At 38.9% G+C, this 72,089-nt stretch overlaps 1 protein-coding gene across 1 annotated transcript; it reads right to left on the bottom strand.

Annotated features, from left to right (window-relative positions):
- Positions 1–13,249: 13,249 nt before the first annotated feature.
- SP3 (Sp3 transcription factor) lies at positions 13,250–65,841 on the bottom strand (the record flags this gene model as incomplete). Its single annotated transcript, XM_080689378.1, is given in 9 exon segments — positions 13,250–13,566; positions 17,674–17,870; positions 23,702–23,894; positions 50,711–52,070; positions 64,428–64,553; positions 64,896–65,054; positions 65,309–65,343; positions 65,346–65,583; positions 65,644–65,841. Coding segments are annotated over 9 exon segments (2,823 nt in total).
- Between the last annotated feature and the right edge of the window lie 6,248 nt (positions 65,842–72,089).

Here is a 72,089-nt window from a genome sequence, read left to right as displayed (position 1 = left end):
TAATAATAATAAAGGGCTGGGGATGTAGCTTGGAGGTGGAATGCCCCTGGGTTCAATCTCTAGTACCCTAGTACCCTAGTACGAGAGAGAGAGAGAGAGAGAGAGAGAGAGAGAGAGAGAGAGAGAGAATGGAGCTCAGTGGTAGAGAACTTGTCTAATATGTGTGAGGCTGTGGGATCAAACCCTAGTACCACCAAATAAAACTAGTTGTTTTGTCTTTGTTCCTTTTCTGCTACCATTTGAGTTGCTGAAAATATCTCCAAAGAGATATATGAAAGAATACTTGGGGAAACTCCATTTTCTTTACTATTATAATTTATTCTTTCTTCAATAAAGTTCAAAATTTACTTGACACTTTCCAGCTAACACAAGACTATAATTACCCAACATCTTGAAAAAATTGCTAGGTCAGCATAACCTGCTTATACTTATCTAACACCACTAGTGCTTTTCTCAAGACTAGAGGGACTAGTTACTTTTCTCTTTAAGGTCATGCTCCCCACGGAGAAGATGAGAACAGAGGGGCCCCTGGATGCCTATGCCTAGCCAGGAGCTGGGACATGGGGCAGCTGAGTCAGGGAGCAGGTGTAGCACAGTGGGTCTCATGTACTCTATGAGCGACAGTTGGTCTTCCCAGTAGACAGCTTTCTGGCGGGGGCTGCCCCTTTCCCAGAAAGAATAAAACACAGGGTCGGCTTAGCCCTAGGTACAGTAGGTGCAGGGCTGAGGCTCACAATACATTTAGGAACCCATGAAAATGTTTTTGTTTAAAATCAGAATAATGATTCCAGCAATCCCACTTGTAGGTATATATCTTTGGGAAATCTGGTATTCAAATAAATGCTTGTACACAGATGTTCATAGCAGCAGTGTTCACAGTAGCAAACAAATGAAAACGTCCCACATGTCCACCTGCTGATGAATGGATAAACTAATGTGGAATATCTGTATTATGGACGGGCATGGTGGCACACGCTTGTAATCCCCGCGCTTGGGAGGTGGAGACAGGAAAATCGCACAGGTTCGAAGCCAGCCATGCTGGCTGTTTCCAAATAAAGAATATAAAATAGGTCTAGGAGTGTAGCCCGGAAGTAGAAGGGTTTCCAGGATCCCCAGTACCACCACCACAAATAAAAAAAAAATATATATATATATATATATATATATATATATATATGAGTTATGGGACATTATTCAGCCAGAAAATAAACTAGTTACATTTTGTACTATGGATGAAGCTCAAGAATTAAATAAGTGCCAGGCGTGGTGGCGCACGCTTATAATCCCTGCACTTGGGAGGCGAAGACATGAGGATCGCGCAGGTTCGAAGCCAGCCGCACTGGCTTGAGAGACCCTATTTCCAAATAAAAAATATAAAATATGTCTGGTGGGTGTAGCCTGGAAGTAGAAGGGCTTCCAGGAACCCCAGTACCACCAAAAAAAAAAAAAAAAAAAGAAAGAAAAGAAAAGAATTAAGTAAAATAAGTTGGATACCAAAATCCACATATAGTACACTTCCATTTATATAAAATAGAGAGGTAAATCCACTGGGAAGGAAGAAAGATTGGTGGTTCTCAGGAGCTAGCAAGAGAAGGTTTTATAGGGAGTGCCTAAAAAAACAAAGAGGGTATAAGGCTTTCTTCTGGAGGATAGTAGTTGTTCAACATTGTGACTGTATTAAATGCCATTGAACTGCACACTTTAAAAAGGTTAACATTAGAACATTGTGTCTATAGTTAATAACACTATACTGTATACTTAACAATGAGGAAAGACCTGCTCTGCAGGCACACACCTGTACTCCCAGTACTAGGGAGGCTGAGACAAGAGAATCACAGGTTGGTGGCCAGCCTCAGCAACTTAGTAAGGCCCTCCACAATTTAATGAGAACTTGTTTCAAAATAAAAAAGTAAAATAGGACTAGGGATGTAGCTCGAAGATAGAATGCACCTGGGGTTAATCCCCAGTACCACTAAAAAAAAAAAAAAAAAAAAAAAGGCTGGGCGTGGTGGCGCACACTTATAATCCCCATGCTTGCGAGGCAGAGTCAGGAGGATCACGCAGGTTCCAAGCCAGCCGCGCTGGCTTAAGAGACCCTGTTTCCAAATTTAAAAATATAAAATAGGTCTGGGAGTGTAGCTCGGAGGTAGAAGGGCTAAGGGCTTCCAGGAACCCCAGTATCGCCAAAAAAAAAAAAAAAAAAAACCCGCTGAGAATAGATTCTAAATGTTCTCACCATGAAAATATAGTGATATATATATATATATATATATATATATATATATATATATACATATATATATAATGTTAATTGTTAATTGCCTTGATTTTAGTCATTTCACACTATATAAATATTTCAAAACATGTTGTATCCCCAAAAAATATGTATTTGTGATGTAGGATAGAATAAGTAGGTAGAAAGGAGACAGACAGGAAGGAAAGGTAAAAATATAACTTTGATATAAGAACCTGGAGCTGAAGTGCTTCTGCCTCTAGTCCACAAACCAGTTCTCTTTCCCAGGCCTGACTCTACCATAAATTCTTGGGAAACCTGTAGATCCTAGAGTTAACAATATTTCCGAGAAAACCTATAATTTAGGATATCCCAGCTTATCTGTCAATCACCTAATGAGGACCCCAACCCAAGATCATCCACCCTAAGGCTGACCAGACCACAGACCATCAGGAAGCGCCTCGGGACTACTGGACTGAGATCATCCACCCTAAGGCTGACCAGACCACCTGCCCACCATAAACCACCTTGGGACTACCGGACTGAGCTCATCCTCACATACCGTCTCGAGCCCACCCCCCACGAAAGTCCCCTATAAGAAAAGAACCCTGAACTCTCTAAAATGCCTTCCTCATCTCGAGGTGGCCCGCATTCTCTCTTGAATGTGTATTTCCTCCCCCTTTTCCCCATAAACCTCTGTTTATGTCTCTAACTGGCGCGTGCTCAAATTCTTTTCCATCACATTAGCCAAGGACCCTGCAGACCTTGATTCCTGAGCTGAGAACTCACCCCAACATTTGTCAATTAAAAATAATTTTTATCTGGTACTGGGGATTGAACCCAGGGGCATTCTACCTCCAAGCTACACCTTCAGCTTTATTTTTCATTCTTTATTTTGAAACATGGTCTCACTGAGTTCCAAAGGGTCTCACTAAATAGCTGAGGCTGGCCACAAACCCCAATCCTCCTGTCTCAGTTCCCAAGTATTGGGTTTACAAGCATGTGCCACCATGACTGACTAATTAAATATATTTTTAAGCTGGGCATGGTGGCACATGCCTGTAAGCCCAGTACTTGGGAAGCTGACACAGGAGGACTGGAGACCAGTCTCAGCAACTTGGCAAGGCCTTCAGCAACTTAGCAAAACCCGTTTCAAAATAAGAAGTAAGGCCGGGTATGATGGCGTATGCTTGTAATCCCAGCATTTGGGAGACTGAGATAGAAGGATCATGGTTCGTGAATAGCTTCAGCTACTTAGGCCCTTTGCAACTCAGTGAGACCCTGTTTCAAAATAAAGAATAAAAAATAGCTTGAAGGTAGAATGCCCCTGGGTTCCATCCCCAATGCCGCTAGAAAGAAAGAAAGAAAAAAAGAAAGAAAGAAAGAAAGAAAGAAAGAAAGAAAGAAAGAAAGAAAATAGGATTTGGGTGTAACTCAGAGGTAGAATATCCAAGTTCAATCCCTAGTACCACAAAAAAAGAAGAGGAAAGAAGAGAAAGAGAAAGTAGAAGAGAAAGAAGAAAAGAAGAGAAGAAGAAGAAGAAGAAGAAGAAGAAGAAGAAGAAGAAGAAGAAGAAGAGGAGGAGGAGGAGGAGGAGGAGGAGGAGGAGGAGGAAGAGGAGGAGGAGGAGGAGGAGGAGGAAGTAGAAAGGAGAAAGGAGAAAAGGAAAGAGGGAGGAAAATGGGGTGAGGTGGCAGGAAACCCAAGGAGCCCTGGATGTCAAGAGAAGAGGCTGTTTGAAGAGGGGAGAGCAGCCACCTGCTCGGTGCACCCAGGGTCCACAGGGTTTGGATGTCTGTGAACATGATTTAGTGACAAGAGGCCACTGTTGACCTTTTCGAGAGCATCTTCAGTGGAGTGATGAGAAAGAAACCAGGTGGGAGTAAATGGAGAAGAAAGAGGAAGAGGAACTGGAAAGAATGTGGACAGTTCCTGCAAGAAGCTGGTGGCTGGTGATGGTGAGGGGTGGGCGATAGTGAGACCGAACCTCTGCTCCCCTCTCCTGCCCGTCTGTCCATGGGGCGAGGGGAGACCAAAGCAGAAGAGACCTGACCAAAGGCAAAGGGTCAGCAAGCCAGGGCTGCGGGCTTTGACATCAGTGCTGACTGTGAATGACGTCCTCCTGCAGCTGGGTGCCTGGTGGTCTAGCAACTCGATAGAAGCCATCTCATGACTCATTTGCAAAGGGACAGTTTTCTCTAATGTTTTGGGGGGAAACCAGAGAGAAATTCAAGCTTGCAGCTTGCTTGTAAATAGCTCTCAAGATTGTGGGGGAAAGTCTCAGGAACAAGGAAGGTGTGATCTAAAAGCAAGCTGCAAGTAATGTTAAGACTTTATGCAATAGCAAGAAGCTGCCTCCTGGAAACGTCTTTGGCAGTTCTTTAGGTACAGATTATTCAAAGAGGATTCGCAAGTCAGGTATAGTGGTGCATACCTGTAATTCCAGGGATTTGAGAGGCTGAGGCAAGAGGATCAAGAGTTTGAGGCCAGGCTGAGGAATTTTGGGGTTTTTTGTTTTGTTTTTTTGTTTTTTTGTGGGTCTGGGGATGGAACCCAGGGGCATTCTACCTCCGAGCTACACCCCCTCCCCTATTTTTTATTCTTTATTTTGAAACCAGGTCTCACTGAGTTGCAGAGGGCCTCTGCAACTAAGTAGCTGAGGCTGTCTGCGAACCGCAATCCTCCAGGTCTCAGCCTCCCAAATGCTGGGATTACAAGCGTTCGCTACCACGCCCGGCTCAGCCTGAGGAATTTTAAATAAGATAAATTAAATCTCAAATAATTGTGGGGGGGATGTGCAGCCAACTCTGCAGGCTAAAGCCCCCCCACAGCAGCCCTTCAGCACACCCCATGCTGCTGTGCTACTCCATCTGTTAATGTCTCACTTCTTTCCTCCCAGCCTCTACTTCCTGTCTCCAGTTTAAATTCTAGGATATGAGACATATTTTTAAAAACTGACCCGCCAAGCTGGTCGTGGTGGTGCACGCTTGTAATCCCCACACTTGGGAGGCTGAGACAGGAGGATCGCGCAGGTTCGAAGCCAGCCTCAGCTACTGAGTGAGGCTCTCAGTAACTTAGTGAGACCCTGTTTCCAAATAAAATATAAAATAGGTCTGGTAGTATAGCCCGGAGGTAGAAAGCCTCTGGGTTCCACCCCAGTACCACCATAAAAAAAAAAAAAAAAAAAAAAAAAAAAACCACCAAAAAACTGACCCACCAGCCCTTGCCAATTGAAAAAGGAGCCCAGGTACCACCCGCCCTTGGGTGGCGTTTACACATACTGCTCCTTCTGCTGTGTGGCATCAAAAGACTTATAGGGCAGAACATCATTTTTTCCTCTAGAACCAACTATGATGAGAATTGTAGCATCTAGTTTCTATTTCAGGGTTGACTATCTTAGAACTAAGGAGATTTGGGACAGAAAAATAAACCCCATAAGCAACTTTTCCTACTTTGTTTATTCCTGCTCTGAATGTGGTCCATCTTTAAAGTAAACCTCAGGTTGAACACTAGAACCCAAGCAAGTAAGGTCCTATGTTCTTTCTCTGGATGTCGTAAAAGGTTTATTAGGTGCCTTCATGAATATAATCATGCCAAGCAGCCAGAGGGCCTACACTTAGGCCCTCGCATTCTTGGGGGTGTGATGTTCCAGATGTCACATCTGTGGACATTTAACAGGGTTATGCTGTAGCTTTTACAGGATCATGTTTAAGGAAGGAGAAAGAAAAAAAAGGCTAGTCTTTCCCTAACTTTTAAAATAAAGGGAATACATTGCTATAATGGGAAAAGTACAGGAAATGAGAGAAACCAGACAGAAATTTTTTTAAGTCAGGAAGGTAATTGTAGTCATAATCTCATCAGCCTGACTATAACCTGAAGGAAAGAAATGATGGCATGTTCATCATTGTATCCCATGTGCTGAGTATATAGCGTGCATGCAATGTTTGTGGGAGGAATAAATGCCATCAGTCCTACAAGTTCTTTGAAGACAGAAGTGGTAGCTGGAATAACTACATATGGCTCAGGAAATCTAGGGTCCACACTCACTACCTATGTGATTATGAGTGACACCTAAGCCTGAGATAATGCTTATGCCTCTGTCTCCTAGTGTTGAAAAGATCAAAGGCTACATATGGGAAAGATATGTAAATGGCAGACAGAAACAGGAGTGTCTGTCAATATTGCTATCATAAAGCAACTGACATGATCAGATATTTCAAAAGTAGAGGTATAAGAATTGAAAATGAAGAGAAAGGCCATCTCTAATTTGAGAACAATATACCAGTCTCAGCTGAAAATCTTCTAGGACCTACAGGCAAACTATTAGAACTATCCAAATTTTATGAAGGATCATTAGATTAAAAACAATTTATAAAAAAAAACAGCATTCATATATATCAGTATTGATCAAACATTTAATTTTAAAAATCCTATTTATTCTCCAATGCAATAATAAAAAAGTTACATACAAATAAATATAAGAAAGGAAGTATAAGACCCCTTGAAGAAAAATGAATTTTTTAAAGGACAGAAGACTTGAATTAAGTGTAAAAATAGAGAATAGAAAGATGGAGATAGGAAGATAATATTCTTCCTCCAAATTAATCTAGAAATTCAATGTAATTAAAATAAAAATCTTAACATGATTGCTTTATGAGACTTTACAATTTAATCCTAAAATTCACAGAAAGAGCCAGGCATGGTGGGAAGCATTCAGGTGGCAAAGACGGGAGGATCGCGGTTCGGGGACAGCCTCAGCTACTACTTACTGAGGCCCTTCACAACTCAGGGAGACCGTTTCAAACATAAAAAGGACTAAAAAAAAAAAAAAATAGGGCTGGAGGTGTAGCTCGAAGGTAGAATCCACCAGGGTTCCAACCCCAGTACCGAAAAAAAAAAAAAAAATTTTTTTTTCATAGAAAGAGACAGGGCTCAAGAACAGTTGAAACCACTTTGAGGACAGGAAGGGGGACCAAGCGGGCAAGGGGAGAGAGACTTCCTTACCAGGCAATGAAACTTTAAATTTAGTCAGAGTATTGAGAGTGTGGTCACAACACAGGTACAGACAGAAATGAGGCAAGAAACAAACCAACACAGAAATGGAATCTTGGTAAATAACAGAGATGGCATCACAGTGGGGAAATGATGGATAGTTCAATAAACTGTGCTAACACAACTGATTATTCATGCAGAAAGAATTAGACTTTGTGACTTCCTATCACAAACAAAAGCAATTCTAAAGAGGACCTTAATAAGTTAAACTGAAAAGCAAATTCATAAAAGTTTTTAAGGAAAATACTATTAAGACATCAGGTAGAAAAATTTCTTCAGAAAGACAAAAAAGTTGCAACTCATAGATAAAACTACAAAAATTCCACAACTGATATAACCAACAAAACTCTATAAACAAAGTTAAAAATAAGCTTCAAACTGAGAAAAGATATTACCAGCACATGCAATTCTAAATTATTCTAAAATAATGTGTGCAGAATTTATTAAGAGTATCTTAAAATTAATGCAAATATGTAAACAACCCAAACAAACCAAGAGGCAAAAGATCCTATAATAGGCAATTCCCTTCAGGCAATTATGAGCTTTTGAAAATATGCAAAACCTCACCAGAATATAAGAATATGAGAGTTAAAATCACGAACTACCATTTCACATCCATCAATTCACCTCATGCAGAAACCTAAACTCCCAGCTCTTAGATCAAAATGAATGTAATGATTCTTTGGGTTCTTAAAAATGCTAAAACAATTCTAAATCAAGGATATAATTTCTTCAGGACACTTTTATGTGCTTTTCCTTTTTCTACCCTTTCTAATGTCAGACACCTATTATTAGTTTAGATTCTAAATGTTCTTTTCACATTTTTATTTTTGTGGTACTGGGAACTATGGGGATGAAACCCAGGGGTTTTTCTACTTCCAGGCTACACGCCCAGACCTATTTTATATTTTATTTGGAAACAGGGTCTCACTAAGTTGCTGAGAGCCTAAGTAGCTGAGGCTGGCTTCGAACCTGTGTGATCTTCCTGTTTCAGCCTCCCAAGTACTGGGATTACAAGTGTGCACCACCTCGTCCGGCTTTCACATTTAATTTTAAAATTAAGACTTCAATGGGTTGGGGATGTGGCTCGGGAGTAGAGCATTTGCTTAGCATACTTGATATCTTAGATTCAATTCCCAGCACTGCAAAGAAAAACAAGGTGTGTGTGTGTGTTTTTTACTGGGCATTAAGCCCAAGGGCATTCTACCTCAGAGCTACACCCCCAGCCCTATTTTATTTTTACTTTGAAACTAAATGAAGAGTCTCACTACTTGCTGAAGCTGTCCTTGAACCTGCAATCTTCCTGTCTCAGCCTCCCAAGCACTGGGATTACAAGCGTGCACCACAATGCCCGGTTTAGACAACTTGATTTTGAAGAAAATTAAATACATGAACCATAGTTACACATTAAACACCCCAAAACAGATTCTTTTGCTACAGAAAAATGAACTCTCCAGAGTTACTAAAATGCTGTGGAGGGTGGGATACTCAGTGAGTCCCTAATATAAGCCCAACACTATGCTAAATGCTCACATACATTTTTATCCTAACACCAATCTTATAAATACTATTGTCCTTATTATGGATGATAATTTAGCTTTAAGAAAGTAAGAACGTGACCCAATACTACACATCCAGTATGGAGTTTAGCATGAATTTAGAAAGTGGTTAAAAGGTGGGAACTGAGGGGAAAGCCTGAAGGAGATAAGACTTCCTTGCAGCATATCACTTAACAAAAATTTCATATTAAATATACAAAGATGAAATGTTATTAAGAAATGTATACTCATATAATAAAGGCAGGCTTATTTTATATCAAGTAAAAATGAGTTCTTAAGCTGCTACACATTTTAAAGAAAATAACTTAAGTAATGGTTATCTCCAGGTGGCTTAATGCCATTTTAATTTTTATATTTACTTTCCCAATATTCATTGTGTGCCAAAAAAGAATCTTTCCCCCAATCGTAACCCAGCCAATCACCTGCCCCTGTTTTCTCTTCCCCAACAAATCAGCATGTTCTATTTTTCTGGCTCGTTTCTCCCCATGCCCTCAACTGACCAGTCTTTCATCCATTCAACTGCATTCAAAGATCAGTAGGCAGTGCTTTATCATCAAAACCAGCAGCCTTTTCTCGCTTTCAATGCCTTAACTCTGGTTGCACTTGATGTGCACCTCCATCCTGACACTTCCTGTCACTTGAGTCTCCTTTACTCTTCTCTAACTCTAGCAGTTGCTTCAGTGTGGCTCCTTCCAAGGTTTACTTAGTCCTTAGCTCAAAGATTCTTATAGCATTGAAAACTCTTGGACTTACTTGAATAAATTTAATTTTTCTGCAAATAAGGCCCAAGATCCACAAAAGGTTAAGAATCACTAGTAAAAAATAAGCTCTCAACTCCTTTGTAATCTGACAGTGTCTCTCCACAACTCTTCCACTCTACCCATCACAAATCCCCCATCACTCCGCACTGCACCACTGCTGTCATTTCCTCTGTCTGCATTTCCCAGATTTCCCCACACAGAATTTTCACTTTTTATTTTCTATAGTACTTTTCATTTGCTACAAATATATATACTTATACATTTGGTTATATGCAAAGAAGCCAATTATATGTTTCTACCACTAAATAAAGGTAAGTTTACTAAAATAACAAAATCTGTTTCTTCCCCAGTACCCAAACAATAAAAAATCTATTCCCAAGCTATAAATTAACTAATGTTTTGAGCTCCTTGTCAGATGAAAGATTAAATATACAATGATGGCAGTAAGTTTAAAACAAAGCAAAATAATTTTATTATGCTAAAAAATCTTACCAACCTCACATAAACTGAAAACTCAATTTTCAACTAAGGTAGCAAAAAAAAAAAAAAATATATATATATATATATAATCCCCCCCCCCTCAGTACTGGAGATGGAACCCAGGGGCATTCTACCTCTGAGCTACCCACCAGCCCTAGTTTTTATTCTTTATTTTGAAACAGGGTCTGAGTTGCAAAGGACTTAAGTAGCTGAGGCTGTCCATGAACTGTAATCCTTCTGTCTCAGCCTACAGAATACTGGGATTACAAGCATGCACCACCTAATAAAGAGTCTATATCGAGATATCATATACACTAAAAGATTTTGTAACTAGAAAAAACTGATAAATTTTTCAAATACATTTCTAGAACATACCAGCATTTTAAATACAAATAATTTAAATAACTTACACTTTCAGGATGGATACTTTGATTTTTCAGTTAGGAAAGAGATCTAAAGTTGAATAATATATTCCTAGTGGCTACTCACAAAATCTAAAAACCTAATAGTTTGAAAAACTATGTATTTTCACTGTGTTTAGCACCTCTACAAAATGCTTGGAAATCTTGAATCAGGTGCTCTACAAACTTGCTATAAAATTTCAATTTTACTTAAAAACACCCCTACTCTCACTAAAAAGGTTAATCTACACTCAATAGAAATTCTGTTCGAGTACTTAATCCTCTTACAGGATAAAAACAATTCTAATAATTACGAGTTTAATGATTCTAATCCTTGTAATTTCAAAATAATTGCAGTTTCCCGATTTCTATAAGTAATAGTTCCTTTTTCCTATCACAAGTTTACACGTGTATCTAGAGTTGTCTTATGCATTCAAAGATATAACTATGAGATTGGGCCTGGGAAACAAACAATGGAAAATTTTACCACCACTGTATAAATGTGGAAAGTTAACTTTTTCCTGTAATTTGTTACTCACCCTGCCTTTATTATGATTATATGTACATATTTAAAGAAAATTTTTAAATAGCTCCTGCCTGGCATGGTTACCAAAGTTTTTTATTTTTTAACCAATTTCAGGAGCATTTGTGTAAATTCAAGTTTTTAATAAATCAAAATACTTTGCACTGCTTTAAAGGGGAAATTAAAAAAAAAAGGAAGCTGGGAGTGGTGGCACACCCTTATAATCCCAGCATTTGGGAGGCTGAGACAGGAGGATCGCAGTTCACGGACAGCCTATTTCTATTTAGTGAGGCTGGGGGTGTTACTTAGAGGTAGAATGCCCCTGGGTTCCATCTCCAGTACTGCAAAAAGAGGGGGGGAAAAAAGGCTTACAAAAGGGCACTGATGTTATGAATTAGTGCTAAGGGTTAACAGATTTTCAAAAGTTCTATGCAATAAATTCATTCTTAGATCAAAAATTAAGCTGCAGTGCCTCTACACAACTCTTTTACATACTTTACAATTTCAGTGTGTTAAAAAAAATAACCTGGCCGGTAATGGTGGTGCATGCTTGTAACTCCAGTACTTGGAAGGCTGAGACAGAAGGATCTGGGTTCGTGGCATCCTCGACTTAGCTACTTATTGAGGCCCTGTTTCAAAATAAAGAATAAAATCAGGCTGAAGATGTAGCTCAGAGGTAATATGCCCCTGAATTCAATCTTCAGTACAGCACCGCCCCCCCCAAAAAAAGAGGGAGAAAGAGAGATAAAAGTCTAAGTTAAACAAAAATAAACAACATAGATTTTCTTATCCCATACTACAATATTTTAAATGCATAGGAAAACAACAAACTCAAAAGAAAAAAAAATAGTGTTTTATTAACTACCACACTGTTATAATACATTTTAAACGTACAATAAGGTAGCCTTTAAATCTGAGGTGGTCTTAAAGATAACAAATGAACAGAATTCCAAATTTTTGAAATAGGTGAACTGCTGCAGTTATAGGTGTACATTTAGGAAAATTGTATAGCTCTTACAAGACCAGCAATGTAACTTTATTTTGTACATTTGTAATTGAAAATATAAACAATAATTAAAAAATAAAAAGAAAATACAGCATAATAAAAAACATACATTTCTCAATTAAATGTATTGGATACATATAAATTTTAAGGGAAGAAGCAAAAAAAGAAAATGGTTGATATTTAAGTGCAGACTGACTACCTAGACAAAAAAAAAGACTTAAAAAAATATCATAAAACCTCTAGTTTTCTATGACTAACATCCATAGGGTTGGAGTATCGTCACTCACCATGGAAGTGATTTTTATGTTTGCATATGTTATACTTTACTGGTAATTTACATGATGGCTTTTAAGGCCCTGGCAGACATATGGTTTTGGACAAGATTGGATAAAAATCACTGCTAAGACGCAATACACCTTATTTTTTGGTCCTCCAATATTCAAGAAAAGGGATAATTCACTATAACATTTTCTTACCACCCAAATGCCTCAACCTATACATTTTAATTTTTTTAAACATTGGTTATATTGCCCAACTTCGTTATTGAAAGAATATTAACAAGACATTATTTTGGCAAATTAAATCTTAAACATGGCTTTTCAACAGGATTTAAAAGGTGACTATCCCTAGAGTTCCATGTTAAAATGTAGTTTTCAAAATCTTACAAGAGTAATGCTTAAAATATTGTACATAGTTAACCTAATTAAAATAATTAGCTTCAAAATGACAAATTGATAAGCTAAGTAAAGCCTACACTATGTAACATTTGCTTGGAAACTTGATTTGTCAGTTATGCATAATAAAAATTCCAGTCATCAAGAAAATTACAAAAATTTTTTATCATAACATGATTTCTTTCACCCACCAACTTTTTTTTATCTTACAATAGATAAATACCAACATGTTCTCATTTTTACACTAAACCACACAGGATTGATGCATTTGGTTAGACTACCATTCGCATTGTTAAATTCAATTTTCTCTTTATATAACTTGGTAAAATTTCATTTCCTCTAGATTCCAAAAGTACCTACAAAACCCATGCAATTTTACCATTTTTAATATACTATGGAATATCATACAAAGTAAGGCATTTCAGTGTCATGTATAACCAAGTTACTGTCAATCCAAAAATTTTTGCACATCAATAAAAAGATATCTAAGAACTTAAGAACAATATTCTTCTCACTACTGTATAAAAATAACCACAATGAATAAGTATTTGTGTAATATTTACTCCATTGTCTCATTTCCAGAAACTGTGACAAGCTGTAAAGGTATTTCAGTGTTGGTAAGGATATCTTGATTGCTGGTGGCGGAAGTATTAACAGTTCCTATCCCTGAAACAGAACCTTGTTGAATATTTGCAAGGATAAGTGTTGTTCCTCCTGCAGTAATCAAAGTATCATCTCGCCCAGCTTCCACAGATGCTAGCACTGTACTGCTAGAGTGAATAACTTTTTTATTTTGATGTGTTTTAATATGTTTGGCAAGGTGGTCACTTCTCATAAAGCGTTTTGAACATTCTGGACAAACAAATTTCTTCTCACCTGTTAAAAAAAATTTCAATTACTTAGTTTTAAAAATTCAACTTCAATAGTTAGATGGTTTCTCCTCAAACAGAACGTAAAACCATGTTTGTTTGTTTGTTTTGTTTTGCAGGTCTGGGGTTGGAACGCAGAGGCATTTGACATCTGAGCTACATCCCCTGCCAAATTTTTTATTCTTTATTTTGAAACAAGGTCTCACCGAGTTGCGAAAGGCCTCACTAAGTAGCTGAGGCTGTCCACGAACTGTCCGCCTGTCTCAGCCTCCCAAAAGCTGGGATTACAAGCGTGAAACCACCACGCCCACTTAAAACCATGTTAATTTCGTGAACTGCCCCTTTAAGAGTGCTCTTAAGGAATATTTCTCTACTTTTTAATGAAAAGCAGTCCTTAAACATTTTATGATTATATTCAAATAAGATCTTAGAACTTCAACTATGCTAGGAGCTTGAGTTGGAATTATGCCAGCTGCCAGGCATGGTAGAGCACATCTGCATTCCAGCTACTTGGGAACTGAGACAAAGACAGCAAGTTCAAACCCAGTCTGGGCAACTTACTGAGATCCTGTCTCCCAATAAAAAAAATATGAAGGGGTTGGGAAATAAATATAGCTAAGCAGGACAGTACTTGCCTAGCATGTGTAAGGTCCTACACACACACACACACACACACACAGCTATCTATAATGCACTTCTTTAAAATCTAAATAAATGTATTCATTTAAGCTCTAAAAATGTCATAATTGTGATACTAAACCTTTAACCCTTAAATATGAATTCAAGTAACAACACTGGGTACTTCTCTTTTTGTTTATGTGTGTGGTGAGGGGTTTTTCAACTTCCGGGCTACACTCCCAGACCTACTTTATACTTTTATTTGGAAACAGGGTCTCACGAAGTTGCTAAGTTGCTAAGAGCTGAGGCTGGCTTCGAACTTGTGTGATCCTCTTATCTCAGCCTCTGAAGCACTGGAATTTTAAGCGTGCGCCACCACGCCCAGCTTGGGTACTTCTAAAGTAAAGACCTAAGCTCCAGCTTTATTAAGACTAATTCCAAGAATAATGCAGATAGCTACACACCTAACATGATTTTGGCTGAACTAATCAAGAGCGAGCCTAATAAAAGATGTTAAAGGTATCGCCACATATCTAAATTTCATTTTCAGCATGAACAAAATATTTTGTGTGTGTGTGTGTGTGTGTGTGGTGCTGGGGTTCCTGGAAGCCCTTCTACCGCCGGGCTACACTCCCAGACTTATTTTTATATTTTTTAATTTGGAAGCAGGGTCTCTTAAGCCAGCGAGGCTGGCTCTGAATCAGCACGATCCTCCAGTCTCCGCCTCCCAAGCGCGGGGATTACAAGTGTGCGCCACCACGCCCGGCTGAACAAAATATTTTTAATACAAGAAACAGACCAAAATTCTATTATGTTGAAGACATATTATGCAAGAGGATTACGGAAAAGAAGGCAAGACCAACCTAAAAATGATCCAGGAGAAATCAGTAACAAATCTAATAAGTAATTTCTTCTATTTTTGCTTCAAACACCTTTTGTCTTTCATTCCAATATCTTTACTCTAGAATGGTCCTTTATCAGATCTCATATCTGAACTATAATGCAATGACATCCTAATCTTACTCTTTTCTTCAATGCCTAATTTACAAGGATTTCTATAATGTGCCCCAATCCTAATTCACAAAAATGCATTATGCAAAAAAATCTCGTCTTCACTTGTTATCACAAAATAATCTCTCAATTTTATCAGCAAACCACCATTTCTTATTGGAAGATATCCAAAGGCTCTCTTGGAAGATCAATCCTAAGAGATGTTCCATAGTTAATAGCACAAAGACCAAATGAGGTTAAAAAATGCTGTATATATATATATATATATATATATATATATATATATATATCACATCCTCCATTTAAAGATGCATGATGTGAGCTGGGTATGGTGGCGCATGCTTATAATTCCAGTACTTGGGAGGCCTGAGACAAAAGGTTTGAGACCAACCTCATCATTTAGCTAGACTCTCAACAACCTAGCAAGACACTATTTCAAAAGAAAAATCAAGCAGGGTGTGGTGGCACACGTTTATAATCCCAGTACTTGGGAGGCTGAGACAGGAAGTGTGTAGGTTCAAGAACAGTCTCAGCGATTCAGTGAGGCCTGCTTCAAAAAAAAATCAAACTGGGCTGGGGATGTGGCTCAGAATTAGAATACCCCTGGGTTCCATGCCCAGTAAACAAACAAACAAACAAACAACAAACAAACGGCAGAACCAGGGATGGTGGTGCACACCTGTAATCCCAGTATTTAGGAGGCTGAGACAGGAAGACTGATTACAGGTTCACAGTCGGCCTCAGCAACTTAGCAATGCCCTCCACAACTCAGTGAGATGCCGTTTCAAAGTAAAAAAAAGTAAAATTAGGACTGGGAGTGTAGCTCAGCAACAAAATGATCTTTGGTTCAATCCTGAATATATATATCTCTCACACACACACACACACACACACACACACACACACACACACACACACACACACACACACACACACGAGGGAATAAATGTGGGTATAGCTCAGAGACAGAATGAATGCCTCTGGGTTCACTTCCCAGTAGCCCAAAAAGGTGAATGATGTTCACTTAGCATTTAATTTTAAAGGCCTAAAATATGCTGCCTTGTAGGTACTTGTAACCTCGTTAAGCCTTTGAGTTACCTGGTAAACCAACATTTATTTGGTCAGAGACCCTTCTCCCCTATTACATTATTCCTTTTCCAACCTACTGACCAAATTAATTTCACTGAGGAAAATTCTATTATGGGGCCATCTTAAGGCCTACTGTCCCAGCTCAGTACCCAAGGATACCTGACTGTCCTCCCAAGCTCTACTACTTCTCTTTCTAGGCACATTCAACAGCCCAAACTCTAACACAAAATCCTTTCTACTTTCTTATATTGTTTGTTGCTATTTCATACAGGTTATCTCATCTGTCTAGTACATGATGAGTAAGAAATAGAAACTAAAACAAGTACAATATCTAGTATGTGTCATATATTTTAAGACTTACAATTAAGAGATAAATAGCAAAGTTAGGGACAGTTTATTTATTTAATAGAGAATTTGGACTGGAATCCAGATAAAGCAAACTTCAAAATCCATGTCTCTAGGGATTATAAATACATGATTTTTCAATTCTTCAGTGTTGAATAGAGACTGCCCAACACTTTGATCATTTAATTTTACTTAGCAACAGGAGAAAATTATTTCTAAATTATAATAAATTAGATTACAGCTTGTTCCAGGCCTAGGTCCAGGTCCTATAACAACAGCAGGACACTACATAAAAACAATGAAATAAAATAAGAGTTTTGTATCGGCAATGTCTTGGCTATTCCTCAGTTATGTTTTAGTATCTTAATCACTCAAAATAAAACAGATTAAGTAAAATTCTCAAAATTTATCATAAGAAAAGGATTTTTTTTGGTCACAGTGTTAAGAGTTAAGAAGAATAAGATGGATAAAAAATAAAGGCAGTTAAATTATTCTTTTTTTTGTTTTGTTTTGCGGTACTGGGGAATGGAACCTTCTACCTCCGAGCTCTACACCCTCAACCCTATTTTTTATTCTTTAGTTTGAAACAGGGTCTCACTGAGTTACAAAGGGCCTCACTAAGTAGCTGAGGCTGTCTGCAAACCGTGATCCACCTGTCTCGGCCTCCCAAATGATGGGATTACAAGTATGTGCCACCATGCCCAGCCTAAAGGCAGCTAATTTAAAATGTGAACAGGATAGCATAAGTACAGCTTAAGATATATAACAATGTCCACAAAAGCTAATTAAAGTCTACATAATGTAAAATTTTACTTTACAAGATAGTTCACATTAGCTTGTTCTTTGGAATTACTGTACTTATATTAGTGTTAATGGATATCAAAATTTAATGTAATTGGCCAAAGATTCAATTCAGTAAAGTAAGTTAAAGGAAGTTATATAGCCTTATAATTTATTTCTGTTAAAAGCAAATATTAGAGGCCCTGGGCTCAATATCCAGCATACACAAAAACAGTAAATAAAGCAAATCAAACATAAAAGTATTAGTAACCTGTATGTGTTCTTCTGTGCCTCTGTAATTCATCACTTCGAGTAAATCTTTTACCACAAAACATCCAGTTACAAATAAAAGGACGCTCTCCAGAATGCCAACGCAGATGCGCTCTCAGATGTGAGGTCTTCCCATAGACTTTACCACATCCTGGTATATGACAAATGTGTTGCTTCTTTTTCCCAAGATTGGTACCTCTAAAAAACACACACAGAATAATAATATATACATGATATATATATAATATATATAATATTATATATTATATATAATAATATATACATGAAAGTATTCAGATAGACATTACCATTTTTATCATATATCCTCATATTGAGTTTCAAATAGAAGATATTAATATGAAGTTAATCAGAAACCAAGACTATTTTAGTGAAAATCAAGCATAAGTTTTACATGTTAATTTTCTTCCAGAATGATTGTTGTCCAAATGTGAATATGCTCACAAATTGTGTAATTAAAAGAACACTGCAAATTTTAGAATGTACAGTAAAGCTATTCACTATTTCATCAGAACAATTCAAATATTATGTACCAGCCCAATTCAATAGTTAATTGGATGGGAAATTAATCTTTATTCAAGGAAAGTCATATCGGATAATTTTTGAAATATTCAAACAAAAGAATGCGTATTTAACTGAGCACTGATATAATTAAAAGGTAGAAAGGAATCTTAAGAAGACTTTAACATAATTTAAACATATTTTTCAAATATTTGAATGGCCGCATCCTGAATACACACTGACTTGGAGAAGGTCTAATTAAAGCTATAGTCTTAACTCGTTTAGCAGTGGATGAAATAAATACAAATAAGAATTATCTTTATAATTAAAATTATCCTACAATTAAACATGCAAAGATATCCAAAATTTTATACAAGAGATATGCCATTTTCTACACATCACAAATTTGACATTACATTTTAGTAACTGATACCAAGAACAGTGTTTGGGAGACATGTATTTAGATGAGTGAACAGAGGTATCTTAGCCTAAGCCAGAAGAAAACTTTTGATTTCAGAACTGATATTTGGACAATACTAAACACTAGAGAAATGTTTCTAAAAACAAAAAATTAGGCTTGTTACTAAATAAAAAAAAATTTTGACATGACATTTTGGACACAATAATAGCACTATAACATTGCATAAACTTTGCAATGTTCCTCTGAGATTTAAAAATAATGTACATTACCCCACAACGCCCCCTCCTCCCCCCAATCTCAGTCTAGGTGTAGTCTGTAAACCTTCCACAGCCTGTAAATCCTCCTATATACAATATACCTATCACTTTTCAAATTTTACTGGAAAAATGCATATTTCCCCACATTTATATTTTAATGTACTCACACTCAGTAGCATGTGAAATTGCCATAGGACAAACAGTGCTAAACGGTGCAGAGCTGGCTGTTAGATGCCATAGGAGTTCTGAACAGGGAGACATCAATGTGGACTCCAGTAGTTAGAGAAGGCTTCGTGGAGGAGGTGGGTAGGATTTAGATAGAAAGGAGGGAAGGCATTCCAGGCAGAGGAATAGCATAAGTAAAGACAAGGAGGAGTCATGCTGTTGTCTCAAGGGCAAGGATGTCATAATCTAACACAATTCTAGTTTCTGCTCCAGTCCACCCCCATTTTATACAACTCTTTTCAAGAGCTGGTTAGAGTGAAACAGATTTTTCTGGCTCACTTGCAATGCCAAAGTCTTATTGTTTCCATTTAATTTCGCTTTTTAAATTTTGCTTTATTCTTAAATAGCCCTAAGAAAAACAGCAATGTTTGTGGCTACTGGCATACAAACCAATTTTATATATTGCGTTCACCATAGCAATTTCACAGAGAACCCAATTCAGTTCACTTATATACTCCTGACTTCTTGCTTCTTCTCTAAGACTATGACACAGTGGATCAATGTGCTTTTGTAAACTTAAAGATGCTATTTCACAAACTTACCAAGATTTAGCTTGGAATCACTAAGAAAGCACAAGACCATAACAAATTAACAACTGAACAAATCTGGGTTCTCAAAGGACTAAGAAACTAGCAGACAAAGATATTCTCAATTGAATTATAAGGAATCAAGAGAAATATTCATTGTTTAAAAACGAGATAGGTATCTAAGAGAAAAAATAGGGGGAGGGTTGAACATATAAATACTATATAACTTAAGGACATTCAAGACTCAGGTCCAAGTTTCTCCTTAAAAGGAAAGCTGATTCAAAATAAGATCTAGATATACTACATATGGATTTATGGCATATCCTATGAAGGGAGAGAACTGAAATTTCTCAAGAACTTTCAGTAACATTTAATTATGTTTTCTTCCTGATTAACACATAATCACAGCACTAATACCTATGATATAACCTGAAAAAACTAGCAATTTTAAGTTTCTATTCTTGAGTGACTAAACTTGTTCCCAATAGTTTAACAATGACAAGAGAGTGATATAGAATAAATAATGCTAAATTCAGGGTAAAGGAGTTAAAAGTTAAATAAATCCAGTCTCTTTTGCTTAGGGTGGGAGAAATAAGATATAAACTGAAATGCTGACAAACACATTTTGCAAAATAAAATTTAGTATGGACTGATGCTTGTCCAACACAAAACCTACACAATAATGCCTTCAGAATTTTATTGGTTACAATCATCTCTTGCACTAGTCTCTGAAGTTTGAGTCTACTCAATAAATACTAGCTAAGTGAATACAAGATTTTTATATTTTAACTTTGCTCAAACAGGTAAACAAAACTTAGTTCTCAAAAATGCCTTCTTGCCCATATTTGTTTTTTTTAAAAAATGGTTGAGAAACATTCTACTTTAAAAAAAGGAAAAGAAGCCGGGCGTGGTGGCACACGCTTGTAATCCCAGCATTCGGGAGGCTGAGACCTGGAGGATCGTGGTTCACAGACAGCCTCAGCTACTTAGTGAGGCCCTCTGCAACTCAGTGAGACCCGGTTTCAAAATAAAGAATAAAAAATAGGGCAGGGGGTGTAGCTCGGAGGTCAAATGCCTCTGGGTTCCATCCCCAGACCCGCAAAAAAAAAAAAAAAAAAAAAAAAAAGAAAAAAGGAAAAGAAAGAAAACTTGTATGCTACCTATCATCTTTGCAAAACACTTTGGAATATTTTGGATTTACTATATATGCTAATGCTTCTACTGGATGCAACAATTGTCACTTTTACAAGTTTGCCTACTGCGTATAAACAAGCTGGATTTGTTCAAATGAGCTTTAAGAGAATTTTTTTTCTTAAAAATCTTGACTTTTATTGTTTATAATATATAAACTATTAAAGTGAAGTCACAAAAGTACTAGGAAAAAAAATACCTGAATATTTTTATAAATCTTGGGACAGGGACAGCTTTTAACAGCATGACAACAAGGCATTTAATAAAAGATTGACCAATTTAAATTTTTTGTATAAAAAAAGTTTGCAACCTGCAAATGATATAATTCATTTACTTGTATAACAATACATTTTGCAATAAAGTTGAAGGCAATATAAAACTGAAAAAATATTCACTCGTGAGTTATTACAAAAATTAACAGATCCACAAAAGACAAAAGAAACAATTCATAAAAGTAATTTTAAAATGGTAAAATAACAACCAAACAATGTTCAACCTCACCAACTAAAAATATATGATGAAAATGCATTGTGGATGTAGGAAAGCAGGTACTCTAATACACTACTGGTGGGAACAAAAATTGATATAACCTTTCTAGCTGACAATTCCTTTTGACCCAGCAATTCTATTTCTGTCAACTTATAATAATGAGATAACCAGGTAAATGTGCAAACATGTATGTGTGAATTATAACAAAAAGAAATGTTAATTACACATCCATACAATAGAGTACTATACATTTATTTAAAAAAAAAAATACAGACTAGACTTGGAAATATGGTCACAAAAATTTTCAAAACAAGAGACATGTAAAACAGTAAGATGAGTCTACTTTAAAAGATATATAGAGATATCTAGAAGGATACATACAAAAATGTTACTGTGATTATCCTGAAGTGGAATAGTATTTTGGTGGGTTTTTTTAAATATTCTATATCCCTGACTTTTTAGAAGCACGTGTTTAATGAACAAATTGAAGTTTTTTGTTATTGTTGGGTATTTTTTTTTTGAAGGGGGTGGTACTGGGGATTGAACCCAGAGGTGTTCTACCTCTGAGGCACATCTCCAGCCCTATTTTATTTTTAAATTTTGAAGCAGAGTTTCATCAATTTGATGAGAACCTCGATAAATTGCTGAGGCTGGCGTAAAACCTGTGATACTCCTATTAGCCTCCCAAGTAGTACAAGTATGATTATAGGCATGAGCCACCACACCTGGCTTAAAGAGTTTTACTCTAAAAAGTAAAATATAGGCCAGGCCTCAATCTCTAATTATGTTGACTTCCATATAAAAGTTACCTTGAAAGCTCCTCTAAAAATGAGAGTAAACTTCAAGAAAGTTATTGATCAGCCAGAATTTCTTTTTTTTTTAAACAAATAATCACAATAAATGCAAACCTCTATAGATCAGATGCAAAGAGACAGTACATATAATGGTTATGGCTCTAGAGTAGCTAGGTCCAAATCCCAACCACGTGTGCTCTTTGAAGTCATTCTGTCTTATAGCTATGTCTCATAAAACTGCCCGAGATATAGTAAGTATTCAACATTGTCATCATCACCACCACCATCATCATCAGTAGTAGTAGTAATAGTAGTAGTAGTAGTAATAGTAGTAGTAGTAGTGATAATAGTATGGCAAATATGCTGGCCACTGTACAAATCAGCTAATAAAACCAACCCAAAGGGGCAGACAGAAAGATGACTGAGCTTGTAAATAAATTGTGTGTGTGTGTGTGTGTGTGTGTGTGTGTGTGTGTGTGTGTATGTATGTATGTATTGAATAGTATATTTCGTTTAGCTAAAACAGTACATAGAAAAATACATTAAGGACTTTTACTATAACACAGGATTTGGTTAGTAAAGCTTTAGAATTCTCTTAGTTTTTGCTCTCTTAAGTATTTCAAATCTGTACAAAAAGGTACCACAACAATTAAATCTTATAAAACTTTATATTACTAATAAGAAATGCATCCCTACCTATCCATTTGGTGACTTCTACCTTAATCCCACCTTACCTGCTATTATGGCTATGTGAGTTTTTGTCAATGTTTGCCTAATAAATCTGTTTTCATCCAATGTCTTCAACATTACTGAGTCAATTATTTGAGGTATTATTCTTCTTCAATAATCAAGTAGAATAGATTTATGGTTTTAAAAATATATATGTGATCTGAGTCACAATCTCTTAATGCTTAATTCATCTACACTTAACTGATTGTTTGAGTTTATTCCTGCCATGTTATTCTTAGTGTTTTTTTTTGGTTTTTGGTTTTTTCTTTGGTGGTACTGGGGTTCCTGGAAGCCCTTTTACCTCCGGGCTACACTCCCAGACTTATTTTATATATTTTTTTATTTGGAAACAGGGCCTCTTAAGCCAGCGCGATCCTCCTGTCTCCGCCTTCCAAGCGCAGATTACAAGCATGCGCCACCACGCCTGGCCCTTAGTGTTTATTTTTAACACTGAATATTATTTTTTTTTAAAAAGCCCATCAAGTCACTTTTTTCCCATTTCTGCTGAAAATAAAATGTTTATCAACTATTTCTGATATTATTAACATGATTCTCAAATTAAGAATAAATTATGCTTTTAGGCAAAACCCACCACTAGTTTGCAACATTGGCTTGTAAATTTTACATGTTATATTGTTTTTAAAAAAAACTCTAAATAATTTTATTGTTTAGGCATTCAGATCTGAAAACTCAATTTCATGGTTTTTTCCCTAACTTTTGCCACACTCATACAGTCACACTCCCAAAATGATCATGTAATGAATAATTTCCCATAATTAAGTGATATGACATGCAGTATTTCAAAAATTAGAATGATGATATTAACACTCTTAAAAAAAAGAAAAAAAAAAAAAGAGTATGGTTCATGTTTGCCTACCTCCCGCCACCTTCTTTACAGTTGGGACAGGTGCAAGCTACCCTCCGAAGTCTTTTTCCTTCCTGATGTTGTTGGTCCCCTTCTTCATCTACCACTTGTACTCTTAAGTGTGTTAGGTCATTGGTATTCAGTGTAGAATCACCACTGAGCTGCCACTCTTCAGGATCAGGTTCTTCTTCCTTGATCCTAATATCTAAGAAAAAAGAAAACAACAAATATAAATGAGAAGCAGCCCACTGGCCTAGAAACCAAGCACAAGATATAAATTTCTTCTTTATTTCTTCTTTTTTTTTTTTTTTTTTTTTTTTTGCATACTGGAGATTGAACCTAGAGTCCTTCTACCTCTGAACTACATCTCCAGCCCTTTTTATTCCCTCCTTAGAAACTTCTTACTAAGTTGTGGTGGTCCTCCCTAAGTAGCTGAGGCTGGCTATGAACCTGCAATCCTCCTGTCTCAGCCTTCCAAGTATTGGGATTACAACCATGCGCTACCAAAACTCAACAGATCTGAACTTCTTTAAGATAAAGTGAAGTCGTGCGTGGTGGCGCATGCTTATGATCCCAGCATTCGGGAGGCTGAGACTGGAGGACTGTGGTTTACAGACAGCCTCAGCTACTTAGTGAGGCCCTCTGCAACTTAGTGAGACCCTGTTTCAAAATAAAGAATTAAAAAAAAAAAAAAATAGGGCTGGGGGTATAGCTCAGAGGTCAAATGCCCCTGGGTTCCATCCCCAAACCTGCCAAAATAAAAAAAGATAAAGTGAGTATTATTATGAAATATGAGAAAATCATCTATTACATGTAGAACATAAAATCACTACTCCTTGTGGCTTATTCCTTCCAACAATTTCTTTTATTCTAAATATCAGACATAAAGTTAAAAAAGGGAACAGAGCCAGAAGGACAGCTTACTTTTTTAAGGATTCAATAATAGTGAAAATTCAAAAATAATTGTTCAATTAGTCAATAAATCCAATGGTCAATTCAGACTGAAACAAATTCTAATACCTTTAATATGTTTAACAACTTGCAGAATTCACAACTTGTATCCATCCTGCCTATCTGTAGGTATTATATGAAATGCAAGAAAAGGATAACATTTAACTGACACCTACTCACAAACTTGTAATCTCAGTACTAGGGAGGCTGAAACAAGGATCACAGGTACATGGCCAGCCTCTGCAACTTTTGAGACCGTTTCAAAATAAAAGATAAAATAGAGCTAGGGATGTCGCTCAGAGGTAGAACATCCCTAGATTCAATCTCCAGTACATACGTACATACGTACATACATACATATATACATACATACGCACGCTAGGGATATAGCTCAGAGGTAGAACAGCCCTGGGTTCAATCCCCAGTACTAAAGAGGAAATTTTTTTTCCTTTTAAATGTATTTTATAGTTGCTAATACTTAAGGCAAAAATAGCCTTAAAAATTAAATGTGGTGGGCAACATACACCTCAGTGGTAGCACATGTGTTTAGCATGTGTTAGACCTTCCATTCCTGGCATGGAAAAAAACAAACCCTCAAATGTACCTGAATTTACAGTACTGAAATTAGAATGTATAACCAATTAAAAAAAAAAAATTCCTCTAACAGCCTAACACTATTTTATAATGACCACACAAAGAATCAAGGGAAAAAAGGCAATTCTGGCCGGGGCAACAGGGTGCATAGTGATAATATTCAGTGCAACAGGAACTAGTGAAGAAGGTCTAGGTGGAAAAGAAAGTTAATTTCAATGTTGAAGGTCACTGAGTTTGAATTATTTGTGAGATATACCAGTAAAGAAGCTAGGCAAGTATGAAGCTCCGAATGGTATATGAAAGACATAGAGCTGGGAGTTATCAGTATATGGACAGTGGCAGGGCATAGCATTCCAGACCATGAAGAGGATGACGAGAGAAGGTGGTCTATGAGGAACACAAAGATTTAAGGGAGAAGAGAGCAGCCAAAAATTGCTACCATAAAGGAAAAGAAAAGAATGTGTTTGAAGAAAAGTAGATAGCAAGTGCTGTAGGATAAATTAAGAAAGAAACCAACTAAATAAGTGAGGAAGAAGCCTGTTGTGGTAGCACACCTGTAATCCTAGTACTTGGGAGACAGAAGGATGACAGATTCCAATCTACCCTCAGCAACTTAGTGACACCCTGTTTCCAAATAAAAATATGAAAGAAAAAAAACACCAAGGTTGAGGGTAAACTTGGAGGTAGAATGCTCCTTGGATTCAATCCCTAGTACTACCCCCCCCAAAAAAAAGGTGAGAAGTATTAACAGTAAGTATAGACACTTTTCCATGAGGTTTGGTTTAAAAAAAAAAAAGGCAAGAGAAGATAAAGGGGAACACAAGGAAGGGGGGGGGGGAGTTGTTTTGTTTCAAAAAAATGAAAAGAAAAGAAAATGCTTTTAAGACACTACTACTACTACAGAGAGGCACTGTATTTCCTAAAAGTCAGTAGATGATAATCCAGACCACTACAGGTTTAGCTGATGATATAAAGCCACCTTTTACTGTTGGACGAAGTATGAAAAAACAAGGGTATATTCAACTCATTTAATAGGTATGCATTCATAATTATCTACTATATGCCCAGATACAGAGTGAATTTCATTTGGTAGCTGGAAAATAAGGGCAAAGTGAAGGAGATCCAATCTGTTTTACCTTTGTAATCAGGTACCCAACAGTATCATGGCAAAACATGACACAAATATTGCACAGTAATAAGTTTTTACAAGTTGAATAAGAGAGCAAACAGGTATGACATATATAGATTTCGGTGAATTTTTAACCCATAAAAGGAATTTTACCAAATGTTTTAAAACTGCTCATTTTAGTTTCATTTTCTTTTTTAGGGTATCAGGGATTGAACCCAGGGGCATTCTACCTCTGACCTATACAGTCAACCATTTTTTGTTTTTTTTTTTAATTATTTTTTATTTCGAAACAGGGTGTCCTTAAATTACAAAAAGTGACCTTAAACCTGCAATCCTCCTATCCTGGTCTCCCAAGTACTAGGACTACAGACATGCACCACCATGCCCAGCTAGTGTAATTTTCTTTCTTCTACAAGTATTTATTCAAAATTATTTGTGATAAGATGGTGAGAGAAAGTGGGGGCAAAATATTAATATCAAATATAGATGCAGAAATCTAGACAGGACTTACAAAAAGAAATACAAGCCAGGCATGATGGTGCACACCTGTAATCCCAGTACATGGGAGGCTGAGGCAGGAAGACTGCAAATCTGAAGCCAGCTTCCATACTTAGGGAGACTGTATCAAAAACAGAGTGGAGGAGGTGCAGGGGATATAGTCTGGAGTAAGAATGAAGGAAGAGATACAGATGATCCAATCTGACCAAGGGGATGAAGGTATCTTAGGACATTCTTGGTCTTCCCTATTGCCAAATCTTTTACTGAACCCTACAAAACATACTTAAAGAATGCACCATAGAAACGGCTACTTACAACTTAGTTTTCTTATTGCATCTGGATAAACCATAGGCATATAGAACTTAATAGGTCCAAACCGAATACATTTTGTCTATACCCCAATTTTTCTCCTTAAAAGGGCAGTGTCTTAGAAGAGACACCAGTAGAGTATGGGAAGAAGATAAAGGGGAGGATGAAGGGCAAAGGAAGGAAATGGGGAATTACTTGATTGAAGCAAGCTAAATGCGTGTACAAATATGCCACAATGAAAGCCAGGTGTGATTACAGGTGGCACACACCTGTAATCCCAGTTCTTGGGAGGCTGAGAGAGGAAGACTGCAGGTTCTAAGTAAGCCTCAGGAACTCAATGAGGCTCTCAGCAACTTAGTAAAACCCTGTTTCTAAATAAAAAAATAAAATAGCTCTGGGTAGAAGGACTCTGGGTTCCAACCTCTAGTATGAAAAAAAAAAAGCCACTATAAAACCCACTAACCTGTATAATTATTAGACAACACTAAGGATTGTGTTACAGCATCTCCTTGATGATAATCAATTTAACTCTTCAAACTATCAGCTTCAGGTAAGTCCAAGGCCATTTCAGGCTCTGATCTCTCCTTTTCTCCCATACATCTTTTACTCAATTTCCCAATTTTTCTTCTAAATAAAAATCTAAGTGATAGCATGCATGTGTAATCTCAATACATGAGAGGCTGAGACAGGAGAATTGGAGGTTGAGGACAGTCTCAGCAACTTAGACCCTGTTTCAAATAAAAAATAAAATAGAGCTAGGGCTGTAGCTCCTGGGTTCAATCCCCAGTAAGATACACACACACTCTCACACACACCCCTAATTCTATCACTTTTCCTTTTTTTTTTTTTTTTTTTTGGCGGCTCTGGGGATGGAACCCAGAGGCATTTGACCTCCGAGCTATACCCCCTACCCAATTTTTTTATTCTTTAATTTGAAAGAGGGTCTCACTGAGTTGCGGAGGGCCTACCACGATCCTCAGGTCTCAGCCTCCCAAATGCTGGGATTACAAGCATGCGCCACCACACCTGGCTCTAATTCTATCACTTTTCTGATTCAACACTAAATCTCAATTTTTCCCAGGATAAAGTCCAAACACGTTAACTTGGTATTTACTTTAGCTCCACCCTGCTTTTCTAACTTTAACATTAAAACCCTGAAATTCTTAGCATTGTTAGAACATATATCCTTTCCCAATGTCATTATCTTTGCACAAGCTACACCGTTTACCTAGGCTGTTCTCTAGCTTTTTTGTTCTTCATTTAACTAACTTCTATTTAATCTTTAATTTGAAAGTTATCTCCTTCACATATGCTTATGTAGAATTATAACGATTTTTTCATACATTCCTTTAGAGAATGCTTCACTCAGAAGGGCCCAGAAAATAAACCTGACTAAATGAACCAACTTTCCTTAAGAAATAATTTGTAATTATCAGTAATAATCTACATGGCAAAATTGTCTTCTACTTCTATATGCTCTATGTATAAAAACAGTTTCACATAAGAACCAACTCATATAGATAGGAATAAAGTGCTCACTAAAGGAGGAGACGAAATATTATTGCCCAACAAATAATGCCAACAACTTTAAATTATTAAACTTTTTAGTATGCATCTGGATAATTTTAGAATGTTAATCATAAAATCAATTAGTACTTAATCCTCCTTTGCTAAATGCGTACCAATTTAATACAGATACAGGATCAAAATCCCTAATCCAAAATTCCAAAATGTAAAGTGCTCCAAAATCTCAAGTTTTAGATTTAAGCATTTGAGATACTCCACTGGTAAATTCCATCAAATACTAATACAAAACCCCAAACAGTACCCAATCTGAAGCACTTCTGGACCCAAGCGTGAGAGACACTCCGCCTATACCTTAGAAGTAAGTTTTCAGTTCTAGGCAATCAAGTTTACATTTTCCTCAGTGCCTTAGAGTAAGTAACAGAAAACCATTTCTGAGAAATCTAACTGATTATAAGGCTCAGAAGAAAGAGAAATAATAATACACCAATATGGTCGATAAAGTGTGAAAAGGCACTAAACATTACTTATCAAGTAAAAATGTAATTCACAATGACATACCATTACGTGTCCACCAGAATGACTAAAAATTTTAAAACAGACCCTATCAATTGTTGGCAAAGTGGAGCAAGTGACACTTCCACATTGCTGGTGGGTTTGTAAATCAGTACAATCATACTGGGAAAAAGTACAAGCCAACCATGGCATGCATGCCTGTAAATCCTATATTTGAGAGGCTGACACAACAGGAGGATCGCAAGTTTAAGGCCAGCGTAAGCAATTTATTGAGACCCTGCTTCAAAATAAAAATAAAAAAGGGTTGAGGTTGTAGCTCAGAATGCCCCTGAGTTCAATCCCCAGTACCAAAAAAGAGTACAAAATTCACAGCAACATTATAACCAAATAAATTAGGATCAACCCATATCTCCCCTAGTATTGAAACAGAAAATCATGATATATTCATTTGTATAATGGAATATGTTAAATAAAAATTAACAAGTTATATGCAATAACAGGAGTGAAACTATTTGAACAAAGGAAATTAAACATCTATACATACTCTTCTTTCTACTTATACATATATAAATACATATATTTCACCCCATGCATACAAAAAATAGTATCAGGTGATTGTTGATGTACATCAATTAAAAATTCCATTTATATAAAATTCAAAACAATAAGCAATGATTCCAACTACATGAATCAGTGGTTGCCAAGAAAAAGGGAGGGGGTGATTAGGCAGTAATGATAATATTTGGCCAAACCTACAGAATACAAACCACCAAGAGAATCCTAATGCAGAGTATGAGCTTTGGGTGATGATCTTTCAGCATAGGCATCATGTGAAATTACCATACTACTTTTGTAGGGGATGTTAATATATTGGAGGAGGTTGGGGGAGGCAGAGGATATATAAGATATTTCTCAACTTTCCTTTCAAATTTTACTGAAAACCAAAAACTGCTCTTAAAAATTTTAAGTTTTTAAAAGAAGAGGAAGATCCCTCTAGTAACAGAATAGTAATGTCTTTTTCTGAGAGGAATAATGAGAAGTATAGAAAGATTTCTGAGTTGCTAATAATTTCCAACGTCTTAATCTGAAATCAATTTCTTGACAATGTGTTCATTTTATAAAATTTTATCATTATAAACATATAATTGAAAATTTTCCTGGATACTATATCAATATAAGGACTATTATAAAGTATTTTTATATGAGATTACTTAGGAATTTTTAAATACAACCAATTTTTTTTTGCTGTGGCTTCATCTCTAGTTCCCACATAGCTATCTATTCCTTTATTCATAGATAAACACCAACAAAACCTTAAAATTAGCCGGGCAATGCTTGTAATCCCCGCACTTGGGAGGCTGAGACAGGAGGATCATGCAGGTTCGTAGCCAGTCTCAGCTGGCTTAAAAGACCCTGTTTCCAAATAAAATATAAAATAGGTCTGGGAGTGTAGCCCAGAGGTAGAAGGCCCCTGGGTTCCATCCCCAGTACCACCACCAAAAAAAAAAAAAAAAAAACCCCTTAAAATTAAATCTGATAAGAAAATTAAGTCCAGCCAGGCGTGGTGGCACACACTTGTAATCCCAGCATTCGGAAGGATCAAAGTTTGCCAACAGTCTCAGATACCCAGTGAGGCCCTTTGCAACTCAGTGAGACCCTGTTTCAAAATAAGGAATAAAAAATAGGGGCGGGGTGTAGCTCAAAGGAAGCCCCTGGCTTCCATCCCCAGTACTGCCAAAAAAAAAAAAAAAATTAAGTTGAGATTTAGAATATAATTTTAGTCTCTCAACAAACAAGAGGCTACAGTGTGCCAATCACTGTCCTAGGTTCTAAGGAAAAAGTAGTTAACATTAAACTAATGCCTCTTACAAAGTTTCCTTTTAACTGAAAGACAGAACAAGTAAGTAAAAAGATTATACTTCAAGTGGTGATTACGTGTTTTCAAGTAAAGCAGGATAAAGTATAGGAAGTGAAAGGGAATAGCTGCTATTTTCTTTTCTTGAGACAGGGCTTCACTATATTGCCCAGGCTACCTTCAAACTAGCAATCCTCCCACCTCAACCTGTGTGGCTGGGATTACCACTGTACCTAGCTAGTGGTTGCTATTTTAACTAGGATGAACAAGACAGGTGTGGTGGTGCATGCTTGTAATCCCCGTACTTAGGAGGATGATTGCAGGTTCAAGGATAGCCTCAGCAAGTCGTAGACTCTAATCAACCTGCTTCAAAATAAAATCAAACCAGAGCTAGGGTTGTAGCTTGCCCTGGACTCAATCCCCAATACCACCAAAAGAAAAAAAAAAAAAATTCTTTTAAAAATTATAACCATACCTGGCATGGCAATTATACCTGTAATCCAGTACTTGAGACAGGAGGATCACTGGCTCAAGGACAGCCTCGGCAATATAGTGAGACTCTCAGTAACCTAGCAAGACCCTATTTCAAAACACAAAAATAAGCTGGGCATGGTGGCACATGCTTGTAACCCCAGTATGGGAGACTGAAAGAGAAGTATCGCCGGTTCACAGCCAGTCTCAGCTACTCAGGTCCTCTGCAACCTAGTGAGGTCCTGTTTTAAAATAAAGGATAAAAAAAAAAAAAAAAAAAAAAGGGAGGGAGGGAGGGTTTAGCTCCAGGTAGAATGCCCCTTGGTTCAATACCCCCACACACATACACACACAGGGGGGCATGGTCACGCAGGGAAGATCTGGGTTTGCCACCAGCCTCACTTACTTAGTGAGGCCTTCTAAAACTTACTAAGACCCTGTTTCAAAAATAAAGAATAAAGCCAGGCATGGTGGCGCACACTTGTAATTCCAGCACTTGGGAGGCTGAGACAGGAGGATTACAAGTTCAAAGCCAGCCTAAGTTACTTAGTGAGACTCTCAGCAACTTAGTGAGACCCTGTTTCCAAATAAATTATAAAATAAATAAAAAACTGGCTGGGGGTGTAGCTTGAAGGTAGAATGCTCCTGGGTTCAATCCCCAGCACCATACAAAAAAATAATAAAGAAAAAAAGACTGGAGATATAAAGAGGTAGAGTGCCCCTAGGTTCAATCCTCAGTCACACACACACACACACACACACACACACACACACACACGCACGCACACACACACACACACCCCAAACAAAACAGCACCACATCAAATGCTTGATAAGTAAAATGAGGACTAAGAAATGACCCTGAGGTGTAAGAATGTGTTAGTTACTGGTGATCTTCACAAGAGCTGTTTCAGTAAAGTAAGGACAAAATTATACTCTGAAAGACAAGCACAGCCAACTCTTTCCAAGAGTTCTGCTATGACAGCAAGTACCAGTTTGGATCCTAGGTGTTTTCCAGAGGTCCATGTGGTAAAAGTTTACCCCAAAGTGTGGCACTATTAGGAGGTGATCCCACCCACCTAGTGGGAGGTCTTTAAGTCACTGGGAGCATGCCCCAGAAGGGGAGGAACTGTGAGATCCATTTCCTTCCTTTTTCTCTTCACATCCAGCCAAGAAATGAGTGATTTTTCTTTCCCACAATCCCTATGATGATCAAATAATTAAAGGATTAGGGCCAGGTGGATAAGACTGGAATTTTTTTTTTTTTTTTTTTTTTTGTGGTACTGGGGTTCCTAGAAACCCTTCTACCTCCAGGCTACACTCCCAGACACCTATTTTTTATATTTTTATTTGGAAACAGGGTCTCTTAAGCCAGTGAGGCTGCCTTCAAACCTGCGCGATCCTCCTGTCTCCGCCTTCCAAGGACGGGGATTACAAGCATGCGCCACCATGCCCGGCTCTAGACATTTCAAAACTGAGCTGAAACAAATATTTTTAAGTTAGCTGACTGTCTCAGGTATTTGCTACAGTGACTGAAAGCTGACGGACACAGCAACATTATAAAATGGCAATAAATGTCCTAAGTTAGTCCACATAAGTTTTAACAGGTAAGAGTACCTTAAACAGCTGGGCATGGTAGCACACACTTGTAATCCCCGCACTTGGGAGGCTGAGAAAGGAGGATCACACAGGTTCGAAGCCAGCCTGAGCTACTTAGTGAGACCCTGTTTCCAAATAAAATACAAAATAGGTCTGGGAGTATAGCCCAGAGGTAGAAAGACCCTGGGTTCCACCCTCAGTACCACAAAAACAAACAAAGTACCTTAAATACTGTAATCTAGCCTTTAGGTTGAGTACTATATAGACCAGCAATATAAAACTTGAATATGCTTATTTAAATATGACTTTTGGTATATGAGGAAAAACAAGTTTAAATGCAAAACCCCTAAATGATAGAAATTCAAGGATATCTGCAAAGCACATTTAAAAAGTTTACAAATTAGCAGCACTGGAGTTTTATTATGAATATTCTCTATCTCAAAATGTTCAAATTTCCTGGTATAGAACTGACAGTATCTCTGTCTCATGATTGTTTGTTTCTAAGGTGTACCCACGAAACAAGCATATGAAAGAAATATATATAAAAGAAAAATATTCTGGCACACCTGGGTAAGAGCTGAAATAAAAAGAAAAAGAATTTAAATGATGAACTGTATAGGTCTGGGAGTTTAGCCCGGAAGTAGAAGGGCTTCCAGGAACCCCAGCACCACCAAAAAAATAAATGATGAACTACAAACAGAGCACACAATATGATTACTAAGATTATTTTTCAACATTAGATAAGCATTAATAACTCAGGACATGTCTAGATTTCTATTAATAATATTACCAGAAAAAAATTCTAAATATCACTTTCTAAAACTAGCTGCTAATTATTAATCAACAGAGCTAATAGAATATTTAAGGTAAATTCTTAACTAGTTTATCAAGTCTGTAGTGCACACTAGATAAATATGAATTACAGTGCTGTTGATAAAATGAGACATTCTCCTTTCATCAATAGCCTATCATTAGGATTTTGTTTTTGGTATCAAAGTCTTTCATATTCTCTGCTTTCAATTTTTCAAGCACTGCTGAAATTTCTTCATTTGATTCTAAAATTTTATTTACATTTCCCCTTAATTAGTTTTACCTGCAATAAAAAAAAACACCTAAAGAAATTATAGGATAGCCATGAAAATCTAATATTCTGTTTATTAGATTTTCATAACTATTCAGATTCTTATGGGCATTTTGTAGCTACCAAGGTCTTTTCCCCAATTTTTCTTTCTTTTTTTGTTATACTGGTAATTGAACCCAGGAGCTTTCTGCCTCTGAGCTACAACTCAGAGGCAGAAACACTAGGTTACCCTATACTGGCCTTGAACCATGATCCTCTTGTCTCAGCCTCTATGCCTGGCCAATTTTTCTTTAAAGACGAGAGTTCTAAATTATAGGCACAGGTTCGCACAGGTTCTTAAAAAAATAACATCACTATTCCAACATAAGTTAACAACTTAGTGTTAACAAAATCTTATTTCCTTAACAAACATTATCAAAAAAATACATACAGCCAGGAATGGTGCGGCATTCCTATAATCCCAGCACTTCAGAGGTTGAGACAGGAGGATCACAGATTTGAGGCCAGCCTCAGCAATTTAGGAAGGCTCTCAGCAACTTAAACTGTTTCCAAATAAAAAAAGTGAGAAAAGGGCTGGGGTGTGGCTTGGAGGTAGAATGCCCCTGGGTTCAATTCCCAGTATCACCACCACCAAAAATAAATAAATAAATAATTATTTCTGCTTTAACATAAGCAATCGCTTTCCGCAAAACCTCTCTCCTTAGATATGCATCATTACTCTTCGATGACTACCCCCTCAATTAAAAATAATCTCGTATTGCCAGCATGGTAGCACACTTGCAGTACCAGAAATGGAATCCAGGGGCATCCTACCTCTGATATACTCCCCAGCCCTATTTTTTAATTATTTATTTTGAAATAGGGTCTCACACCAGGCATGGTGGCACACACTTGTAATCCCAGCATTTGGGATGCAGAGAACGGAGAATTGCAGTTCACAGACAGCTTCAGCTACTTGGCGAGGCCCTTCGCAGAGAACGGAGAATTGCAGTTCACAGACAGCTTCAGCTACTTGGCGAGGCCCTTCGCAACTCAATGAGATCGTTTCAAAAATAAAAAGACTAAAGCATGGTGGCGCACGCTTATAATCCCCCCCCCCCCCCCCCCGCTTGGAGGCTGAGACAGGAGGATCAGGCGGGTTCGAAGCCAGCCTCAACTGGCTTAAGAGACCCTGTTTCCAAATAAAATGTAAAATAGGTCTGGGAGTATAGCCCGGAGGTAGAAGGCTCCTGGGTTCCATCCCCAGTACCACCTAAATGAATGAATGAATACTAAAAACCGTAGGGCTAGAGGTGTAGCTCGGAGGTACAGTGCCCCTGGGTTCTATCCCAAGTAAAAGGAAGGAAGGAGGGAGGGAGGGAGGGAGGGAGGGAAGGAGAATAAATAAATCTGCCATCATCCTGTCTTGGCCTCCCAAGTAGTGGAATTACAGGCATGGACCAACATGCCCAGCTTATTCTTCCATTTCTGTTAGCACTTTTTCAGAGTATCTACAAAACTTTTCTATCCATTTGCAGATTATATACTAGTAAGATCATTCTGCTGATTAAGCCTAAATAATAAAATCTTCTATACTATACACACAAGTACATAGAAACATACCTAGAAATAACTGTTTTCCTAATATGCCTTATAAAGTCTCATCTTACAGTCTCACCAGAAATGTAAAAAGATGCTGTGGCTTGCAATTAATACACTGAAAATAGTGAAATATTAGCTTAACCCTGTTTAACCTGAAGGACTAGATAAACCCCTGTTAAGGTAACAGTGTTCCAACATATGTATAGCTAACACTTAAGATCAATACTTATCAGGCATTCTGGTAAGCTTAACATATATTACCTCACTTACCTCACTTATATACTCATAATAACATATAAGTTATTGCAAATAAGACTCTTTATCTTCCCTTCCCCCATAAACTTTAGGAACTAGTTGTACTCTCTGCTTCAGACTTTTTAAAAACAGAACTTTTAAACTATAAAGATTTTTAAAGTTATCCCTTTAAGTTAAAATAATACAAAAAGAAAGGCAGTTCCCAATTCCTAATTGCTATCATCTGCTTCAAGCAGCTATCACATCTCACAACTCACACTATTCAAATCCTAACAGTACCAAACATTTATCTTAAGAATAGACTCAACTTTTAGAAACAACTACAGATGACCTGAAACTGCAATGTTAAGGTTAAGTACTCAAACTCGGAAATATATATTCCTAGATTCTAAACAAATCATAATAGAAATTGTATCGACCCAGTTCACTTCCCTTTTCACCCCCATAATCACCTGATCATTGAAAAGTAACTAGAATATGCAACTCCCTTCTCTGTCAAGACACTAAAGGACAAAATACATGGTTGTTTTAAGTTGCCAGTAAGACCTATGGAAAAAATACATAAATATAATAGTTAAAAATATATGATTTTTTTTTTTTTTAGCCAGGCATGGTGGCGCACACTTGTAATCCCAGCACTTGGGAGGCTGAGACAGGAGGATCACACAGGTTCAAAGCCAACCTCAGCTACTTAGTGAGGCTCTCGGCAACTTAGTAAGACCCTGTTTCCAAATAAAATATAAAAAATAGGTCTGGGAGTATAGCCTGGAGATAGAAAATCCCCTGGGTTCCACCCCCCAGTACAATAAATAAATAAATAAATAAATAAATAAATAAATAAATAAATATGATATTTTAACCTTACCTCTCATAATCCTAATTTTCAGTTTCTACCCAGTAGAAATTTATCTTCATGCGTGTTTTTATTACTCACCAAGAATGCAAAAATGGTTTCCACATTAATTTCATTACTGATTCTTTTTTAATTGTTATAAGAAAACTCAAATTGGATAGTTGGTAGTTATCTCTTAAAATATTCTTTAAAACAACAGATTTTTGTTAGGCTTTTTAGATATTCTTTTCTTTTTTTTTGGGGGGGCACAGTTCTAGGGATTGAACCCAGGGGCTCTCTACCACTGAACTATATCCTCAGCCCTATAAAATCTTGGAGCTGGCTAAGCATGGACTTCTGAAATTATGAGACCCAAATAAACTTACTTTCTTCTTCTAAGTTGTGCTTTTCAGGTGTTTTGACTATAGCAACAAAAAAGCTGACAAAAAAACAGAGAGCCAGATCATTAAGTCTCAAAGTTAGGCTTTTTTTAGACTTTTGTCCATGCCTGAGGTTCTTTTGGCTATATAACTTCCTGAAAAACTTAGAGGTTCTCTTATCTGTTTGATTCTAGCCAGTTCAATGTGCCAATAGCTAGAACTATAATAGCTAGAACTATAGCCTTTTTTTCTTTTTCTGTTTTTTAAAGAAATGCCTTACTTAGGCTTACCACATTTCTCTGCTTTCCTGGCCTATGAGACTGTGTGTCTACTTATTTCTGCTTAAGTGTACTTCAAAAGCTTACCTAACTTTAGCAGAAAATCCATTATTTATTTTCCCTAACCCAAATAATGGGCCCTAGCCCTTTAATAGACCTTTACTCTAAATCACCTTAAAATGAATCACCTTAATCCTTTTGTAGGTTTTAACAATTTACAAAAGTTGGGAGTGATGGTAACCTTAAATGGGTCCTTGTCAAAAGACTGACTTTTAAATATTTGGTTTTTAAAAAGCCTCCGCAGCCCCGGAGTGGTGGTGCACGCTTGTAATCCCCAAACTTGGGAGGCGGAGACAGGAGGATCATGCAAGTTTGAAGCCAGCCTTGCTGGCTTAAAAGACCCTGTTTCCAACTAAAAATATTAAAAAAAAAAAAAAAAAGGTCTGGGAATATAGCCCGGAGGTAGAAAGGCTTCCAGGAACCCCAGTACCACCAAAAAACAAAACAAAACAAAACAAAACAAAAAAAACACCTCCTCAGTTTTCATCTCTTAAGAGATGAAAGCTGAGAAACAGTTGCTTCTAATCCTACAAATTCTCAAATGTCTGGGCTCTACTGCTTCACATTCCTACTTAAAAATAGTTATTTTCTAGTTCATCTCTTTCTTACACTTTACTGAATCGAGCCCACAGCAGCTAAAACAAAATTTGTGGTCCAACCTCTCAGACCCTAAAGCTAAAATACATTGGATATATTACTTATCTTCCAAGTTATTGTAGGCTGGTTTTACCAAATGCTTCTCTGAATCATATCTTCCCAGCCTCAAACCTCAGTTTCTGTGCTTCCTGATCCTTAAGCCAATGCCAGTTAAGTTTCTACTAGAGAATACTACTTGTATCAATTTTTATTTCAGTCACAACAGGCTATAATATAAGCACTGTCCAATAGAAACATAATGCAAGTTGTCACTAAATAATAATTTTCTTGTGTGTGTGTCTGGGGGGGGGGGGGTACTGAGGATTGAACCCAGAGAGGTCTACCTCCTAGTTGCATTCTCAGCCCTATTTTTTTTTTTTGGGGGGGGGGTTGGAAAAAGAATCTCACTAGGTTGATGAGAGTCTCACTACTTGCTGATGCTATTCTTGAACCTGCTTTCCTCCTGATTGAGCCTCTCAAGTACTGGGATTACAAGTGTACACCACCACATCAAGCTATAATTTCAAATGTTCTAGTAGCCACATAAAAAAGTAAAATAAACAGTAAGATTAATTTACTTTGTGTGTGTGGTGCTGAGGACTGAACCCAGAAGCATTTCTACCTCTGAGCTACATCCTCAACCTGATTTTTTATTCTGTATTTTGTAACAAGGTCTCACTAAATTGTGGAGGGCCAAACTAAATAGCTAAGGCGCTGAGGCTGGCCTTAAACCCGCAGTCCTGTCTCAGCCTCTCAAGCACTGAGATTACAAATATACGCCAACATGCCTAGATATATAATATCTTTCAAGCCTAAATTTATTTATGTTATTCTTCAAACACTTTTAATGGCTCCTTAAGTCAGTTAAAAACAGCAAAATTTTCACCACTACAATTCAATGCTCTATACTCTTAATCTTTGAGTATCCTATCAGCCACTTGCCAAATAGCCCAGATTGCTATTTCTGATATGAACATATCCCAAAGTAGTTATTCATAATTAACCCAATGACTACCAATCTTTATAGATGTAAAATATAAAATATAAAAAAAGATGTTGCCTCCTTTCCTTAAACAAGTTTATTATGCAAGAAAAATCAAACCACTGCCCTTTAACACAAATAGCTAACTCCTGGGGAAAAAAAAAAAATTGTTGCTAGAGATGAACCCAAAGACATTCTACCTCTGAGCTACACCCCCAGCCCCGCTTTATTTTTTTCTTGAAGCAAGGTCTCACTAGGTTGATGAATCTCACTACTTACTGAGGCGGTCCTCGAACTTGTGATCCTACTGTCTCACCCTTCCAAGTACTGGGATTACACGCATGTGCACCACACATGGCTCTGAAATTAAGCACTTTCTTTGCAACACAGGAGGATAAAGCAGCGAAACAATCTAAGTTGCTGAGGCTGGCTGAGCCTTTAATCCTCCCATCTCAGCCTCCCAAATACTAGGATTACAAGCTTGCGCCACCACACCAGGCTCAGCAAAGTATTTTACGGTCAAAATCCATCCTCAAGGTTTTCATAGAACCATAAAATCCTCTTCCTACCGAGAGCCAAACAAGTAATCACACCCAGGCCAAGGTGTTAGTATCCAAGCATCACAGGGAATTAAAAGTCCAATCTCATTAGTGTGTTGTTTCTTTTTCTTTCATTTTATAATCCAAAATTTCCACTTATCAAAAACATGAGAGGATAAAACATTTTGAGAGAACAAAGCATTTTCAAAATCTTGCCAAGTGTGGTGGTGCACGCTTGTAATCCCCGCACAAGGTTCGAAGCCAGCCTCGCTGGCTTAAGAGACCCTGTTTCCAAATAAAAATATAAAATAGGTCTGGGAGTGTAGCCAGGAGGCAGAAGGGTTTCCAGGAACCTCAGTACCACCAAAAAAAAAAAAAAAAAAAATCTTATTTAACACCCCAAAATACGTACAAAAGTAAACAGTATATAACAAACTCTGATGTATCCATCACCCAACTTCAACAATGACCCTCTTTGCAAACAAAATAATATTGGGCTGGGGGAAGAGGGGAATAGCTCAGAGGCAGAATGCCCCTGGGTCAATCCTCGGTAGCTGCTAATAATAATAATAGTTAGAATGGAGAAGTGGTTCACAAAAACATCAGAGACAGGATTGAAAGGACTTAGAACTTTCTACTGGGAGCAAAGAATCGACGCTGTACTTGCACCCCAACAACTAAAGGTAACTGGAGGGAGAAAAAATTGTGCTAAATAGTGAAATGGGAAGCCAATTCTACTACAACTGTCTGTTTCACATTTCAATTTCCAATTCCCTCGGGCAACTATTTCATACCTTCTCAAACTTTTAACACCTGCCAAGCCCTTTCCCATCTCAGCTTCCTTCTTGTTATGAAGAAGAAACAAGAAAATAATTCTCATCATTGTTTCCAATTAAATTACCTGCACTTGTAAAGTTTGTCTCTTACCATTCCCTGCTATGATTACCCCCACTTCCATGTCTAACTCCCGTACCTATATCCTGTATCTAACCTTGCTTGTCTCAAACTCTTTTCATCCTACCTTCTTTCTAGCATCAATTTCTCACTCTTTATTGAGATGATCCCAGAAAAATTCTTTAACCAAGTCCACCTACAGCCACAATTTTATAATTTCAATATCCCTCCTAAAGATGTTTTTCAATATTTCTAACAGAAGCCTTTAAAATGTTTTTAATTATTACTACTTTCTCGCCCTCCATCCTGTTCTTCTTCTAAGTCATCTGACCCAGGTTTTCTTCCTCGAGAGTCTACTGAGTCCACTTTTTAGGGGTCACCAACTACCACTATCTTGCTCTTCCCATTCTCTATTTTATGTAGTCTCTCTACAATACATTAAAAGTATTCCTTCCACCTTTTTAGGTTTATTCACTTGGCTTCCAGTATATTCCTCTCTAGGAATTTCCTCCTGGTTTGCTAGCTCCTCTATGTCTCATCCTCTAAATGTTGGCAATGCCCTAGGCCTTCAATTTTTTTCTTTGATTTTGGATATCTTAAGTTTCAGTTCCTTAATACGGTACTTTTACAGTTCTGCAATGTCACTTTTATTAGTCTATTAAACCGTTTTTTGGCGAAACTTGTGGATTGAACTCAGGGGCTTTCTACCTCTCAGGTATATCCCCAGCCCTACTTGTTTTTTTGTTTTGAAAACAAGATCTCTCTAGGCTGATGAGTCTCACTACTTGGTGAGGCTGTTCTCAAATCTGCGATCCTCCTTTTACAGACAGAATCCCAAGTACTGGGATTATAAGCAGGTGCCACCGTGCCCAGCTAAACAAAATTCGCAAGCTTGGCTATTATCTCCTAAACCATAGTAAAGTTGTAAATTAGCCCGTTTGATAATTTTAGTATCTGAAGCTCCAATGGTCTATTATTTCTATTGCTTCTATTGAGAATATGCAGGGGGGGCATGCTAGGGACTGAATGGAGAAGAGTTTTATCTCTGAGCTACATCCCCAGTTCTTTTTTATTTTGAAACAGGGTTATAAATTTCAGAGAACCTCACCAAGTTGCTGAGGTTGGTCTCAAACCTGCAATTCACCTGGCTCAGCCATCCAAGTAGTGGGATTAGAGGTGAGTACTACTATACCTAGCTTATTTTTTTATTCTGAAATAGGGTCTCACTAAATTATTACACTGCCTAGAACCTGCAATGCTCTTGTCTTACTCCTCTCCCCACCCCACCCCACCCCCAGTGCTGGGATTAAAGCTGTGTGCCATAGCACCCAGCTTCTACCAGTTCTTACTTGTGGTGTCTCATCTCCTCATATACCTGGTTGGTTAGCTTTAATTCTGTGCTAGACATTGCATCTGGAAAATCTGGAAAGAGAATGTCAGGCTCAGAATAGTAATATTTGCCAATATATTATATCCCTTCCCCAATAAGTTAGTAATTCAGAAACAACTACACTTTAAAATCCCTTGGGGACTTCTTTCCTAGACTTCATGCAGAGCAATTAAATTAGAATTGGGAGGAGGCTAAACACAAGCTGTTGGTATTTTGCTTTTTTTAGGTTCCTTGTGAGATTCTAACACGCAGCAAAAGGTTAAGGAGCCATACAACCTGAATAATTTCATCTGGTCGCAACTATATGCTTTACTGACATCCCACACTTTATCCTCAGTCCAATATGAACAACAGGTTCTGATATCAAGTTATTTATTTAAACCATCCCTTTGAATACCTAACAGAAAATTGAAATTTTAAAAAGCCAAAAAAGTGAATACCTTCTTTATCACACTTCCTCAGATTTTTCTTCCTACTAGCCTAGACAAAGTCACTCTCCTCTTTTGTCTCTATTATTCTGTCAGCAGCCTTGTGTTTATTCTGCCCAGGTGATCTGCTTCTAGGGGAAAAGGGGCAGTAAAATTAATCTTAAAGAAGCCAAATGTGGTGCACGCTTGTAATCCCAGTACTTGGAAGGCTGAAACAGAAGGACTGCAGTGCAAAGCAGCCTCACCTACTTAAGTAAGGCCCTCCACAACTTAGTGAGACCTGTTACAAAATAAAGAATAAAAAAAATAGGGCTGGGGGAGTGGTGAGTTGGCCCGGGCCACCCTCCCCCTTCATGCCATTTTGGCATGGGGCTGTAACTATTTTCTGTATTTCTATCTTTTTAATAAACTTCTTTAAATCTTCAAAAAAAAAAAAAGGGCTGGGGCTGTAGCTCAAAATTAGAAAGCACCTGGATTCAATCCCGAGTACAGAAAAAATAAGTAAAAAAAAAAAAATCATCTTCAAGAGGAGGAGCCCACAGTCAGACTTAGAATACTCTAAAAAGGCTGAAACAGAGGTCATTTTTGCTAAAGAAGAAGTTAAAAAAAAAGATAAATTCTTGAGTCCTCGTGGTGTGTGTGGGGAGGTGCTTTCTCCCATATTTTGAAAAATATTAATTTCATACTTATCAAAAATGTACACCAATATGTCAATGAGCATTTTTATCTGAGCATACTATGCCTAGCACAGATAAAAATGTTCTACTCCGAGGTTTAAACAATAGCCTACAATAAACTGGGAGTGGTGGCTTACCCTTATAATCCCAGCATTTGAGAGGCTGAGACGGACGACTGCAGTTCACAGGCAGCCTCAGCTACTTTGTGAGGCTCTTTGCAACTCAGCGAGACCCTGTTTCAAAATAAAAAATAAAAAATAGGGCTGGGGGTGTAGCTCGGATGTAGAATGCCCCTAGGTTCAATCCTCAGTACCAAATAAAAATAAATTAATTAATTAAAAAAAATTTTAAACCCTACAATAATCAATCTCTTTTTAATTTTTTGCTAGGAACTGAAATCAAGACCTTGTGTATGCTCTACAACTGAGATATACCCTCAACCCTATATCCCCATCAAGCCAATTAAATAAACAGTACATCAAGAAAAAGTTCTAACTTAATAAAAATATCCCAGTTTTTACTACTGAACATGCTATGAACTATCCAGCATTTTAATTCTCCTTTGCTGTATTTAGTGTAACTTCTCAAATTTTCCATTCTTTTTGTATTGGGGGGGGGGTATTGAACCCAGGAACTCCACCACCAACCTACAACTCCAGCCTTTTTTACTGTGAGACAAAGTCTCAGTAAGTTGTCCAGGCTGTCCCTGAACTTGCCATCCTAAGTGGCTGAGATTACAAGCATATGCCACCACACTCAGCTGCCCATCACTTTAAAATTGGAGAAAAAAAAACTAAAATGTAATATCCTCCAGAACACTCCTTTATTTTACCCATTCAGGCCACCACTCAATGAACTCAACTACCATTTTAAAAATTCCACTGTATTTAATTCATAGTGTTTCTACTTTACCAGTATCTGAAAATAAATTAACTTTACTGAAGCACTTAGTGCTTTATAAAACCAACCTAATTTCATTACCAACATAAATCCACAAAAATTAAATTTTCTAGAAATGCTTTCATAATATGTACCAAAAAAATTTTTTGGGGGGGAGGCACAGTACTAGGGATGGAACCCAGGTGCATTCTACCTCCAAGCTACAACCCCAACACTATTTTTTATTCTTTATTTTGAAACAAGGTCTCACTGAGTTACAAAGGGCCTAAATAGCTAAGGCTGTCCACAAACCATGATCTTCCTGTCTCAGCCTCCCAAATGCTGAGATTACAAGCGGTACCACCATGCCCAACACATTAATTTTATATAATCTTTTAAAACTGGTTTCAGCCAGGCATGGTACTTATAATCCTAGTACTTGGGAGACTGAGACAGAAAGGATTGCAGGTTCAAGGCCAGCCACAGCTACTTGGTAAGACCTGTTTCAAAATAAAGAATAAAAAAATGGGCTAGATTGTAGCTCAAAAGTAGAATGCCCCTGGGTTTAACCCCCACAACAATAAATAAATAAATAAATAAATAAATAAATAAATAAATAAATAAATAATCTGTTTTCTACCTGGTTGTGGTGGCACACGCCTGCAATCCCAGTGCTTGGGAGGCTAAAACAGGAGGATCACAGGTTCAAGGACAGCCTCAGCAAGTAGTGAGACTCATCAACTTAATATGACCCTGTTTCAAAGTAAAAATAAAATAGGGCTGCAAGTATAGCTCAGAGGTAGAATGCCTCTGGGTTCAATCCCCAGTATTCACTCCCCCATACAAAAACTGGTTTCTAAAAACTTCCCAAATGTTTTTAGAATGTTTGGGAATTTTCAAACACTTCAGACTCTTTTTATTATCAGTAGTTCTCAGACATTTTTTGTCTCAAGATTCTTTTTTCTGTGTGTACATGGGATTGAACCCAAGCCCTCCTGCATGCTAATGAGCACATGCTCTACTACAGTTACACCCCCAACCTAGGACTCTTTTTAGATCCCCCAAAACTCTTCTTCATGTAGGACAGATGTGGAGGAAGGCAGGCGGAGGGAGGAAGAGAGAAAGAAAAGAGGTTTATCATATTAGAAATAGAAGAAATTTGCCCATAGTGGTGGCGCAAACTTGTAATCCAAGTACTTAGGAGGCTGAGACAGGAGGATCACAGGTTGGTGGCCAGCCTCTGCAACTTAGTGAGACCCTGTTTCAAAATAAAGAATAAAAAATAGGGCTAGGGCTAGGGGTTTAGCTCAGAGGTAAAATGCCCCTGGGTTCCATCCCCAGTACTGCCACCAAAAAAAAAAAAATTGTTATCAAAAAATAAATCCAGTAGAGTACTTGCTTGCCTGGCATATATGAGATTCTACATTTGACCCCCAACACCAAAATATGCAAATAGATTACATATTAATGTAAATTAACATTTTATGAAAAGCTAACTACCAAAACAACAAAATAACTTTAATGAGAAGAGAAACCAAGTTTTACATTTTTAAAAATCTCTGTAATGCTTGAGTTAAAAAGAAGACAGTTTCAGATCTATTTCTACATTCTTACAATGTGGTTTTGAAACAGGGTCTCTTAAAGTTGTGAAGAGCCTAAGTTGCTGAGTCTGGCTGTGAACATGAAATCCTCCGTCTCAGCCTCCCAAGTACTGGGATTACAAGTTTATGGACCACCACACCCAGCTAAATGTAGGATCTTAAAAATTATCCCTCAACTTCCATAGTCTGTTGTTGGTCTATCTTGTACTCTGAAAGGATCTTTTACCTATGTATAAGTTTATAACACAAGGAATTGATCTCATCTGAAAACTACGAACACACTGAGCTTTCATACACATCTTCTAAGTACTGGTACATCTCTAATATAAAAAAAATTAATATCACCACCCATCTCATCAGAAAAACAAGCATCATGAAGCTAATAAGCTCATAGACACAGAGTTATCCAAAATTCTAATTTTCACTGGAAAACTCCTATTTATCATTAGAAAGATAATGTCATGGTTTCGTGACAAGTTCACTTCTTTTTTGCTTAAATATTTGCCATTTAATATATGAAGTCTCAAAAACCATTGTTTGTCAGTCATTTGTTCAAGTTAAAAACAAATGTTTCATAAAAATAAGAGTTCAGCTTGCAATTCACACAATTAGCATAACTAGGAAAACTACTTTTTTTCCAAGCCAATTACCTTAGTTTCATATGAAGCAGAAATGCTTTATTAAAGTATATTTTCCTTCTCAACAAGAGATACCACTTCATATCCACTAGGATAGCTATGATAAAAAAAGGTCAACAAATATTGGTAGTGATATCAAGAAATCAAAACTCTTATACAGTGCTAGAAGGACATAAAATGGTAATGCCTCTTCAAAAAAAAATTGCTTGGCAGTTGCGGGGCATGGTGTCACATGCCTCTAATCCCAGCAATTTGGGAGGCTGAGGCAGAAAGACTACAGGTTCCAAGCCAACTTAGGTAACTTGGTGAGACGATGCCTCAAAATAAGTGCAGGGGAAGTAGCTCAGAGGTAAACACCCCTGGGTTCCAGCCCCACACCACCAGGACAAAAAAAAAAAGACCAAAAAAAAAAAAAAAGGCAATTCCTCTCAAAGTTAAACAGAATTACTATAGAGCCCAGCATCCCATCCCTATGTGTATACCCAAAAGAAAACTTGTATAGACACAAAATATACACAAATGTTCATATCAGCATTATTCAGTATGGCCCAAAAAAGTATAGACACAATTCAAATATTCATCAACAGAAAAAACAAAATTTGATATACAATAGAATATTGGGTCATAAAAGGAAATGAAGGACTAATACATGCTACAACAGATATGAAGCTTGAAAACAATATGCGAAATGAAAGCCAGATACAAAAGGCCATATGTTGTACTGGTCCACCAATATGAATGAGCAAATACAAATAGAAAGTAGACTGTAGTTGCCATGGGATAAGGGAAGGGATGCATAAGGAATACTAATAGGTAATGGGTTTCTTTTTTTCTTTTCCCCTAGTACTGGGGATTGAACACAGGGACATTCTATCTCAGAGCTATACCGCCAGCCCTATTTTGTATTCTTCATTTTGAAACAAGATCTCACTAAGTTGCAGAACCTCACCTAAGTAGCTGAGGCTGGCCATGAACCTCAATCCCCGGTCTCAGCCTCCCAAGTACTGGGGTGATGAAAATGCTCTAAAATTAGATAATGATAATGGTCACATAATTCTGTGACTATATTTAAAATCTACTAAATTGTATAAGGAGTAAATTGTATAGTACTAAATTATATCCCAATAAAACTACTATTTTTTTAAAGCTATGTAACATTTAAGGGTTAAGATTTATCAAAAGTAAAAATTTTTGTGTGGTACTGGGGATGGAACCCTGGGGCCTTCTACCCCTGGGCTATACTCCCAGACCTACTTTATTTTTATTAGGAAATAGGGTCTCACTAAGTTGCTTACAGCTTCATTAAGATTTAGCAAAAGTAGCCGGGCGTGGCGGCACACGCTTGTAATCCCCGCGCTTGAGAGGCTGAGACAGGAGGATCCTGCAGGTTCAAAGCCAGCCTCAGCTGGCTTAAGAAACCCTGTTTCCAAATAAAATATAAAATAGGTCTGGAATGTAGCCCAAAGGTAGAAGGCCCCTGGGTTCCATCCCCAGTACCACCAAGGAAAAAAAAAAAAAGTTATCAAAAGTAACTTTCTGTGGTGCTAGGGATGAAAATCAGGGGCTTCTACCTCTGGGCTATACCCCCAGAACTATTTTTTTTTTTTTTTTTTTGGTGGTACTAGGGGTAGAACCCAGAGAGGCCTTCTACCTCTGGGCTATACTCCCAGACCTACTTTATATTTTTATTTGGAGACAGGGTCTCACTAAGTTGCTGAGAGCCTCACTAAGTAGCTGAGGCTGGCTTCGAACCTATGTGATCCTCCTGTCTCAGCCTCCCAAGCGCGGGGATTACAAGCGTGCGCCACCACGCCCGGCTAGACCTATTTTATTTTTTATTAGCAAACAGGGTCTCACTAAGTTGCTGGGTCTGGCTTTGAACCCATGAGCCTCCTAAGTACTCCTACTGTCTCAGCCTTCCAAGTACTGGGATTCCAAGTGTGCGTCACCAAGCCCGGCAAAAGTAACTATTTTTACTGGTTCATAAAGGTCATTCTTCAATAAAACTGGAATTTTTCTTTTAACTAAAAGTGCATGGTCATGAAGAAAATGACAACTACTAGTATGGTCTGAAGTTTGATCCATTTTCAGTCAAAGTATGAACACAAGCCGGGCGTGGTGGCGCACGCTTGTAATCCCTGCGCTTGGGAGGCAGAGACAGGAGGATCGCGCAGGTTCAAAGCCAGCAGCGTGCGATGGCTTAGGAGACCCTGTTTCCAAATAAAAAAAATATATATAAAAATAGGTCTGGGAGTGTAGCCCGGAGGTAGAAGGGCTTCCAGGAACCCCAGTACCACCAAAAAAAAAAAAAAAGTATGAACACAAGTGAAAAAAAGCAGTTAACTTCTTAGTATTATTACAAAAAGTAAATTGACATGAAGGGTCTCTGGCAGGGTCTCAGCAAACCCCAAAAGTCCACAGATTATACTTTGAGAACTGCCAATCAAAACCTAGCTTCAGAAGGCACAAATGGAAATAAAGATTTCCAAATACAGATCTAAGTCTCTAGGACAATTCCAAATGTCTAAAAATCTATCACAAATTCTTTTTTTTCCTGTGTGTGGTATTGGGGATTGAACCCAGGGACATTCTACCTCTGAGCTATACCCCACCCCCTCACCTTACTTCTTATACTGTTTTCTTTTTGGGTGGTACTGGGGTTCCTGGAAACCCTTCTACCTCAGGGCTACACTCCCAGACCTATTTTATACTTTTTATTTGGAAACAGGGTCTCTTTAAGCCAGCCCATCTGGCTTTGAACCTGCGCGATCCCCCTGTCTCCACCTCCCAAGCGCAGGGCTTTATTCTTTATTTTGAAACAGGGTCCCACTAAGTTGCGGAGGGCCTCACTAAGTAGCTGAGGCTGGCTACAAACCCAGATCCTCCTAGATCCTCCTAGCTCAGCCTCCCAAGTACTAGAATTACAAGCATGCACCACCCCACCTGGCCAAAATTTCTTGAAAGAAAAAAGAGATGATCTTTAAATGAGAATTATTTCAATATTTCAATCAGTTCAACTAGAGTGTCCCAATTTTAGAGTTTGCAATCACTGACCTCAGTAGAAGGTAATAACAATTCAATCTCTACATAAATTATTATTTTTTTATTTTTTTTTTTGGTGGTACTGGGGATGGAACCCTTCTACCTCCGGGCTACACTCCCAGACCCATTTTTTTTTTAATATTTTATTTGGAAACAGGGTCTCTTAAGCCAGCAAGGCTGGCTTCGAACCTGCGCGATCATGTCTCCGCCTCCCAAGCGTGAGGATTACAAGCATGTGCCACCATGCCCAGCTCAATCTCTACATAAATCTATTCTCTATTTTGAAACAGGGTCTCACTAAGTTGCAGAGGGCCTCATTAAGTATCTGAGGCTGCCCGCGAACTGTGATCCTCGATCCTCTGGTCTCAGCCTACCGAATGCTGGGATTACAAGTGTGTGCCACCACGCCCGACTTACATAAATCAAAACACAAAATAGAAGAGTTAAATGACAAAACTCAGGATTTAGTGCACAACAAAAACCATTCAATAAAATGTTATCTAGACAAATTATTAGGGTAACAACAATGCTCTTTTTAAACTTTATTAATTATTGCATAACATTTCAAGAACAGACTTACAAAATATCTACATCTATTATCAAAAGCCATTTCCAGCACAATTAAGTTTAATGCCACTATCATAGAATAAAAGAATTTTAGATCCAGAAGGTACCCTAGATATAATTACCTAGTCCAAACCTTCATGTCCCACAATGAGAAACTGAGTTTTGGCCAAAATCATAATTAGCAAGTGACTGAGACAGCTACATAAACACTCTTTATTCCCAAGGCTACATCAACTTGAACCCCCAACTAAATATAATGCATAAAATGTTTAATCTAAATCAAACCAAAGGCCAGCCAAGATAGCCCATCTGCCAAATTAAGTTTTGTAATGTTTGACAATGCCAGATTGTCAAGAAAAAAATTAATCCATTATAAAGAGAAATCATGAATGTAACTGGTAAAAAAGAAAAATGAATCTTTAACTTCAAAACTATAGTGTGTGTGTGTGTGTGTGTGTGTGTGTGTTTGGTACTGGGGATTGAATCCAGGGGTATTCTACCTCTGAGTTATGCCCCCAGCCCTCTTTTATTCCTTACTTTGAAACAGGGTTTCACTAAGTTGCAAAGGGCCACACTAAATTACTGAGGCTGGCTTTAAACCTGCAATTCTCCTGTTTCATTCTCCCAAGTAATGAGATTACAAGCATGTGCCACCATGTCTGGCAAAAACTACAAACTTTCAAAGAACAATTTGAAATATTCTGATGTCAACTTTCATATAAATATAGGGATATGGATCACCTTTAATGAGAGCCAGATGCTAATAAACATATCATGTAAAAAAAAACCGTACATATTATGTACTTCTTACAGCATGACATCATTCGAGACTCACCTGCAGGACTGTCAGCATTCTCCCCTGGATGCAGCTGTATGCCAGTAGAATCTATAGAGTTTACTGTAACTGTCTGTAGATTTGGCAACTGACCAGTGCTTAGACTAACTGGAGTTGAAGTCAAGGCTCCACCTGCTGCAACTTGACCAAGCGTGAGTGTCTGAACAGGCGTCAAAGTTATTTGTTGGGCAGCAGTATTCTGTATTTGCAAATTCTGCAAGTTCTGGACCCCTTGTACTTGAAATGTTTGCCAAGTTATCTGTCCAGAAGGGGTCACTGTCTGTGCCTGAATTAAAAAGGTTCCAGGATTCAGCTGCAATTGAAGATTTTGCAAAGCCTGTTGTGATATATTTTGACCACTGGCTTGCACACCATGGATTGTCTGTGGTGTAATACCTTGCACAATTTGGGCTTGACTGGTTGGCTGCTGAGACTCTTGAAGTTGTAGATGTTGTACAACAGGCTGTGCTGTAGAAACCTGAATATTCTGAGCCTGTGTCTCTTCAGAAACAGGCGACTGGATATAATTTCCCTGAAGATCTGAAGAATGAACTTGCCCACTAGAAGTAGTCAAGCTATTTGTGTTTTGTTGTAATATACCTGTACTATCTATTGTAACAGGCAACTGTGATGACGAGGATGTTGGCACAAACAAATCTGTATCAGTATTAGTTTCATTAATATCAGGAGAAACCCGCTCACCAGTCCTTTCTGAATTGTCTGAACTATCCATAGCTTGTCCTGTGTTTATCAAATGTCCATCGGCATTAATGCCCGCAGTCATTGTCTGAGAACTGCCCGAGAGTCCCAAAGAATCTAGATCGACACTATTGATTGGTACAAAGGTAATATTTCCTGGCAGACCAAGAGGCACATTAGTAACTACTTGGGTTTGGCCAGGAAAAGATGAACCACCAATTGCAACTCCCTGAACCTGGACTTGACCAGTCTGTGGTATGAGGTTCTGGATATTAGCGGGAGGTGTTCCAGAGGCAAGTAAGGTCTGATTAGAGCCAGGAATAATCTGAATTTGACTGCTTTCTTGATTTATACCCCCATTATCTGAAGAGCCTGTGAAACCAATCTGAACCTGCTGACCATCTGTTGACTGAATCTGTGGTATTACTTGATATTGAACATTGGACACTGTACCATTTGATGAATCTGATCCTGGTGCAACTGAAAATATTTGTTGATTCTGCAAATTCTGAAGGGGAAGGACATATTGCCCACTCGAAGTAGCAGCACTTGGAATCTGTACTAGATTACCAGCTTCATCTTTTATAGTTGTAGAGGTGGCTGACAAAACCTCCCATCGGTTTGGTGCTCCTCCTAACTGTGCAGAAGACAAATCACCTGTCTGGATGAAGAAAACAAAAATGTTGTGATATGTTTATAGGATATTTAAACCAATCCTTTAAAAAAAATCTAAATTAGTATAAATTCTATCTCAAAATGAAAGTCACTTTAATAACACAATAGGGTTCAAATACAGAAGCAATACTACAAATTATTTTAATTATCCTTCAAATTTTGTTATTGTGAACATATCCCATCCTATTTAAACAGGAGGAGGAAATCTTACTCAGAATATTTTAGAATATTATTTGTTTTACAACCACAAACTGATATTTTTGGGGGGTGGAAGGTGAAGGTTTCATTATGTTGCTAATGCTGGTCTTGAACTCAGGCATTCAAGTGACCCTCTCATCTCAGCCTCTGGAGTAGGTGGGAGTACAACGCACAGTCCATACAAATTCACTTATAATCTTTAATGATATACAGGGCTTTTTTATTTTTAAGGCGAAGTGGCTAGAAAAGATTATAAACAGTTCAAAGCAAACACATCACAAAAAGCTAAAGTATAAACTTTATGTTGGAATGTTTTAAAAAAGTGTATGCAACCCACTAAATATAAGAGTAAGTCAGGTGCACTATTTATGAACAAAAAAATTAGTTAAGTATTATTGAGTTATGAGTTAGAAAAATAAGATTTGTATACTGCTAAATAAAATTAAAAATATTCAATTATAGCATATTAAGGTTCTCTAAAATAAACTCATGATTAGGGCAATCCCATTATCAAACACCTTAACTTTTCTCATAAGCTACTAAAAAAACCACATCTATGTTTAAAAACTTAGGAACAGATACTGACCTGTAGCCACTAAGTAAAGCAGCCCCATCTGAAAAGCCTTTCTAGACTCTAAAATCTGGAGGATATAGGCTATGGCTTTACTTACTATTCTAAAGTTGCAGTAGAATACCAAGCATTACATTTTCAATTATGTAACCTGTTAGAATCTCAGGTATCATTCCCATAGTTTATGGTTAGGCAAGACTGGAAAAATGCCAATGTAGAGAAGCAGAAAGCAGTAAGACCCTACATGTCAGTATCAAAGGGTAAATGTTTTTAAAGGAATAATAACAGTAATATCTAACATTTAAGGCTTCTTTATTTGCCAAGTACTATTATTGGGCTTATATGATGCTGTCACTTACCCTTTATTTGGGATGTGGGGTACTGGGGACTGAACTCAGGAGTGCTCTACCCCTAAGCTATACCACAAAAGCCCAGTTTTTTATTTATATGTATGTGTGTATGTATGTATATATACGTGTGTGTGTGTGTGTGTGTGTGTGTGTGTGTGTGTGTGTATTTGGGGGGGGGTAGTACTGGGGATGGAACCCAGGGAGGGGCTTTCTACCTCCGAGCTAAACTCCCAGACCAATTCTATATTTTATATGACAACAGGGTCTCACTACATTGCTGATAGCATAAGTAGTTGAGGCTTGATCCTCCTGTCTCTGCCTCCCAAGTACTAGGATTAAAAGCATGTACCACAGTACCCAGTTTATTCTACTTACTCTTTTTTTTGTGTGTGTATGGTACTGGGGTTCCTGGAAACCCTTACACTCCCAGACATCTATTTTTTATACTTTTTAAAATCTGGAAACAGGGTCTCTTAAGCCAGCGCAGCTGGCTTCGAACCTGTGTGATCCTCCTGTTTCCACCTCCCAAGCGGGGATTACAAGTGTGCACCACCATGCCCAGCTCTACTTACTCTTAAAACAATACTAGTGTGTGTGTGTGTGTGTGTGTGTGTGTGTGTGTGTGTGTGTGTGTGTGTGTGTGTGTTACTAGGGATGGAACCCAGGGGCATTCTACCTTTGAGCTACACCCCAGCCCTATTTTTTATTCTTTATTTTGAAACAGTCTCACTAAATTGCAGAGGGCCTCCCTAAGTAGTTGAGGCTGCCTGGGAAATTGCAATCCTCCTGTCTCAGCCTCCCAAGTACTGGGATTATAAGCACGCACCACCACACCAGAATCAATCCTATTTGGTAGGTTTTATTATCCCTATTTCACAGATGAGAAAATTGAAGAACAAAATCACATAGTTATCAAATGTCCCGTACAGATTTAAAACTAGGCTAACTCTAGAATCCAAGTGCTTAAATACTATGCCATACTTACATCTCATTGGGACTAGGGATAAAGACGATGGAAAAAAAGACAGTATATGATTTACTCTCCATCAAAATAATGTTATCCCTATTACAGATCTATGACTTTTCTGTAACTCCACATGTCACAGGACAGTGAGAACATAATAGCCTATCTAGCACAGCACTGCCAAACTAGTATATATGCCTGGGCTTCAAGGAAATCTTTTAATCCTGTAGAATAGCTTATCAACATTTTGAGAAAGTACAATTTGGGGAAGAAGAGAGATAATCTAAGGTTTTATCATATTCTCAAAGGGGATGAGTGACTATATAAAAGTCTGAGACAAATGTTGTTCTCCTATATAAAACTTAATGAAAATATTAAAGCAAAAGATTTTAAATTTCTTGAGGAAACTACCAAATGCTTATATAGTTAACTTTATATTTCAAAGAATGAACCACAATTCAATGACTCAATTCAAACACTTGAACATATCTGCCAAGATGAAATAAAGACGTATGAGTAAACAATACAATCTTCAAATGTTTCACACTCTACCCATGCAGACCTATACATACAAACGAATATAACGTGAAAAGTGGCCATACTAGCCATATAATCAAAACATTATGTGAGAACACAGAAAATTGAGGGAGGGAAAGATTTCACATAAAAGATATTTAAGTAATAGTGGGAACAAAATATATAAAATTTTACTAAGATTAATTAGAAATAGAGGCATTAATAAAGGTATAGAAACAATAAAATTACAGACTAAAAGAAACCCTAAAGAATAATATGCAGTTTGGAGTTCGAGAGAGAAACCATAAAAGGCTCGTATTTATAGACAAAAGTAATGGGGAATAGGACTTGACGTTTTTATCAAGGCCTGTAAATAGTCTCATAGGTCCTACTAAATTGTTTGGACTTTATCCTGCAGGCAGTGAATGAAAGCTATAAACAGTTAAAAAGCCAAGTAGATGCTGTAATCACATCTGCTTTTTTTTTCTTTTCTTTTTTTCTGGTACTGGGGATTGAATCGGGGCAGTCAGTCTATTTCCACATATCCCCACGTTTTTTATTTATTTATTTGTTTAGTACTACTAGACAGGGGCATTCTGCCTCCAAGATTCAATCTCAATCCTTTTATTCTTTTTTTTTTTTTTTTTTTTTTTGCAGTACTGGGGATTGAACCCAGGGCCAATCTACCTCAGGGCTACAGCCTCAGCCCTATTTTATTATTTATTTCGAAACAGGGTCTCACTAAGTTGTGGAGGCCGTCACTAAGTAGCTGAGGCTGGCTGTGAACCTGCAATCCCTCCGTCTCAGCCTCCCAAGTACTGGGATTACAGGCTTGCCCCACCACTTCTAGCTTCCTATTTTTTATTCTTTTATTTGAAACAAGTTCTCACTAAGTAGCAAAGGGTCTCACTAAATAGCTTAGGGTGGCCAAGAACCTTGATCTTCCTGTCTCAGCCTCCCAAGTACTGGGATTACAAGCATGTACCACCATGCCCAGCTTTTTTTTCTTTTTTTAAGCAGGGTCTCTCTTAAATTTCTGAGGCTGCCCTAAACCTTCAGATCTGTTTTAGCCTCCCAAAACTACAGGCGTGTTCCATCACACAGGGTCACATCTATATTTTATTTTTATTTTTATAATGTGCTTTTAATTGGTGCATTATAGTCTCATATTGTAATGTAAATCATAGTGACAGTGATATACATGCACAAAGCACTTGGTTCACCCATTCCCTCCTTCCCAATACAAAGTACAAAGTACTGAAATGAACGCTGGTATTTGCACGTATGTTCACATAATCATCTGTGATATTTCCCTTAATGAACCTCAGTCTTATTTTATAAAGAAAAACTAAGTCAGGCGTGGTGGTGCACACCTGTAATACAAGTACTTAGAAGGCTGAAACAGAAGGATCCCAGGTTCAAGGCCAGCCTTAGCAATTGAGGCCCTGTTTCAAAATAAAAAATAAGGTTGGGGGTATAGCTCAGAGGTAGAATGTCCTGGGTTCCATCCCCAGTACTGAAAAAATTAAAATAAACTAAGGCCCAGTTTATCTTTAACTGAAAGAAAGGCAGAAGAAAGTAAAGATGGAAACTGTGGACCTCTAGGCAGGCCTGAACCAAAATAGTGATCTCTGTTTTAAATACAACACTTAAGTTTTTGTTTTTGTTTTTGGTGGTACTGGAGATGGAACCCAGGGGCATTCAGTTTCCAAAAGACACTTCCAGTCCTATTTTTTATTCTTTATTTTAGAACAGGGCTCACTGAGTTGCAAAAGGCCTCAGTAAACAGCTGAGGCTGTCCACAAACCAGGATCCTCCTGTCCCAGCCTCCCAAATGCTGGGCTTACAAGCAAGCACCATCATGCCCTGCTAACACTTAAGCTTATTAATGTTTAATTTAAAATGAAGCACCAGATATTAAAGTTACACATCATTTTCAACTTTAATTTGATAACAAAATTATAAGTTTAAATCAGCTTCCCTAACATTACAGTTAACAATTTGTTTCATTTCAGTCTTTTGACATTTTAAGTAACCTAAAGCCAGGCTTGGTGGCACACATTTGTAATCCCAGCATTTGGGAGGCTGAAACAGGAAGATTATGGTTTGCAGACAGCCTCAGCTACTTAGTGAGGCCCTTTGCAACTCAGTGAGATCCTGTTTCAAAATAAAGAACTAGGGCTGGGGGGATGTAGCTCGAAGGTAGAATGCCCCTGGGTTCCAGCCCTAGTACTGGAGGAAAAAAAAAAAAAAAAAAGAATTAAATAACCTAAAAAAAAAAAATACTTAAAGTCTATACAAAAGTCTGCACAAAAGTATGTCAAAATTCAATCTTTATCTTAAAGGCTTTTGTTCATCTGGAGAATCAACTGTTAATTTTTTCTATCCAGCATTAAATTTTCAAGTATTCAACTTCTGTAAAAGAATATAGATCTTATATGTAAATTAATTTTATAATACTGGCATTTATCCCTTGTCTTCAAAAAGTGTCATATTCATGACACCAAAATTTTTTTAACAAAACAGTAATATTCCACTATCAGTGAATAGCTTTCTACTCAAGAAATTCCTTAAAAATACAACTATACAAGTGACAAGTCTGAGGCCAGGGACGGTGGTAATCCCAGTACTTAGGGAGCTGACACAGGAAGATCAGTGGTTCATGGTCAACCTCAGCTACTTAGGCCTTAGACAACTTAGTGAGACCCTGTTTCAAAATAAAGAATAAAAAGGTAGGAGAGAAGCTCAGAGACAGAGTGCCCCTGGATTCAATTAAAAAAAAAAAAAAAAAAGAGAGAGAGAGAGACAAGGCTGAGTAAAGATTGGCCAACTCCCCCCCTCTCCAGAATCTAAATAAAAATAAGCTGTAGCCGGATGTGGGAGGCTGAGACAGGAGGATCGCACAGGTTCGAAGCCAGCCTCAGCGGGCTTAAGAGAGAGAGACCCTGTTTCCAAATAAAATATAAAATAGGTCTGAGCGTTTAGCCCGGAGGTAGAATGCCCTGGGTTCCATCCCCAGTACCACCAAAAATTTAAAAAAATAATAATAATAAGCTGTAGTACTATTTTCCCAGCAAAACAGGCCATTAAATTTTAAAAATTCTAAGTATAAGATAAAAAGATGTATTCTAAATTTTGTGGATGAACCTAAGGTGAAAAGTATGTATTTTTAAAAAAATCTATGAAATCCAAAGATAGGAGAAAAACAAACAAACAGCTCACACAAAAAATAATCAGACCAGGCGTGGTGGCACATGCTTGTAATCTCAGCATTTGGAAGGCTGAGACAGGAGGACTGTGGTTCACAGACAGCCTCAGCTACTTAGTGAGGCCCTTTGCAACTCAGTGAGACCCTGTTTCAAAATAAAGAATAAAAAATAGGGCTGGGGGTGTTGCTCGGAGGTAGAATGTTCTTGGGTTCCATCCCCAGTACCACAAAAAAAAAAAAAAAAAAATCAGGCAAGAGAAACTACGCAACAAATTCAGTTCTTTAAAATTTTCTAAATAAAGGGAGGAGTGCACATTCATAATCCCAATAACTTGGGAAACCACAGGTTCATGGCCCAGTCTCAGCTACTTAGTGATCTACAACTTACTGAGACCCTATTTCAAAAGAAATAATAAAATAGGGCGTGGGGGGGGGCTTAGAAGTAGAATGCCCCTGGGTTCACAAGTACAGCCAAAAAATAATAGTAAGACAAAAATAAAAATATCTAAATTGATTATTTTAAGCAGGATAGGAATAAACATACCAAATCAGACTTTTTTTTTTTTTTTTTTTGGCGGTACTGGAGAAGGAAACCAGGGGCATTCTACCTCTGAGCTTGAGCTACACCCCTAGCCCTATTTTTTATTCTTTATTTTGAAACAAGGTCTGAGTTGCAAAGGGCCTCACTAAGTAGCTAAAGCTGTCCTTACAAGCATGTGTCACCACAAATCAGACCTCAAACACAGCCTCAAATCAGACTTTTGATGATTTAAAAATTATACTTGGAGGCCGGGCGTGGTGGCACACGCTTGTAATCCCAGCATTCGGGAGGCTGAGACCAGAGAATCGCGGTTCGCGGACAGCCTCAGCTACTTAGTGAGGCCTTCTGCAACTCAGTGAGACCCGGTTTCAAAATAAAGAATAAAAAATTGGGCAGGGGGTGTAGCTTGGAGGTCGAATGCCCCTGGATTCCATCCCCAGACCTGCAAAAAAAAAAAAAAAAAAAAACTATACTTGGGGAAGGGGCATAATTCACTAGAAAAGCCAAAACTAAATTCTAGTAACTAACTAGGACTGTAGAATTCTGTATAATTTAATGCAAGACTTAATTTCCTCCTGTCTTATAACAATGGGAAATATTACCTTGCAGGGAAGATCAGAAGAAGCAAAAAGAAAACTTTAAGCTTTGTAAACTATAAAGCACTATGCAAACCATGATGTTTACAAAGATTATGAGAACAGATCTGAAAAACATCTATTAGATGCCTGGCACAATTCCTGGCACATATTAAGATCAATAAATAGTTTGATGAATACTTAAAAGCTATTTACTTTGAAAACATTGCAAAGAAAATAGTAGAAATTGAGTCAATAAAACTGCCTTTGAAGTATTAGAGCCGTTTAAAATAAGTATAAACCAATTTTTGTGTGTGTGTGTGGTCCTGGGGATAGGACCCAGGAGCCTCTACCTCCAGGTTACACCCCCAACCTATTTATTTTATTTTGGAACAGGGTCTCCCTAAATTGCTGAGAACCTCACTAAGTAGCTGAAGTTGGCCTTAAACCTGTGCAATCCTCCTATCTCTGTCTGAGCCTTCAAGTACAGGGAGTACTGGGATTACAAGCGTCCCCCTCACCCATAGTTCTGGGGATGAAACCCAGGAGCATCCTACCTCCAAGCTACAACTACCAGCCCTATTTTTATTCTTTATTTTTAAACAGGGTCTCACCAAGTTGCATAGAACCTCACTAATAGCTGAGGCTGTCCGCAAATTACAATCCTCCTGTCTCAGCCTCCCAAATGCTGGGATTACAAGCGTGTGCCACCACTCCAGGCAATAAACCAATTTTAAACCTACTCATTTCCCTAATTCCTTGATGAATAAGCCCCAAGTATTTAAAAAACTATAAAGCTTTCTAAGCATATTTATTTGTAAAAGAAATATCAGCATCACACCACTAATAAATAAAAATACTCCAGCTGGGCGTGGTGGCACAGGCTTGTAATCCCTAAACTTGGGAGGCAGAGACAGGAGGATTAAAGCAGGTTCGAAGCCAGCCTCGCTGGTTTAATAGACTCTGATTCCAAATAAAATATAAAAAATAGGTCTGGGAGTGTAGCCCAGAGGTGGAAGGGTTCCATCCCCAGTACCACCAAGACCAAAAAAAAAAAAAAAAAAAAAAAAAAAAAACCCTCTAAATACCAAATAGAAAAGGGAAAGAAATAACCTAAAATATGTATTAAGACTATTGAATACACTAATAAAACTAAAAAAGAGAGGCATATAAATACAACTGGGACAAGGATTAGTATTGGTTTAGGAGTAAGACAACTCTCTATATATGTTCACAAACTAGGGGAAAAAAATCCACCAGTATTTTTCTTAGCTATATTCTGTGTGTGTGTGTGTGTGTGTGTGTGTGTGTGTGTGTGTGTGTGTGTTGTATGTGGTACTGGGGGTGGAACCAGGGACTTTTCTATCCTCAGGCTATACTCCCAGACCTATTTTATACTTTATTTGGAAACTGGGTCTCACTAAGTTGCTGCAGCTGGCTTTGAACCTGCGTGATCCTCCTATCTCAGCCTCCAAAGCACTGGGATTACAAATGTGCACCACCATGCCCGGCTCTTAGTTATATTCTTATTACATGATTAACAAAACATCATCTAACATGAAAGCTGTAACTGAAAGCATTCTTAAATCTCCCTCTCTATAGAAACATAACCATAAGGTGAAAAGGACCACAACCTACAGCAGCCCTGGGAGGACAGCACCAGCAGTGATGCTCACTAGGACATTCTCTAATGCAACTGGACATAAAAAGGAAGTGAGTGGGATTGAGAGAAAAGAAAAAAAGGGTGACTCTTCTTAGGTAATACCTGTGGAAAGGGACAAAGAAAAAACACCACAAATCACATAGCATTTTAAAAGGATAATTCTCAATCCTCACAAATGGCTTTACAAAAGCCAGAAATAGGCAAGGAAGGAACATAACTAAAAGCAAGAACAAGTGTGAAGCAGAACAGAACTAAGACCCATTCTTAGGCAAATATTCAACTTTCATAAAATCTTCAAGGATCTTTAAAAGAATTCAAACAGACTTCAATAATTTAGTTATAATGGCAATGGATCTTATTTTAAATAACAAAAAATGGCTTTTTCTTGAAACAAGCTACTATTCATTTTTTTAACTCACCAACATTTATGCTCTAAACTAACAGATCCTGAATTTGCAACTTAAGCCAAAGATCAGGCAATTACTTTAATAACATTTACTTGAAAAATCTGTTTCACTAAAGCAAATGAAATAAGCAAATTAAGAGTCCTCAAGTTCATACAAATGCAGTTTGCACAAGTTAATGTTTACATAATGGTCTTTTTTTCCAGGTCCTGATTTATTACTAAAACTCATGAGAGCACTTATAGTAATAAAGTACAAAAGAGCCTTACCATGAAACCATCTTTGGGAAACCATGTTGTAGGATATCATTGGTGAGACTATACTTTGTGATTAGACTTCTTCAGCACTGTTCTAAAGTTAACCAGACACCCTTAGCTAGGATCCTCTTTCATAACAAATTCCAAATACACAATGATATTTGTTTGTTTAGTGGTATAATGGATGAACCCGGGGACATTCTAATTCTGAGCTACACCCCCAGCTCTATTTTACTTTATTTTGAAACAGTCTCACCAAGTTGTGGAGATCTTCACCAAGTAGTTGAGGCTGGCCTCAATTCTCCTGTCTCAGCCTCCCAAGTACTGGGATTACAAGCGTGTGCCACCATACCCAGCTTCATAATGGTATTTATTTATTTATTTATTATTATTTTTTTTTTGGTGGTACTGGGGATGGAACCCCGAGGCTTTCTACCTCCAGGCTATACTCCCAGACCTTTTTTATATTTTATTTGGAAACAAGGTCTCACTAAGTTGCTGAGAGCCTCACTAAGTAGCTGAGGCTGGCTTCAAAACTCTGCCGGGTGTGGTGGCGCACGCTTGTAATCCCCGCGTTTGGGAGGCGGAGACTCTGTTTCCACATAAAAATGTTAAAAAATAAGTCTGGGAGTGTAGCCCGTGGGAGTGTATACCGGAGGTAGAAGGGCTTCCAGGAACCCCAGTACCACCAAAAAAAAAACAAACAAACAAAAAAAAAAAACTGTGCAATCCTCCTGTCTCAGCCTCCCAAGCGCGGGGATTACAAGTGTGCGCCACCACGCCCGGCTTCACAATGATATTTAAAGCAAATCTCCAGTATACTAATTGGCTTTTCAAGGCTCTCTTAATCTACAAATAACAAGCTAAACTGTCATTAAGCTGAACAGCGTGTACATATCTCCACTTGGTTTTAAACACAAATACTATATGCAATGTGATATAATGGATTGGATCCTGGAGCAGAAAATGAACATTGAGGGGGAAATGGCAAAATCCAAATAAAGTCTATAAGTACTGTAGTTAACAATATCATACCAGTGCCAACTTCCTAGTTTTTTCAAACACACCAGTTATATTAACATTAGGGAAAGCTGGGTGGAGTATAAGGTAATTTTCAGTTCTATTTTCCCACTTTTCCTGTAAATCTAAAAATATTTTGCAATTTTTTTTTTACAACTACAAAATAGCTCTCTATACACTTCTCATGATTCTCAACAATTCAAGTAACTAGAAGTCATTACCTAGGTCCATTTTTAAGTGGAAAAAACTGCCCATTACTCATCTAAATTTATTTTCTGCAATATAGAGAAAAAAATGTCTGAAATTCACTTCCTAACTGGAAAAATAATTTTTGTTATTGCTGAGGCAAACATAAAACCCAGTCTTACCAACTTTACTCAAAGTGAAAATTTTTATGCACAAGTGCCAAACATACCAAAAAAGTATGTTTGGGGGTTTTCTGACAAAACTATTGTTTTCATTTTACTATGAATGTCAAATTATAAGGTATGTGATTGATAAATCTCAAGTTTCTCAGAATGTTCATGTTTCTTGGTTGTGTGTAGTGATTTTTTATTTCAGAAAATCTAAAGACACATGAAAACAACCCTACACAAGTACAAAGCCACAGCTGAATAAGGCTGGAGACAGCTTTCTAATTCTAGGCCTAAGACTAACGCATATAACAGTTTCACCCATAACTTCCTTCTTCATTTCTCCCCTCCCCCATCCACATGCTGTTATCTAAACCTGGTAAATTAAAAGTTAGGAAAAGATTTCTGGTCTACTTGAAATACAAAAATAAGGTGAATTAGAAGAAATCTATTGTTCAATTTGACTTGTGCAGTGGTTTACTAAGATAACAATTTGCTTTAGCACTGTGGGCCTAGAGGAATACACTTTATAAAAAGCTTCTATTAACTCATAAATCCGTTTACAAATGGCAATGCTTCTCATGTGCCTAACTTTATGCTTTTACAAAGTTTTAATCTGCTTGTGAAAAAGCACATATAAGACGCTGAAACTATTCATATTCCCCATAGCTAATTTGAAGCAATAAAATTACAAACACATTTACCAGCAATACAGCTTAACCATTAGCTTAACTTTTAGTGCTTAGACATAACGTTTATTCGCTATATCAATATCGAGCTTTTCTGTCTATAATGACAAGTACTTAAGATATCACTAATCAATTCCAATAACCCACCTTAAAAAACTAGTTGGGAAGGGTTTCAATTATTTTAATAAGTGAACACATCTACTCGTTAAACTAAAGCAATAGCAATGACCCAAACAAATGTAAAACACCACCACAATCTGTTCCTAACTAATTTTGTCTTAAACTCTCATAGGACTACGCCAACTCCTCCCCTTGCCCCAGACACTCTAAAATACTTCCAAAGGAGTCCCACCACATCCAATCGGACTAGGGGTCATAATGAAAAGTTTTGCCAACTAAATTCAACTCTTAAGTATGGTGCATATCGATGCGCTTGTAAATAAAATTTTTTACAAGTACTTTTGTTCCTAACACTGATACATTCAATTTCAAAAGCTGAAGTCCTACCTGAATAATTGCTCATTTCAACGGTCGCTAAGGAAACCTTCCACCCTACTTGCAAAAACTAGTACAAATGTATGCTGATCTATGAAACGTAAAACTCCACCATTCTGAACCGTCACTAAAAGAGGCCCTGGCCCCGAGTGTTCGTCCCTGCGTACGAAAATAGTACAAAGAATTAAACCCTTAGGACTCAAATTTTAAGATCTGGTAACTTCCAGCCGGAAGACTCACCAAAAAAAAAAAAAAAAAAAAAATCTAGAAAACTGAAGACACTGCCTCTGGAGTTGATACTACCCATGGCCGACAGGCTGTGCTTGAAAACGTCGGCGTGCTCGGCGAGGAGTTCTGTGCACGGCCCCGAGGGCTCTAACATCCATTTTGGAGTCCTGCACCCCCGCCCTCCCGGCTTCATTTTGTGGCGCCTCGGAGCGCGGCGCCGCGGTGACCGGCGCGGGCGGGCGGGCGGGCGGCCTGGGCGGGCGGGCCGCGATGGCGGCCTGGGCGGGCGGGCCGGGCCGCGCGGGACTTACCGCTCCGGCGGCGGCGGCGGGGGCCCCGGCGGCGGCGGCCGCCTCCTCGTCGTCGTCGCCCGGCGATGGCGGCCCTATCTTGCTGCAGGTAGCGGCCAGCAGAGCGAGCGGAGACGGCTGAGCGTCCTACCCGAGGGCGGGTTCGGGGAGAAGGGAGGTGGCGGTTAGGGCCGCGGCGCGGGCGCGGGGGGCCGGCGGCCGGCGTGTCCGCCTGCTCGGCGGCCCGGGGCGCGGGCGGGCTGCGCGGCCTCCGCCTTCGCCGGAACCCACCCGGGAGGCGGCGCGCGCGCTCACACGCACAAAAAGGCGGCGGCGGCGGGGGCGCGCGGGCGGGGTCGGAGCGTTGGCGCCGCGGGCGGGCAGCTCGGGGCGGGGGAGGGGAGGCGGGAGGAGGAGGAGGAGGAGGGAGCGGCGAGGGGAGGAGAAAGCGGCGCGCGGGGAGCCGGGCCGGGCTCAGCCGCTCCTCACCTGGGCCGCCGCCGCCGCGCCGTTTCCGTGCTGCTGCTGCTGCTGCTGCTGCTGCTGCTGTTGCTGCTGCTGCTGCTGCTGCAGATACTCGCCGTGGCCGCCGCCGCCGCTGCCGCCGCTGTCCACGTCCAAGGCAGCCATTTCCTCTTGTTTCACGGGCTTTTCGGGAGCTGCGGGCACAGCGCGGGGGGTGGGTGGGAGGCGCGGGAGGGGCGCGGGCCCGGAGCCGCCGCCGCCCCTCCCCCCGCGGCCCTCCCCCCGCGCTGCCCCCGCCCGGCGCGGCTGTAACCCTCCTCCTCTCCCTCCTCCTCCTCCTCCCCGCGCTGCCCCTGCCCCCTCTCCTCTCCTCCCCTTTCCCTTCGCGCCGCTCGCTCGCACTCGCGCTCGCTCCTCTCGCACCGTCAGTCACTCACACGCCCGCCCGCCGCCCGCGCCCGCACTCGGGGGATGCGCTCCCGGCGGGCCGGGCCGCCCGCCCGGGCCGGGGCCGGGGACGGCGGGGGACGGCGCTGCGGGGGCTGGAGGGCTGGACGCTGGCGGGAGGGCGGGCGGCGGAGGGGAGGGCGGCTTTCTGCCTCTCACAGACACTCGGTCCACACTCGGGGCCGGGAGCCGGCGGCGGGCCCCGGGCTGGCTGCGGGCGGCGGCAGCGGCGGCGGCGGCGGCAGCAAGGATTGCTCTCTCTCGGCTTTACGTACCGGTCATAGTGTGTTTAGGGCACCTCAGGCGGGGCTCCCCGCCGCCTTACACATGGTGAGGAGCGAAGGCAGCGGCGGCGGGAGAGGATGCGGGAAGCGGCGGCGGACACGGCCGGAGCGGTCCGGGGATTTTTTTTTCCTATTTTGATTGACTGTGCGGGAAACACAAAAGGTGGAGCCTCTAGCCCAAAAGGGGGGAAGAGGGTGACAGCCTGCCCGGAAGTCCCGCCCCTCTTCTCCGCATTCATTCGCCGCCGCGCTCCCCGTCCGCTGCGCTCATTGGCCTGGACGCCCGTCCGTCGCTCGGCCTGGCGGCGCGCTTCCTGTTTGCCCCCGGGTGGAAGGGGAGAGACAATGAGCGGCCTTAGCGGCGTAGGTTCCCGAGAGCGGCCGCGGCTCACCGGTTACCCCGCTGTGCCCTCCTTGCTCTCCGGCTGCCGCTGCCAGGCCCAAGGCGCAAGCCTCTTCCACCTCGCTGGCGCTCGGAGCAGGCCTAGCCAAGTTGTAGTTGAGCTGCGCTGGGGAGGAAACCCGTCCCCGGCGGCCCTGGCTCCGCACGACGTTTCCTCCATCCCGGCGGCAGCCTCGGCGGGATCTCCCCAGGGCCTCGCGTTCCGAGCCGCCGCTTCCCTGCGCTGCCTGGAGGCCGCCGCCGCTCAGCCCCGGGGTTCTGCTGTGGCCGCTGCTGCTACTGAACAAACCAGACCCGCCCCACGAGCCCGGGGGGAGGGAGCTGGTATTGGGGGAGGCACCCCCTCCGAGGCTGGAGGAGGATTCTCACATTCAGCTCGTGGATTCACAGTCGGAGCCATCTCGGTCCCATCCCCGGAGCCCCAGATTTCCAATCGTCTCCCACCGAGCAGGCGGACATTTAAAGCAAAAAAAAAAAAAAAAAGAAAAAGAATCTCAAGGCACCTCACACACCGGAGGAGAGCTTTAACTCTGACCAGTGACACCAAACAGACTTAAAGCATATTTTATGTTATAGGTAGCGTGTATATGTTCAATGGGGCAGAACCCCTGTTTAAAAAAAAAATCAGTCTCATAATCATTTTGCTGGACGCACACGTATTTATTCCCTGCTTTTTAATTCTCTTGATGCCAAGACAAATTTATCTCCTGAAGAAACCTGTCAACAATTGCAAACATTTTTGAAATAGTGAATCTCACTGAAGTTTACCCCAACCCCCTTGGAACATTTAGTTATACTTTAATTTTAAATCTTGTCTCACTTATTGGATTAAGTTAACATTCCTTCCATCTTTGGCTTCCTTGATATCTTGCTGTCGACCTAGGAAAAAATACTTGGATTTTACGTGTGTGTGTTGCCAACTAAGAGACATCTCTGACTATTACCTCTAAGTGTGGTTGCCAAAAAGGTTTAAGTTCAAGAGGGGAAATGGTGCCCACAATACCACTGTTATCAGTGTTCCAATTATTGTGGTTGTTATATTTTGTGTAATAAGTGAGGTTGTGCTGGGGGAATGAGTTCTTAAAAGTTCAGGCACTCCAACAAAGTTTTGTGCACAGTAACTTAAAAAATTCTTAATCCTTGGTGAGAGTTTGCATCTCAGTTCCAAAACATACTTTCCACCTATGTTCATAGAATGGGAAACATGATTACTTGAATCCTAAGTGCGCAAAAGATCAAGTTTCTAGGGAATTTATCTAAAAACCACAACTAGCACTTGAAATTCTGAGTCTAAGGATAGAGTACATCCTTTAATATTAAGACCTTTTGGTCTCATATTTAACTAGAAGAGTCACTTTAAAAGTTGAATAGTTGCCCGATGTTATGTCCCGGTTCAACTTGGGAGGCTGAGACAGGAGGATCACAGGTTCACCTACAGCCTCAGCTACTTACACCAGCCACAACTTAGACCCTGTTTCAAAATAAAGACTAAAGCCAGGCATGGTAGAGCACACTTCTAATCCCAGTACTTGGGAGGGTGAGTTAGGAGGATTGTGTAGGCTCAAAGCCAGCCTTGGCTACTTGGTGAGGCTCTCAGCAATTTAGTGAGACCCCATTTCCTAATAAAGTATAAAATAGGTCTGGGAGTGTAACCCAGAGGTAGAAGGTCCTGGGTTCCATCCCCAGTATGAAAGAAAGAAAAGAAAGAAAGAAAGAAAGAGAAAGAGATAGAAAGAAAAAATAGAGCTGCTGTGGAGCTGGAAGATAGAATGCCCCTGGGCTCCATCCCTAGTACCACCAAAAAAAAAAAAAAAAAAAGTTGAATAGTACGAATGGCATGGTATTTTGTACTTAAATTTATTCATTTATTTTTATTTTGCAATACTAAAGATTGAACCCAGGCCCTGGATACATGCTAGGGAAGCAGCTCTACCACCGAGACACACCTCCAGCCTTGTTCATTTTATTTTGAGATAGGGTCTCTCTCTAAGTTACCCAGGCTGGCCTCCAACATGTGATCCTTCTTCCTCTGCCTCCTCAGTCAATTTGCTGGAATGACAGGAGCATGCCACCTGCCCCAGTTATACTTAAATTTTTAAGGGAAAATAAAGGTACACTGGAATAAACTGATGGAGGAGCAATAGGGAAAAAAAGCGGTTGGAAACTTGACAGATAAAACAGTGGATTGGGAGAGGGAGTTACAGTATTATCATGCTTTATCCTTACCTGGATATGTTGACTAAACGGTAGCTCTTTCAGGCATTTTCAGATGTTTCTAGGAGTTACGATATGTTTTATGGATCTAAGCACATTATTTCCCTTTTGCAAAAGGTTAATATAGAGCAAAGTACTTGGCCACAGGAATTCATCTCATTGATACCAGTTGACAAGTTACATGAAGAAATTGTCCTCAACTTTTTTTGGGGGGAGGGGTTCCATAGACTATTTTGACATGCAAAACACTTCTGATCTGTCTGGAAAAGAGAAAATAACATACCTAAACAATTCTGCTTCTGATGTGATGCTCTTAAGAGATACATAGAGCAAAACCATTGCTAGCTATTAGTTTGCCTTAGAGAACCTTCTCAGGCCACATTGCAAAGAGGTATTGCCATAAAATATCTCAAGATGGCTGGAAACAAAGATAGTCTCTTGAGAGAATAACTTTCTTAACCATTGCAGTACTATAGTCAAATACATGAAATACAGTATAATTGATATTTTCTTACAGAAAGCTGCCTCTCAATGGTACCTACTGCTACAATTACATAGGAACCCGAAATTGCAGTTGCTTCAGGGAAAGAAGCACTGTGCTGAATGTTTTTATATGTTCTTTCCTAGATGATTTGAAGAAGCTCTGTGCTGGCCATTGTTTATATAATAAAAAGAGATCTGTGTATCACTTTATTTTCCCTACCCTCAATATCCAAGACACCCCTCCACCCCCTTGTAAATTTTATTGATTTTTTGGAAACCTGATGAAAGATTGGAAATCTCCCAAAGGTTTCTAGGTACCTACTGGCATGGAATCCCCAACTGCCTTCTCCTCCACGAAGAGATGCGACCACTAAGTATTGCTTAGTCTAAATCTGCAAAAGCATAGCCATTCTGTATTAAAAATAAGACAGTACTTGGAAGGCTGAGATATGAGGATCACAGGTTTGCCACCAGCCTCAGCAACTTAGACCTTCCACGATTTTTTTTTTTCCAAAAAAAAAAGAGGAAGGGTAGCTCAGGTAGACTGTTCCTGGGTCAGTCCCCAGTGACACACACACACCCAAGAGTGCCATGGTTAACTGGACCATACCTGAAGAACTATACAGTTCCTTCACAGTCTACTCCATTTCTTCTCTCAACATCCACAGAGACCATATGTAATTGCCAAATTCAATGTGTTTTATTCAAAAAGGCAATTTTGTGTAGTTCAATCAATACCTCATGAACATACCTTTGTTACTATGATTGGAACCTTACTTGCCCTAGATCTTTAACGTATTCACATTGGGTTTCAAGGTTTTTGGGGGGAAGGGGGTTATTTTAGTTTTTCGTTGGTTTGTTATTTGTTTTTGTGGTACTGGGGATGGAACCCAGGGGCCTTTTACCTCTGGGCTACACTCCCAGACCTATTTTATATTTTTTATTGGAAACAGGGTCTCTTAAGCCAGTGGAGGCTGGCTTCAAACTTGTACAATCCTCCTGTCTCAGCCTCCCAAGCAGGGTATTACAAGAGTGCGCCACCACACCCGGCTATTTGATAGTACTGGGGATTGAACCCAGGAGCATTCTGAAACTTCTGAGCTTTACCCCCAGATTGTTTGTTTGTTTGTTTGTTTTTGCGGTACTGGAGATTGAACCTAGGAGCATTTTACTTCTGAGCTTTACCCCCAGGTTGGTTGGTTGGTTTTGCAGTACTGGAGATTGAACCCAGGAGCATTCTACTTCTGAGCTATACCCCCAGGCTTATTTTATTCTTATTTTTAGGGGCATTCTATCTCAGAGCTATACCCCTCAGCCCTATTTTTTATTCTTTATTTTGAAACAGGGTCTCACTAAGTTGCAGAGGGTCAGCTGAGGCTGGCTACAAACCTGCCATCCTCCTGTCTCAGCATCCCAATTACTGGGATTACAAGCATGTACCACCATACCCCACTTTTATTCTTTATTTTTAAACAGTGTCTCACTAAGTTCCTGAGGCTGGCCTCCAACCTCCTATCTCAACCTCCCAAGTACTGTGATTACAGGTGTGGGCCACCATGCTTAGCTTCTTCACATCTTATTTAATCCTCACAAGCCTATGAGGTAAGTATTATAGATTTATCCCTTTATAGATGAGAGAATAGACTCAGCAAGATCATGGAGCTTGCTCAGTGGCACCTTCAAATAAATGACAGGATTCAAACCCACATCTATGAATCTTCCCCACCCCCTCAGTACTGGGGATGAGACCCAGAACCACTCTACCTCCAAGCCATACCCCTAGCACTATTTTTTATTCTTTATTTTGGAACAGGGTTCAATGAGTCGCAAAGGGCCTCACTAAGTAGCTGAGGCTGTCAAATGCAGGAATTACAAGCGTGTGCCACCACACCCAGCTACATCCATGAATCTTAATCAGTGAACACATAAAGCCTTCTCAAGTGATCAGTTTAAAAGAAATTGCCAATCCATTATCTTAAAAATAAAAGATAAGCCGGGCATGGTGGTACACCCTTGTAATCCCAGCATTTGGGAGGCTGAGACAGGTTCGGGGACAGCCTCAGCTACTTAGTGAGGCCCTCCGCAACTCAGTGAGACCCTGTTTCAAATTAATGAATAAAAAATAGGCCAGGGGTGTAGTTCAGAGGTGGGATGCGCCTGGGTTCCATCCCTAGACCTGCAAAATAAATAAATAAATAAATAAACAAGTAAATAAATAAACAAGTAAATAAATAAATGATAAAGAAATAGCAATAGGGATCAGGGGTGTAGCTCACTGGTAGAACAAATGCTTAGCATGCTAAAGGCCCTGACTTCAATCCCTACCACAAAAAAAAGACAAAATGTAGATAAAGTCAGTATATAAAATAAGTCTTTTTTAGAATTTAAGCTCCTATGTTAAAGGTCAAGTTTTTCAAATATTCTTATACCTAACATGTTGAATTTTGTGATTTTTTTTTTTTGGTGGGGGGGGTACTAGGGATTGAACCAGAGACGTTTTACCTCCAAGTTATACTCTGACCTTATTTTATTTTATTTTTTGTGGTACTGGGGATGGAACCCAGGGACATTCCTTATATTCTAAAATTTCTGCTTATCCACAACATTTCTGAAGTCATCTTCATGTCAGTTCACTGACAGACATAAAACTTGTTGAGACAATTTTCTAAGAAAAGATGGGCTATGTATTTCTACCTTGTTAATAACTTGTCTTAGGATATAGAGGACTTAGAAATTCTAAGAAGTTACTTAGCTGAGCATGGTAGTACACACTTGTAATCTGTGTACAGGTCACAGGAAAAAGATTGGACACAACTGTAGAAAATACAGAAAACTGTGTGTGTGTGTGTGTGTGTGTGTGTGTGTGTGTGTGTTGTGTTGGGGGGGCAGTACCCACGGGCATTCTACTTCCGAGCTTTACCCCCCAGCCCTATTTTTTTTTTTTTTTTTTTGGTGGTGGTACTGGGGTTCTTGGAAGCCCTTCTATCTCCGGGCTACACTCTCAGACCTATTTTATATTTTTTTATTTGGAAACAGGGTCTCTTAAGCCAGTGAGGCTGGCTTCAAACCTGTGCAATCCTGTCTCCACCTCCCAAGCGCGCATACACAAGCATGCGCCACCACGCCCGGCTATTTATTTTTGAAACAGGGTCTCATTGAGTTGCAAAGGGTCTCACTAAGTAGTTGAGGCCATCAGCAAACTGTGATCCTCCTGTCTCAGCTTCCCAAATGCTGGGATTACAAGCATGCGTCACCATTGTGTGTGTGTGTGTGTGTGTGTGTGTGTGTGTGTGTGTGTGTGTGTGTGTGTTACTAGGGATTGAACTCCACAAGGGCGTTCTACCTCCGAGCTACACCCCAGCCTAATTTAATTTTTTTATTTTGAAA

Source organism: Muscardinus avellanarius, assembly GCF_963383645.1.
Source record: "Muscardinus avellanarius genome assembly, chromosome: 2".
Taxonomy (NCBI): Eukaryota; Metazoa; Chordata; class Mammalia; order Rodentia; family Gliridae; genus Muscardinus; species Muscardinus avellanarius.
Note: the sequence above shows the minus strand (reverse complement) of the source record. Positions and strands in the feature narration are given on the sequence as shown.